The 72,089-nt window shown below is 41.1% G+C and overlaps 1 protein-coding gene and 1 pseudogene across 2 annotated transcripts; one reads left to right on the top strand and one right to left on the bottom strand.

Annotated features, from left to right (window-relative positions):
* The first annotated feature begins 21,148 nt into the window (after positions 1-21,148).
* Positions 21,149-22,675, top strand: LOC306665647 (coiled-coil-helix-coiled-coil-helix domain-containing protein 5-like; annotated as a pseudogene). Its single transcript has one exon. The product of its transcript is annotated as a coiled-coil-helix-coiled-coil-helix domain-containing protein 5-like (transcript).
* A 6,261-nt stretch (positions 22,676-28,936) lies between these two features.
* Positions 28,937-62,671, bottom strand: RSPH3 (radial spoke head 3; the record flags this gene model as incomplete). The annotated part of the gene is made up of 8 exons (XM_079149244.1): positions 28,937-33,867; positions 34,221-34,307; positions 36,005-36,167; positions 39,047-39,250; positions 40,248-40,393; positions 41,968-42,109; positions 53,879-53,966; positions 61,953-62,671. Coding segments are annotated over 8 exons (1,872 nt in total), but the record flags the coding sequence as incomplete, so codon positions are not given.
* Between the last annotated feature and the right edge of the window lie 9,418 nt (positions 62,672-72,089).

The raw sequence follows: 72,089 nt of genomic DNA, 5'->3' as shown, positions 1-72,089 counted from the left end.
GAAACCCAAGTTCAGTGTCTCTGGAGTTTGGGTCCCAAGAGCTGCTTCGGTTCTGTTTCTCCTGTTGCAGCACCCGCACCTGGCTCTTATTCCAGAGTCCCCGAGGTGCCTGTGTGCAGTTTTTAAAAATTTTGTCCTATCTGCCCTTCCTCTAAATGGAAAGCCTAATCCTCGTAGAAAATCGGAGTCACCCTGGGTCTCACAACTCCACCCTCGGTCACTTGGCAACGTCTTTCACTTCTTCCGAAAGGATGGACGATCTCTTTCTGTCAGTGTGACCATACCCAACGCCTGACTTTGTGTCACGTCTTCTCAGTTCCTGGACTACACTGTAGGTGCCTGTGCTGCCTTGTGGGGTGGCAGTGGGGCCTGAGGTCGCATCTGCACTCTGGCCTGCCCGGGGCCCAGGCTGTGGCGGCACCCCACGTGCGCTCGGGGTCCCTGGGCCTTCCCGAGCCGCTTCCTCCACCGGGCAGGGACCTGCCGGAGCTCTGCAGGCCGGGCTCTCAGCGTCTCGCTGTGTCCTGGGTTTCCTCGCGTCCGCTGCCCCGGCTCGCGCCTCTGCCCGACGGCCTTCCTGGAACCGGCTGCCCCGCGGCCCTTCTCCTGGTTCTCGCGCGTGGAGGTCTGACTTCATGGGGTGCGTTCACCTGTCCCCACTCGGGGCCTCTCCACAGTCCCCTCTGCTTGGCAAACTGCTCTTCGCAGGGCTCTGGGGCCTCCTTACGCCCACCGCGCAGACTTGGCTCTGTCGGGCGGCCCCCCGGTGCTCCGTCTAAAACGTCACCGCCTGTCCATCATAAAATGAGCCAAGCTGGTTAAGTTATTTATTTTTACTATATGCCCCTTACTGGGCCTTCAGCGCCTGACGTTGGGTCACATAGAGTAAGCACGGAAGGGGACCGTCCCCACGCGGGTGGCAAAGCCCTGACACCCAGTCAGAAGCCCCCACCCTGAGCAGACGCCCAGGGCCGCCTCCCCGTTCCCCAGCTGAGTCAGACGGCACCTTGTTCACGTCACCTCCTGCCCTGTGCAGAAACCTCCAGAGTTGAACGAGGGTCTCCACCAACTCCCTTCCACGACTTCTCCCCCCAATATTCTACTCCAATTGTCCGAGCGCCCAGGGCGATGGGCCGGCCGTTCCCTCCCTCAGCCACCTCTTCTATTTGCCAGCGACCTCGGACTCCAGCTGGCTCCGCATGGGGTCTTCCTCCTCCGCCCTCTGTATTGTCGCCCCATCCCCTACTCCCTGACAGCAGCAGTACCCGCACCTGGCTCTTATTCCAAGTGCAGTTGCTCTCTGTCTCTCTGCCTTTCTTTTTTAAAAATTGGTGCATCATTTTAAGTATACGTAATAGTGGGTCTCGTTGTGACATTCCTACGTGCACTAACATAAACGGGTCAACTTAATTCCTCAGACGCCCCTCTCCCCGCCCCTCCTCCCTCACCCTTGGTCCCCTTCCTCTTCTGAACTGATCTCCCTTCTATTTGCATGAGCACCCTCTCCCCCTTTTCCACCCTGTTGTCTCTCTACTTCCATGAATGAGAGAAAACACTCAACCCTTGACTTTCTGAGTTTGGTTTATTTCGCTTAACATAATGCTGTCCAGTTCCATCCATTTTCTTTCAGATAACATAGTTTCATTCTTCTTTATGGCCCAGTAGAACTTCATTATGTATATATACCACAATCTTTTTTTTTTTTTTTTTGTACTGGGAACTTAACCCAGGCATGCTTAACCACTGAGCCAACATCCCCAGTTCTTTTTATTTATTTTTTTATTTTGAAACAGGGTCTTGCTAAGTTTCTTAGGGCCTCACTAAGTTGCTGAGGCTGTTTTCGAACTTGAGATCCTCCTCTCTCAGCCAACCGAGTTGCTGGGATTACAGGCGTGCACTACTATGCCTGGCATATAGCAGTTTTTATCCCTTCATCTGTTGATGGATGCCTAGGCTGCTCCATAACTTGCTATAGATTGCACCTCGTGAACGTGGGCACGCTTGGGTAGCTACTGCATATGCTGTTTTAATTCTTTTGGCTCTGAAGGTGCTGCCTTGGCCCCACCCTGTCCTTCTGAGCCTGAGATCTCACCTTGCATCTTAGAGCATGGCTGACCCCGAAGCTCCAACAGTTCAAACATCAGTTAGATGCCTCGCAGGCTTCAGGACTCCCCGAGACGCTCTTTCTCTGGTTGTTAATACCTGTTTCCTCCAGCCGACCTTAACCTTCCTGAGGCACAAGGGCATTATTGTGCTTTTCCCCCCACTGACAACTCTCCGGTGTGCTCAGGCTCCTCCAGCCAGGCCTTCCGAAGCCTCTTCACTGTTCCCAGGGCTGGTTGAAACCGCCTGTCTTCAGGAAGCCTTCCCTGACTGCCCAGCCAAGTGTTGCCCCGCACTTTCTTATGATGCCGTTGCCTGTTGCACGGCTGTGCTGTGTGCAGGCCGCAGGGGCCATTCGGAGGAGGGCAGCCTTAGGGTGATCTCCATGGCAAGGCCACTGCTCCCTGCCATGTGGCCTGGGGACCAACTCAGAAGAGAGCTGCAACTGATGCCTCATCTCTTCTTCCTGCTTTAGTCCTGGGTTGCAGGAAGAGGAGCACATAACTGAATTTCAACGTCCACAAGCAGTTTTATTCTTTTCTGTTGACCCCTGGTAGGAATTTTGTCCTGGTGTTACTGAACCCAGGTCTGGCAGTTCATCCCAGTGGAAAAACCAACGTCTGAGAAATGAGTGTTGAGAGGAAGGGAGGGTGAGCGTGAGAGGGGCCTTTATTCAGGACCAAAGCATGGAGGAGCAGGACTCGCCTGAGAATCGAGCAGACTTATTTAGTCTCAACTCCAGGAGTTGAGGGGTCCCACATAAAGGGGGAGCGAGGGGGAGAGAGAGATTTACGGAGGGGAGGAACACCTATCGGTGTTCTCAGAATAGGCAGAGATCTTTCAGGAACGCAGGGACCTCCTCTTTTTTCTCCTTTCATGGTCTGGTGTTTCCTGACATGGAGACTGGTAGGTGTCTGCAGCCTTGAAGTGGACGCAGAGAAGCTGGGCATGTCTAGGTCAAGTTAACCCTGTGTTATAGATTCAAACAAAATATCTCTCAGTGTCTAGCATGGCTACCTGCAGAGCAGAGTAGAACTGGACGCGCAGGTTAAGGCGGCCAAAGGGGGACCAACGCAGCACCAGTGGGAGATGCCACTCCTTTGAGCCTGCTCCAGTCACCTGTCAGACCTCTGCAGGCCCAACTGAAGGGTCAATGTTTTCAGCAACAGTGGTCTTTACGTCTCTGAAAAGGAATCGGGCAACTGTTATCACCATAACCTACCTATCACAGGTGGTATCTGTGGCAAAGCTAGTGCAAGATTGTGTGACCTTCAAATTGAGTAATTCTTAGGAGTCAACTAAAAGCAAGCCAAGCTAGAGCATTTATTTACTTATTTATTTCCTCAGTAACCCTAGTGTCAATAGTCTGTTAAGGAGTTGATATTACTGACATGCCACTGGAATAATAATTCCTCTCCTTAAAATCTTGCAGAAACTCTGCATCTCACCCAAAGGAAAGCAGATGGAGTCCCTGAACTAACACTCGAGGCTCCACACGATTCCACACGACGAGGTCCTTTTGCTTCTTCGCTTCTCCTCCCTTTCCTCTCACTCTGTTCCAGTCACACTGGCCTTCTTATTCTTTCAGTGTCAAATTCTTTGCTTGATATACATCTATTTCTTCTTCAGTATTCTGTGTCTTTCCCAGAATTACTTATTCCATCTAATTTGTTAAATTTGTTGATATAAACCATTCATAACATTTTCTTATTACACTTTTAAGTCATTCACTAGTATTCTGTAGCCTTTCGATGTCTGTAGGGTCTGTAGTAGTATCTCCTCTTCATTTTTTTCTTCTGATGTTGTGCTTTTTTCCTAACCAGTCTAGTTAAAGATTTATAAGTTTTATTATTATTTTTTCCCTGAAGAACCAAATTTCAGTTTCATTTACTTTTTTCACCTTCCTGTCTTGTTGTTTTTATTTTCTTTTTTATTCAATTCTACTGTAACCTCATGTTTAGTTGAAGATATTTTCTAAGTTCCTTTTTTTTATTCCTTGACTCATGGGTTTAAAAAAGTTATTTAATTTGCACTATTTGATCAGTTAGCTTATATGCATTCAAACTTCTGTGCTGAAAAATTTCCAGTTTTCAGGAGAGTTGTAAGATACTCAGAAATCCTTCACCTAGCTTTGCTATTAGTCTGTGCTACTTCTCTTTCTCTCTTTCTGCATTCTTGCTAGTAATGCTTCTGTTATATAATATGATCACTAGACTTGAGGACATATTGCTGACATGATGATTTGTTTTTAACCTCTAAATACTTCAGCTCATGTATTTTTTTCTTTCTTTTCTTTTTTTGGGTAGTGGGGATTGAACTTAGAGGCACTTAACCACTGAGACACATCCCCAGTCATATTTTGTATTTTATTTAAAGACAGGGTCTCATTGAGTTGTTTAGCACCTCACCATTGCTGAGGCTGACTTTGAATTCAAAATTCTCCTGCCTCAGCCTCCAGAGCCACTGGGATTACAGACGTGCGCCACCACGCCCAGCTCAGCACATGTATCTTAAGAACAAAGATATTCTCTTTATAACTACAGCTCAATTAGCAAATGAAGGATATTTAGTCCTGATATAATTTTATCTAAAATAGTCCAAATCCTAATTTCACCCTTAAAGTCCTTTGTTATGATTTTTCCCCCTTATCCTACATCCATCCAGGGTCACATCTTGCACTAATTTGCCTGGTCTCTTTAGTTTTCTTTACTTTGAAACATTTCCTCAGCTTTCCTTTGTTTTTCATGTCATCAATGATTTCGATAAGTACAGATAAAGGGTTTTCTCAATTTGGTTTGATTATTTCCTTCTGATTAGAATCAGGTTATGTTTATTTGACAGAAATAACTATAACTGATTTGTGTCCTTCTTAGTGCATCACATCAGAAGGTGCACTATATCAAGTGGTCCCATTTCAGTGATGTTTATTTTGATCACATGAGTAAAGTTGAATTTGACAGATTTCTCCTATGCCTTGGGTATTTTTGGATTTGTGCTAGGCATTATATGCAAAAATTTTTCGTGATAATTTGAAGCTCTGCGTGATGCTATCTTCCTCCAGAGAAGATTTATTTTTAGCTTTTGGCAGATGGATGGGCTATGGATAGATCACCTTATTTTTGTCAGAGACTGAAGTGATTTATAGCTGGACTTTAGTCTTTTAAGAGCTAAAAGACTAATTTTGGTTCACCTTTCTTCTAAGGGGTTAGAATCACATGTTCCAACCAACCATGTAGGGTGCTCGCAGGGCCCTTTCTCTTGGGTAGGCCCAGGCTTTGAGGTTACCAGAATCTCTGTTCAGCTTTTAAACTGTTGGCTACTGCTTTTGCTTTCTAAGTTGACAACTGCTTCAAGGGTAAAAGTGGTCCCAAATGTTGGGCTTCCTTCCCTTGACTTTGCAACTCTTTCATAACTTGGATTGAAAGATACTACTTTGGTAGATTGCTGATATCTTCAAACCAAATTCTATTATATTTTTTCCCAGGTTTTCTAATTGTTCTTGGTAGGAGTGTTCATCCAAAATCAACTCAGTTTAGAACCTTTACAATCACTTAAAAATGATTATTGATCTCCCCTACACTGCTTGCTCATAGTAAATATGTCTAAGTATGGGAAATCAAAGTCAAGTTCACAAATGTAATTAGAAAAGTAACAGTGTGTCCAAAAACAATGAAAATCTGACACCTATATGTATGAATAGAAGGAAATTGAATTTCTTTCTTTCTTTCTTTTTTTTTTTTTTTTTTTGTAGTACTGGGGATTGAACCCAGGGCCTTGTGCTTACAAGGTAAGCACTCTACCAACTGAGCTATCTCCCCAGCAGGAAATTGAATTTCTGAAACGTAAAAGTCAAGGGAATTGTTTTTCAGGGTAGCAAGCTCATTTTATTTGACTGTTGTCATCTAGTTGATAAATGTATATAAATCAATGATTTGGTGTGCATACTATAACCACATTTCATAAATGTGGCTATTATCTTTTCTCAGAAGCAGAAAAGTCATGATGATTTTGTTATTAGAAAAAAAATTTCTTCCAGAACCTTAGCAGCATTAATTAAATAATTAATTTAAATTAATTATAATCCAAGAAAGAAAAAATATTCAAGTATTTTTTGTGTTTTACTGGGACCACAGTGTCTTTACAATATAAAAGGCAGTTTAATTTGTATTTAATGATTCCCTATGTCTCGGATTTTCCAGGAAAATTATGACTTAAAATTGTTCATCGTTGTCTGATTGTATCAGGGAGAATGTGGTTAAGGAACCCACATATTTCTATCTTAGTTTTCTTTCATCTGTTATAGCTGATTGTAGTCAACAATATGTCCATTAACAATTCAGAATTACAAAGTGATATTTTCCAGTATTCTTACATTCTTTCCTAAGAATGTGCATTACCACTAAAGCAGGAGAAGGACTGAGGGCTGAGAGTGTTCAAATCTCAAGTGTAAAAAACTAACATTTCACTTACATTTTTGGCACAATTTACTTTTGATTTCAGTTGAGGATGCTAGCAAACCATTATCTCTACCAATGTCAACTGACTATATATTTATTCAGACCAGAAATGGTAAGAACCCAAACTTCCTGTGTACAGTATATGAAAGTGTGTACATGTGTGTGTGTTTGTGTGTGTGATTTACAAAGTCGCTATAAAATGGAGTTGTGGATTGGACTATCTTGTTGATGAATCAGTAAAACGAATTTGGTTGCTTTTAAATCTGTAAGGATTCAATATCTATCAGAACATTGTTAGGTAATTTTAGAAACTTTGGTGCTGAAGAATGATCAGTTATCCACATTCCCTCTCTTTCAGGTCCTGGGACACTTTGGCTGAGATTCTATGTCCTATGTCTTCATTCCCTGTGATGAAGCGGTAACTTATACTTGTTCTTTTGTTAACCTTGCCTGTGGATGACATTGAATTTAATTGAATAAACTGTCTGTGGCTTCTTTCCCAGAATCTCAGGGACCCTAAGAGGGGTTTGGGTTGAGCTGCTTCCAGGGCTGGCCTAACTGGGCTGCTTCCAGACACCGCTGTGCTGCCCCGATTGGAGCCTCTGGGGCCTGTGGTGCCGGATTCCCAGGGGGTGTTTTGTCCAGTTTGAAGTAAGAGTCAGCGTTATTTTAGCAGGTGGCTTCCTACCTCTCAACACTGATTCTCCAGTGAGTAAACTAACTGAAGCTGACAGAAGAGCACCTGTGAAACACCATGCCTGCTCATGCCCTGCTCTGGGGAAGAATCAGGGCTGTGGTAATGCAGTTGGTGGCCACAGTATCCTAAGTGTCCCACGGACATGCTCCTAGACCGGCTTACTTAGCACATAGTACTGTGCCTTGAACAGTTGATCCTCCTTCCTAAGTGTGGTTATTTGTAAATGCTAGTGCTAGGTATTTAAATTTTCCAAAATACTACCCCCCCCTTTTTTTTTGCCTCCAGAAGGATATACTTTAAGATTACTACTAAATTAAAACTCTACAATTGTTAATCCAGGTCGCGATGCTGAATATTAGCTAAATCCCCACCTGTGTCTGACGATGGCATTTGTGTAGACCCTGGGATTGTTCTGAGGTCTGACTTTAAGTTCTAGTTGTCTGCGCTGACAGGGACCTTGTTTGTCTTGTTCATTCTCATATCATTAAAGCCTCAGAGCACAATAAATATTTAATGATGGAATGAGCAAGAAAAGTAATTTATTAGTATCTCTGAACAAATTCCAACAGAGTTCAGAGGAACAAATGATTTTTATTAAGACTTTCCTCCTTGCCTTTCTTCTTCCAGACATAATTTAAAATTGGACTCATTTTTGTTTAATTTGGAAGCTCTAGGAGGATAGAGTCTACCTTTAAAGTACTATGTTCTGCACTGAGTATGTTTTGGTGCTTAAGAAAAAATTTTAAAAGAGCATGCTATGAATTTTCAGTCACCAAGCTGAATGTCAGATCACCCAGATATATTTTACATGTGATGATTTTTCTATTCTGTCAGATTCATTACAATTTATGGTGCAATATCAACTTATAAACTTATAAACTACCTTTTATTAAAATTACATTTCAACCAAAGGATGTCATTAAACATAAAAGCACTGTGGGAACAAGATATATATGATTAAAACTGCTCAATAACACAGATAACTCTTAAAGATTATGGGATGTGGTGGTGTGTGCCTGTTATCCCAGCAACTGGGGAGGCTGAAGCAGGAGAATCACAAATTCAAGGTTAGCCTAGACAACTTAGCAAGACCCTGTCTTAAGAAATAAAAAGGGCTGGGGATGTGGTTCAATGATAGAGTGCCCTGTGTTCAATACTCTGAACTACAAAACAAACAAAAAACAATCCAAAACAAAAAAATGAAAGAAAACAAACGAAACAACCTCCCCAAAGCTTAAAGCTTCAATGTGTCAAGATACTTCATATATAACGCTTTTAACATTGCAATGTTGCTTTGGTCAATATTATCTGAGAATAAAACCCTTGATTATATTCTTAAAATCAAGATAGGTTCTGAATTTCTGAACTGATGTTTTCATGGAATTTCTTACATTTAGAAAAAGAAAATAAAGTACAATTCGATTATGGTTATTTAAATTATGAACCAGTCACGTTTCTGTCATGGACTCACATCTGCTCTCCTAACAACACGACGCAGATCTCAGATGGCTGGGGAAGGTCGGAGCTGTCTAACGCAATCCTCTTCGGGTCCTGTGAAGGGCCCACGCCACCTCCAGCTCTGTTCTGTGGGGTTGCAGGATTGGCAGGGATTGCTAGGGTCTGGTCACATCGCCCAGTTCATCAGGTCTAATTTCTACTTTTCTGTAACATTGGGAACTAGATTCCGGGTCAAATGAAAACAAGAAACTGATATTTTGAAAGCGCCCAGAGAAGAAACAGTGCTCAGGGATTTTCAGGTTCGTCACTCTGGCTGCATATGCCACCAGGCTGGGGTGCTCTAACACACATGAGTCCGAACCTGCCTCGGACCTGATGAATCAGTTTGTCTTCACTGGAAAACAGTACTGCTTTAAAAAGTACTTTTGTGGGTCAGGGTTGTAGCTCAGTAGTAGATCCTGTCCTTACACGTGTGGCCCTGGGTTCAACCCTGCCTGCCACCGCTGCTCCTAAACAAACACCAGACGTTCAGCTGAATCTCACAAGGGTCGCAAAGAAACTGAAGACGCTTGCCTGGGGTGGGGGTGGAGGAGGCAGGGCTGCATTAGTTTCAGGAGACGAAAACGTCAGAGTGACAACCTCACCTGTCTGTCCACAGTTGTGCTCCCAGTCATAAAAACAGGTCCCGGCATACAGTAGGTACCAAATAAAATTTTTGTTGAATAAAGTATGGGAATCCAGACTTTTTTCTTTCCCATGGTACAGAGTGCACTCTGGGCTCTTCCTCCAAATGTGCAGCAGATTACTGACCCACTAGCAAATCATGTTTGACAGGCAATATTTGAAGCCTGTTCTTATCGAATGCTATTTTTTTGTGTTCATGTTTCCTCGTTTTGTAAATGCCAGATGGTGCTTCATGTTTTTTTTTCTAAAAACCAAAATGCTATATTTAAAATTGAGGTTTTAATGAATAATCTATAATTTGAATAGAGACATTAACCACAAAATCTTCACATTTTCATTTATCCACCCCACCCAATTAAAAAAAAAAAATGAATACTGCCTGGGTGGTTGGCGGAGCAGAAATCATGAAAGCGTTCTCTTCATCAGCAAACTTGCATGAAAGACTAAGGAGCAGGGAGGAGACCTGGCCAGCAGGGAAACGATTCTTACTGACAAATACACCTTACAACACTAGCGCACATTCCGCCATTTCCAAGACTCTTCCTCCTGCTCCAATGGTGAAATGAATTCAGCGATGTCAGTTTTCAGTTTAGGCAACATTTCATTCAAATCTACAGGCACTTATCCCCTACTTCCCTGCAGATGTATCTATTTATCTATTTAAATATATTTTTCATTCAAGTGTTTACAAAATTTATTTGTCCATACAATGTTATGCATACCTTTACACTGTGAGTCATAAAACAAAACATTTTCTTATAAAAAAAAAGGACAAATTATTCAAACTGTTGTGGTCAAGTTCTTCTTGATGCAAAGGATGAAGAATGATCTTGGATAAAGTTTGGTCTTCTATGAAGATACACATAGCAGTATATAAAGTTCACACCTAACTCAAGGCAGTTATCTCATTGGAGAAATCTAAAATGCTAACCAATGATTGACAGTCCCACTTTTCAGAGACAGGAGAAGTATCCAGCTGGAGTTCAATGGGAGTGTGTTAGCCAATATATTCCAACAGGGATGTGCATGATACTCCAAGATCTTACATGAATATTATTAATGACTAATACTTTACAAGAATAATATTGAAGGAATTCTAATTCTGTAATCTGAGAATTTGCTAGTTATTTTATAATTTATAATAGTAATGCCATATAAACATATAACTATGATTTTGTTAAGAAAAATATTAGCAGGTACTGCACAAGAAGTAAAAAGCTCTAGAAATAACAAATCTACATATCGATGAGTTCTTGGTACAGTTTGCTTTTAAGGCGCTATAATTTTATTTACTATTAAAATTTATTTTCCTGGGGCTGAGGTTGTGGCGCAGTGTTAGAGCACTTGCCTTACATATATGCATTGGGTTTGATTCTCAGCACCACATATAAAGAAATGAATAAAATATAAAGGTCCATCAACAACTAAAAAATATTTTATCAACAACTAAAAAAATTCTTTGAAAATTTATTTTCCTAAAAGGAGAACAAAATAGGTGTGTGATCAGAGAGTATGGTGATCAGAAGTAGATGATTAGAGCAGAGCATGGTGGTGTATGCCTGTGATCCCAGCAACTGGGGAGGTTGAGGCAGGAAGATCACAAGTTCAAGGCCAGTCTGGACAACTTGGTAAGATCCTGTCTCAAAATAAAAGTAAAAAGGGCTGGGGATATGGCTCAGTGGCAAAGTGCCCTGGGTTCATACCTAGTACCACAAAGATAGAAGTTTATGAGCCATTTCAGGGATATTGTGTTGCCTTTAAAATTGAAAAATAGAAAACTGAAACTTAATTTTTGAAATGATAAATTTATATTAGCATTAGGGAACACGTTTGTTTATAAATTCTTCTAAGAAAAATCCAAGCACAGCAATTTTTGGCTACCACTGTTAAAACAAGAGTCACACCTTGTTTTCTCTTGACATTCTGGGAAGACTATCATGTTCCAGTGTCATGTAAAATGTGACTCCATTTCCTACACCAATGTGGAAGTGGCTTCAGAGTTCATTAAATCCTGTGTGAAATATGTGAACGCAGTCTCTTAAGTTTCAAGTAAACGTGAACTTCCTGGCGTTCTGTTCCATCTAAAAATGGTCAGCAAAACCCTGTCAGGGATAATCTGAAAACCAAAGAGCTGGTGCACATTTTATACGCATTGGCAGTTCTCTTGAAAATTAACACGTGAAACATAATTTCTGTGAATAAATTTCCTATCTTCCTAATTCACTGAGAGGGTAACTGTGGAGCAGTCGGCAGTGGGTGTGTGGGAGTGTTGGGGGCTGGGGTGGGGTGTCGTCCTGGCCCACCTCTGCTAGCTCCGTTAGCTTGGGGTCAACTGCTGAGCCTCGGTGGTCTCAGTCTCCCCCAGGGGAGAGCGGGGTGATGATGGTAGTCACCATGTGTGGGCATTTGGGAGGCTGTGTGGAGAGCTAAGAGTGGCTGCTGGCTTCTGCGCACACTTGACAAAGTCGCCTCAAAGCCACCTCTGTATTGGTTTACACTGTCCTTGGCTTTTTGTGCACTTGAGTGTTTGATACAGAGGCCAAGAATCTTGTCACATTTGATGTGGCTGTTGTCCTGCACTGACAGTCCAAGCCCTGCAAAGAGGCTTCTTGGAGGATATGTAGGAGACTCAAGTTATGTGACATTTGCATTGACTTTAAAAAGTGTGCATTCAGGACTAGGGTTATGGCTCAGTGGTAAAGCGCATGCTTAGGATGTGAGACTCTGAGATTCATCAGCTGTACCACCAAAAAAAAAAAAAAAGAAAGAAAAAAGAAAGCCGGGGGTGCATTTGGGTGGAGGATCACAGATGAAATGGCGGAGGACTTTCGGTACTGTCTTGACATCTGTTATTGACTATAAGAAGTAAGTTTCCGGTGACTCGGAGGCAGAGGCAGGAGGATTGCAAGCTCCAGGTCAGTTTCAGCAACCCAGTGAGGCCCTGAACGATTTAGCAGGACTCCATCTCAAAATAAAAGATAAAAAGGGCTGGGGATGTGGCTCGGTGGTTAGGCACACAGATGCTGAATTCTTGTGACTCTACTGCCAAACCCAGCATGGAGATGAACCAGACGTGTGTCTTATCTGAACTTGTGAACGTATTTAATACAATGCTCTTATGTTCAGCTGCTAAAGAACTTAGACTTAAAGTACTATTCTTTTTTGAAGAGCCTTTTAGTTCTGTACTTATAAAATCCCACACTCATTTTCCATTAAATTTTAAAAAATAAGATCACCAAAAGTAGCTCTACAAAGACAAATTCTTAGAATTTGCTCAACTAATTAATTCAGTTCTGCATGGCGTAAAGTGCAATGGGATCCTGTTATGCAGGGAAGCTTTTAAACTTCTCAGACTCCTTCCTAAAAGGAATCAGTATAAAAAAGTGTGAAGTCGCCACTTTGGATTTTCTATTTGTTATAGTGGTTTCAGCCATAATTCAGGGACCCGCGGAGCTGCTGCTGGATGCCAAGGATTGAAACTGACCACAGCAGGGTGGCCGCCTGCTTAGAAACTCAGCACTCTACAGTGTTGGTTTACCCTCCCCTCGTGTCACGTTGAGAAAAGGAATGATTGTGACACAAACAACGAAAGAAAAGAAACAGGCAGCAAGCGACCAGAGTTTCACCGCGGTCGCGTTTAAGGAGCACGCTTTCCTTTTGGTGGCTTCGAAGCAGCTGGACCTGAGAGTGGCTGGCTCTTTAAGCCCAGTCTGTGGGCTCTTTCTCCTCGCCTCTTAGATGAAGTCCTGGGCAGATTCCATAGCTTTTCTGGGCACTTTAAAAAACTTTTGGTAACAAATGCATGCCATAAGCTGACCATCTGCCACTCCTAAGGGCCCAGCTGCCTAGCGTTAGGTACAGTCACATGATTGTGCCGCCAGTCTCAGCTTCCACGTTTGCCAATTTGAAGATCTCCACCCATTAGACTCCCCATCTTCCCTACCTTCCAGCCCTGGCAACCGTCCTAATTTCTGTCCTAATTAGGAAAACAGGAAATGTATTCAAAGAAATTATGTTTTGAACGTTGATTTTCCATTATCCTAACTTCTGTCCTTATGAATTTGATACTTGATACCTCATCTCATATAAGTGAAGGGCGATAGTCAAAACGACTCTTACCCAGTTGGGAATCTCCCTTTCCGCACCCAGCCGACTGCAGATGGGATTCGCTTCTCCTCTTTCCTCCAGTCTTCCACTCACTGCTGATGCCTGCTGTTTCTGACCCTCTGTCAGACGGGGGTGGACCAGGGAGAGGGAAATGTGCTGAGGGGGTGCAGCTGTAATCCACCCCCGGGGGTGTGTATGGCTTTTCCTCTCAGAGAGAACTTTCAGGGGTTCCCAAGGATCCTGGGATGTAGCTGGCTGCAGTTCTTTTGAAGCCATGCACTGAGTTTCAAAGTGTGCTGACGTTAGTGGCTGGAACAGCTATCCCTGAGGCCCTCGGGGACAGTGTTAGGAATCTCGGACCCTGTGATGCTGTGCCACTGCTGCCGCTGCTGCCTTGTTGCCTGAGAGATGCGCAGTCATGAGGCTGCTGGACCGTGGGTCAGTGGGAAACGTAGGTGAGTTGTGTGGGAAAGAGGCTGGGCAGTCTCCTGGAAGTCCAGGAGGGATTCAGGATGCTCCCGCTCCAGGACCTGCCATTTGCTACTTTGCGTGTGAATGCATTATTTACTGCTTGGTGGTACTTTAAAATGTGCAGTAAGTTCTTCCAAGGGCACTTAACTCCACCTCCAGGGAACAGAGGTCAAACTCGCAAGTGCTGTCCTTGAAGGTGTTTTGTGCCTGGACACTGCACAGCACACCGGCAGCTCCAGAACAGGCCTGGCCCTGGTCTCTCCTCCCTCTTCTGTCGCCTCAGGCTTGGGGAGGCCTCCACAGCTGGCGCCTTTCTCCAGGAGTTGCAGTGCCAGGCACTCCTGCCTGGTTCTCAGCGGCTGGGGCCAAGCCTGTCTCTGAGAAAGAGTCCCACTTAAGCACCCGGAGACACGCTGTATCAGAGAACAAAGAAAGCTAAGCCCAGAAGCCATCTAAATGTACGTTAAAGCGCTGAACAGCTTGCTTTATTCCAACAAGTTCATTAACAAAAATGAGGCATTAGCTAACTTAATTGATAAAATTCCTTTTGAAAGAAGTTGTTTAGGTGATGTTAATAACAACATCTGAAATAATGTATCTTATTAACTCATCTCATAAAAAAGTGGAGAACAAATTCAGGAAAAGCAGAGACATGGGAAAGACCTGGAAACCAGTTTGACACAAAAATATTACAAGTTATATGACAAAGGTAAACTAAATGTTGGTCATTTGGGCTACCAATATTTGTAAACTGAACACATGATTTATGAAGCCAGGTGAGTTATAAGCCTGGGTATCTGCAAATCAAGGAGTTAGAAAAACACAGAAAACAATGCAATGATTGAACTTGATATAATAGCTCTGTTAAAGTCTAAACCAGGTCAACATTATCTGGCTAAGCCTTTCTTAGTTTATTCATTCAACAAATATTTGTTGATCCCTGCTATGTAGTACTGGGAATTCAAACACAAAATACATCCTGGTCCTCAAGGAGTTCACAGACTAGTGGTAGAAACTGGCAGATAAACAATGACACTATCATGTGGCAGGTTTTAAGCTGAAACGGAGCAGGGACTGAGGTCCTAGCTCATGGTGTCAGGTTGCCTTCAGAGAATGTTCAAGGACAAGGCTACAAACCAGGCAGGCTCTTCTCACAGTCCTGGGGATGCCAGCTGTGTTCAGTTCCCCATGATGCTGTGCCCACTCACAAGGAAGGATGGACATTGACTGACTGATGGAACCCTTGATTTTACATGACACAATCCTGACAGCCATCCCCTGGCCACAGTGGGAACGAGCAACCTTCTGTGGAAAGGTGGAATATTCGGCAGAGCGTGGAAGACGGGTAACTGAACTGACTGATGATGCCAATCTGTCAACTACATTTGACCCAAGAGTCAGATTTCCCAAGTGACTGAGACTCAAAAGATTGGTCTGCCTCCTTGGTCAGGGCAGTTCCTGATTGAGAGGATCACTCCCGACTCTGTCAGCCAGTCGAGGGTCTGTCTGCTCCTGGCCGGCACGTGATGTTGGATATGGACCAGTGCTAGTGGCAAGGTAGAACAATCAGTCTCCCAAATATGGGAACAAGAAAGATGATGGTTCACAGTGCTCCCAGAAGCCCCCGGACAGGTCTGACTACGCAACCTGTGGGACCCAGCGCAAAATGGCAAGTGCAGAGCTCTTAATTAAAAAATTAAGAATTTCAAGCGTCACAGAAGAGCACTAACTCAAGCTTGGAGCCCTTATGAATGAATGCTGGGTCTGTGTGGCCACATAGATCTCGTATCTATGACACTGGCTCTGACCCTATTAACATAAAAAATATTACAAGCTGTGTGAAAAAGTAAGCTCAATGTTGGTCATTTGGACAATCATTGTTTGTAAACTAAAAAATGTGAGTTATGAAATGCAGTGAGTTGTAAGTCTGGATATCGGCAAATCAAGGAGTCAGAAGGACAGAAAACAAGAGCCGAGCTTGTTGTGACAGCTCATGTAGCCTCTGGTCTGTTTTGCTGTGCCTCTGTAGAGCTCTGTGAGTGACAGTCCTCTTAGTCCTCAAGGTTGAAACAGTGTGAGATGATGATGGCATGTGGAACGAGGAACCCTCTGAATTTAGGGGCTGAAATGTGAGGTAGAAATCAACGTGGCCAGGGCTCTCTTTGCGGATGGGTCTCTGCGGATGGGCCTCTGCGGAGCCCAGCCCCTGGGATCCATGCTTTGCTCCGCAGACCTGACTGTAGCAAAGGGCTTGAGGCAGGAGCTAGATGAGCTGGAACAACAAGCTCAACTCTTTTGTTTCTGTCTTTCCAACTGCGGTGCAGTGTATCCTGGTGGGATGCTGAGTGGCAGATGAGGACCGGAAGCCACCGATCCACTTCATTCCCAAGCCCTGAGCATACCCCGGGAGGGCTGGTGCTTCTCCTAGTTTGCAGCCAATCATGCACATGTAAGAACACTGGACTGTAGTTCCTTTCCTGGAGTCTAATGTCCAGCTCTGCTCGGTCACTCTGCTGACTGAGACAGGCAATGAGGAAACCCTGTACTGCTACTACTCTATCCTCACAAGTTCTCCTCCACAGGACTGCCCAGGTCTGAAGAGAGCTACCAGGGTGCTGGAGTCCCAGGAGGCTTCAGGATATGGGAACCCTTGAGCTGAATATTTAAGGAAGGGAAGTTTCCCAAGCAGACAAATGGTGTGTGGGAGGGATGGAGGGCAGAGATGCGGATAGTGTATGAGATACTGAATTTTCCAGTTCTAGAATATCATTTGCTGCTTTTAATTTTAATTTAATTTATTTATTTGGTACTGGGGATTGAACCAGAGGTGCTTTACTACTGAACTACACCCCAAGCCCTTTTAATTTTTTAAGTTGCTTAGGGCCACGCCAAGTTGCTGAAGCTGACTCCTGCCTCAGCCACCCCAGCCATCATTTGGTTCTTTGATCATTTCTATTTCCCTTCTGTTATTTCTTATTTTTCATCCATTGAAAACATTTTGACCAGGTCTGGGGGCACATGCCTGTAATCTCAGCAGCTTGGCAGGCTTAAGCAAGAGGATCACAAGTTTGAGGCTGGCCTCAGCAACTTAGGAGAGGCCCTTAGCAACTTAATGGGACCCTGTCTCCAAATTAAAAAAGAAAAATTAAAAGGACTGGGGATGTAGCTCAGTGGTAAAGCACTCCTAGATTCAGTCCCCAGTATCCAAAGCAAACCAAATCAACCAACCACCTATTTTGTGTTACTTCAAGAAGACTTCCCATAGTTTAAAAATCATTGTTAGTTCCAGCATCTGCTATATCTTGGCACTGTTGATTTTTTTCTCTTGAGAATATGTTCCCTTTTTGGTTCTTTACGTGACAGGTAACTTTATTTTTAATTGACACATAATTGTACACATTTATGGGGTAGAGTGTGATAATTTGATACATGTACACAGTGTGTAATGATCAAAGCAAAGTAATTAGTATTTCTAGCTCCTGGAACATTTATGATTTCATGTTGGGAATCTTCAAACTCTTCTAGTTATTTTACAATATATAAGTGGTTGCAAGCTGTCACCCTACTGTACTACAGAACACTAAAGCTTATTCCTTCATCTAACTGTTTTGGTGCCCAATATCCAACTTTTCTCTGCCCCTCTACCTCATTCCTACTCTCTAGTGACCACTATTCTAATCTCTGTGGTTAAGAGATAATTTTTAGCTTCCACATTATAAATGAGAATGCGTATCTGTCTTTCTGTGCCTGGCTTAGTAACATGATATCTTCCAGTTCCATTCATGTTGCTGCAAAGAAATGAATGACATTCCATTGTATTCATACACCACATTTTCTTTCTTCACTCACCCTAGGCTGACTCCATGCCCTGGTTATTGGGGATAGTGCTACAGTAAGCGTCGGGGTGCAGATATTTCTTCAACGTACTGATTTAATTTTTTTTTGGATTAATACCCAGTAGTGGCATCATTCTATTTTTAATTTTCCAGGAACTATTTCTATAATGACTGTATTAATTTACATTTCTACCAAAAATGTATAAAGTTTTCTTTTTTCCCTCATCCCTGCCAATGCTAGTTATCTTCTGTATTTATTTATTTATTGTACCAGGAACTGAATCCAGGGCATGCATGCTAGGCAAGTGCTCTACCACTGAGCAAGCTGCCCTTGAACTTGCTATTCTCCTGCCTCAGCCTCCTGAGTCGATGGGATTACAGGTATGTGCCACCACACCAGGCTCCAACTGTTGTTTTTAATAGTTTTCTAATTTCCCATTTAATTCTCTCAGTTTTTGCTTCATATGTTTTGGAGCTCTATTCCTTGGTGCATATATCTTTAAGACTCTTTCATCATCATAAAATGCATTTTTAAAAAAATCTCTTCTACCCATCTTTGCCTTCACATCTCGTGTGATGTTAGTATCGCTGCTCCAGCTCCTTTTTGGTTACTGTTGGCATGTTACTGTCTCTTCTGTTCTTGTCGATAGTATAGTAGAGTCATTTTATTTCAAACTCATTCTGCTAATCTTTGCCTTTTGGATGGAGACTTTACGCCATTTACTTTTAGTAGAATGACTGACAGGTTCGGATTTCCACCTGCTGCTTTGCCATGTGTTTCACATATCTGAGGATTTTGGTGCCACTATTCCTCCCTCATTACCCTCTTTTGCATTAAATGGAGATCTTCTAGGATACACATTTAATACACTCATTTCTTGAACTATTTTTAGAGTTATTTACTCTGGAATTACAATGAACATCTTAATTGACTATAATTACTTCACAGTAATACATTTAATTTCAATAGCATATAAAACTTTTCCTCTAGTGTCATTCTGTGGCTTCCCACTTTGTACTATTATTGCACTACAAATTACATCTTCATATGTTAGGGGTTCATTCATACAGTTTCTAATGATTGCTTTATGATACAGTTGTTTTGAATGACAGAAGTTACAAAGCAAAGCACATTTATATGACATGTATATATTATGTACGCACATCTACTTACATGAATGTCTTTTGGTACTTTGTATTTCTTCATGTGGATTTGAGTTACTATGTAGTGCTTTTATTTCAGCATGAAAGACTCCCTTTAGTACTTCTTATAGGACAGGCCTGCCTATGACAAATGACAAATTCCCTGTTTTTTTTTTTTTTTTTTTTAAATTTGGTGCTGAGGATTGATCAGTTTTTGATTATCTGGGAATGTTTTATTTCTTCCTTTATTTTAAAGAACAGTTTTGCTAGATATAGATTCTTGAATGTGGCCTTTTCTTTCAGCACTTTGAATACATCATACTTTGCTCTGTGGTATCTGATAAATTGACAAATTATTCCTATTTTTTCCAGTACTGGGGACTGAACTCAGCAGCACTTTACCACTGATCTATATCCTCAGCCCTTTTTATTTTTTTTTAATTTTGAGACAGGGTCTTACTAAGTTGCTTAGGGCCTTGCTAAGTTCCTGAGGCTGGCTTTGAACTAGTAATCCTCCTGCCTCAGCCTTCTGAGTTACTGGGATTACAGGAATGTGTCACCATACCTGGCTCAGCAAATTATCTTATTGAGGAGTATCTGTACTCAATGAGTCATTTTTGTCTTGCTGCTTTCAAGATTCTATTTGACTTTGTTTGTTGAATGATTATGACATATCCACATATGGCTCTCTTGAATTTATCCTATGTGGAATTCACTGAGTCACTCGGGTGAGGAAAATTAGTATTATTCGTTTTTTAAAAATCAAACGTAGTAAGCTTATGGTCAAGTCTCTTCCAGTATCCAGCCTGCCTCTTTCTTCTCCCTAGCTCTGGGATTCCTGTTAGGGGCACATGGGTGTGCTTGAAAGCCTCACAGCTCTCCCTGAGGGTCTGTTCTCAGAGTGGATTATCTTGTTTGACTTAATTTTAATTTTAGGGATTCTCTTCTGCCAGCTCAAATATGTTTTTGAGGTCCTAAAGTGTTTTTTTTTTCATGTTGGCTATTGCTTTTTTTTTTTTTTTTAATTTTTGATTCTTTTTTGTGATTTCTGTCTCTTAATTGATATTCACTGTTTGGTGAAATATCATTATTAGACTTTTTAAAATTCTTCAGATATGGTTTTCTTTAGTTCTTTGAACATATAATATCTGGTAAATATCTTTTTTCTGTTCAAAATTTGAACTTCTTCAGAAACAGTTGGTACTGACTACTTTTTTCTTCTTCTGCAAGGGTTATACTTTTAAAATTTTTGCATGTTTTATAACTAGACTAAAAAGTGGACATTTAAAATAATTACAATATAATAATTCTGGAAGTTAGGTCATTGTTTCAGCCTAGATTTTTGTTGCTGTTTTTTATTGTTGCTCTTTGTTTAAAGGTTTTCCTGGAAATTTTCTGTAAAATTTTAATTCTTTTGCAGCCACTGAAAAGTCTGCTCAGTTAGTGGTTAGCTAGAGATTAGACAGAGATTTCTTTCAATGGCCTAACCACTAAGCCTTCCGTTCTTTGCGGAAGGGCTACACATGGGTTGAGGCATGCCTGTAATACTTTCAGTTTACAATTCTGCCTTAGCCTACAATTCCTGTTTCTGCAGATCCTCAAGGCAAGTGAGAGGAGAACTTCAGGCATTCTCAGATCTTTCCTGTCCTACAAATGCACACTAACTAGAGACTTCCAGGAATATATCAAAGTGTTCCAAATCCCCCTGAGGGCATCTTATTTCAAGATCTTCCATATTTTTCTCAGCCTCTTTTTTGCTGCAACTGATATCTCCATCTCAGGTAGCTGTGATGTTAAACAATTCCTCCTGCTTTTAAAATGTTTATTTATTTAATAACAGTGCCCTGACAATTTGGGAGGCTGAGGCAGGAGGATCTCAAGTTCAAAGCCAGTCTCAGCAACTTAGTGAGGCCCTAAGCAACTTAGTGAGACCTGTCTCCAACAAAAACAAAAACAAACAAAACAAAACAAAAACCACAAAGGGCTGTGGAGGTAGCTCAGTGAGTAAGCACCCCTGGTACCAAAAAGAAACAAACAGGCAAACAAACAAAAAACAGTGCCCTGGGCTTAGGACTTTGTCAATGAGCAAGCTCTTAGTCAATGAGCAAGCTCTGAGTCAAGTCAAATAAAGACAAGCCCCATAAATGTGCTTTTCCAGGCAACTGCCAAATAGTAAAATAGTGACAATTGTCTCTGGAATGCGGCTTTTGGGGGAGCATCAAGCCTGTTTTGTTCCCATCAGTGGCTGCTAGGCTGCGGTTTTTCTGTGACTGTGGTTGAGTCTGCTGGTTTCCAGGGCTTTCCTGGAGCTGAGGAGAGCAGGACGGAGGCAGGGCGCCTGTGTTGCTCCTCTCACCCAGACTCAGCCATCTTGCATTACTAACGCTCCTCATTGCTGGGAGACTTTGATTTCTAGAGTTGTTTTTAAACATGTTTATTTGGGCAATTTTTGCCTACTTTCCACTGCTTTTAAGGGAGAGCAGATTTTCAGAGGCCTTTATTCTACCATAGAAGTGTTTTCTCCAAACGCATTGATTTCTGTATTGTGCCTTAATATAATGGTGCATTTAGGACCTGATGAAACTATTCCATTTTTTCCTAGCGTGCTATAATAACCAGTAGTCAGATTGGTTAGAGTGGTTACAGTGGACTACGAGGGTCCACTGCACTGTGCATGGACTTTGTCACAATCATGCTTCCATGATTATGACGGACAGGCCTAGAACACAAGTGGGACAGCTTTTGATGCAGTAATAGTGACAACTGTTCAGCGATGTAATTGACCAAGCATGTACTCTCACCTAGGAAACAAAACTAAGTAAGAGAGTCACTACTTAGAATGGCTTATAAAAGTTGCATCCTCAGAGCGATTAAAGAAAGGCTAGGTGACCATCTTTTAAGGATCCAGATTTAGATAGAAGATCAAAGGTTATTACAGTTAAAGTTCACTCCAAAGGCAAACATTTTAAGAGTCTGGGGACCCCTGCCCCTAGTCTCCCAGAACTGCCAAAATTTTAGGGCAAAATATTCAGTGGGAGTCTGGAGCCTCTTTTACTGTGCTGGGAATCATACCCAGGGTCTCATGCATGCTAGGCAGGTGCTCTACCACTGAGTTACACCCCAGCCCTATATTTTTGAACTCTACTTACCAAGATCTCTTTTGGTCATTAAAAATATATATGGAACCAGGCACTGGAAGGGGCGGGTCGCTCGGTCCTGACTGATACCACACCGGAAACGGCATCCAGATGCAGGCGGCCCTAGAGGTCACTGCTGGATACTGTGGCCGAGAGCTGGAGCAGTATGGCCAGTGTGTGACAGCCAAGCCTGAGTCATGACAGCGAGACTGTCACCACCTTAAGATGAGCATTGCTCAGTGCACATCCTCCCACCCAATCATCCGCCAGATCCGCCAGGCCTGTGCTGAGCCTTTTGAGGCCTTTGAAGAGTGTCTTCGGCAGAATGAGGCAGCTGTCGGCAATTGTGCTGAACACGTGCGCTGCCTCCTGCAGTGTGCTGAGCAGGGGCAGCCACCGCACTCGCTCGCAGCCCTAGAGGCACAGGGGCTTCCTGCCTCCTGAGGACCCGGTTGACTGCAGTAGAACTGGATATGAGTGACTGGCCCCTTGATGTCCCTACCCCCTGCAAAGTGGCCCTTTGGAGTCCTGAGGGCCCTGGCAGTGGACCTGACTTACTAAATATCAGGACTTCCAATAGATAAAGACTGCAATGCTTAAAAAAAAAAAAAAAAAAAGTTGATGACAGTTACCTATGCTGCAGAGTTTTACTGACACCTAGTGGTAAATGTGGATATTGATATAATCTAAAATAAAATTTTTTATTTTATAAAAATCATGAATATAGTGACAAAAATTTACTTGTTTTGAACTTCATTTTTAAAAAGGAGTTAAAATTGTTTAAATTTTATCTTTAAAAATTTATTATTTTTAGATAATACATGACAGTAGAGTGTATTGACATATACACACATGGAGGATGACTTCCCATTCTTGTATGTGATGTGGAGTCACGCTGATTGTATATTCGTATATGAATACAGGAAAGTTATGTCTGAGTCATGCTGCCGTCTTTCGTATTCCCACCCCTTCCCTTTATTTCCCTTTGTCTAATCCAATGAGATTTTATTCTTCCCTCTCCTCCCTAATTGTGTTAGCATTTGACCTTTGATTTTTTTGGGATTGGCTTATTTCACTTAGCATGATATTCTCCAGTTCCATCCATTTACCAGCAAATGCCATAATTTCATTCTTCCTTATGACTGAGTAATATTTCGTTGTGTATAGATGACACATTTTCTTTATCCATTCATCTGTTGAAGGGTACCTAGGTTGGTTCCATAGCTTAGTTATTGTGAATTGAGCTGCTGTAAATATTGATATGGTTGTGTTACTGTAGTACACTGATTTTATGTCCTTTGGATATATTCGGAGGAGTGGGATAAGTGGGTCAAATGATGGTCCTATTCCAAGTTTTCTAAGGAATCTCCATATTGCTTTCCAGTGATTGCACCAATTTGCAGTCCCACCAGCAATGTAGGAGTGAACCTTTCCACTCACATTCTCATAACATTTATTTATGCTTGTATTCTTGATTGTTTCCACTTTGACTGGAGTGAGATAAAATCTCAGTGTAGTTTTAATCTGCATTTCTCTAATCGCTAGACATGTTGAACATTTTTTGTTGACCAATCGTATTTCTTCTGTGAAGTGTCTGTGCAGTTCCTTTGACCATTTATTGATTGGTTATTTGTTTCTTTGGTGTTAAGTTTTTTGAGTGTTTTATATCCTGGAGATTAGTGCTCTATCTGAGACGCAGGTGGCAAAGATTTTCTCCCATTCTGTAGGCTCTCTATTCATGTTCTTGTTTTCTTTTCTGTGAAGTTTTTTAGTTTGATATCCCATTTCTTGATTCTTGATTTTACTTCTTGAGCTTTAGAAGTCTTGTTGAGGAAGTAGTTCCCTAAGCCGACATGATGGAGAGTTGGGCCTCCATTTTCATCTAGTAGGCACAGATTCTCTGGTCTAATGTCTAGGTCCTTGATCCTCTTTGAGTTTTGTGCAGGATGAGAGAGAGGGGTTTAATTTCACTTTGCTACATATGGAGTTCTAGTTTTCCCAGCACCATTTGTTGAAGTGGCTATCTTTTTTCCAATGTGTTTATGGCACCTTTGTCTAGTATGAGATAACTATATTTATATGGGTCTGTCTCTGTGTCTTCTATTCTGTACCATTGGTCTTTATGTCTCTTTTGGTGCCAATACCACACTGATTTTGTTACTTATAGTTCTGTAGTATAACTTAAGATCTGGTATTGTGATGCCTCCTGTTTCACTTTTCTCGATGAGGATTGCTTTGGCTATTTTGGGCCTTTTGTTTTTCCAAATGAATTTCAAGACTCTTTTTGCTATTTCTATGGAGAATATCATTAGAATTTTAATAGAAATTGCATTAAATCTGTATAGCACTTTTGGTAGTATGGCCACTTTGACGATATTAATTCTGCCTATCCAAGAACATGGGAGATCTTTCCACCTTCTAAGGTCTTCTTCAATTTCTTTCTTTAGTGTTCTGTAGTTTTCAATGCAGAGGTCTTTTACATCTTTTGTTAGATTGATTCCCAAATATTTTATTTTTTTGAGGCTATTGTGAATAGGATAGTTTTCCTAATTTTTCTTTCAGTTGATTCAACACTAATGTATAGAACACAATTGATTTATGGGTGATAATTTTATATCCTGCCACTTTGCTGAATGCATTAATGAGTTCACGTTTTCTGATGGAGTTTTTTTTAGGTCTTCAAAATATAGACTCATGTTGTTGGCAAAAAGGGATAGTTTGAGCTCTTTTCCTATTCATATTCCCTTAATTTCTTTCTTCTAATTGCTCTGGATAGGGTTTTAAGGACTGTATTGAATAGAAGTGGTGAAAGAGGGCATTCTTGTCTTGTTCCAGTTTTTAGAGGGAATGCTTTCAATTTTTCTCATTTAGAATGATGTCAGCCTTGGGTTTAACATATATAGTTTTTACTATGTTGAAGTATATTCCTAATGACCCTTGTTTTTCTAGTACTTTGAACAGGAATGGATGCTGTATTTTGTCAAATGCTTTTTCTGCATCTATTGAGATAATCATGTGATTCTTGTACTTCGGTCGATTGATGTGATGAATTACATTTATTGTTTTCTGTATGTTGAACCTACTGGGATGAACCCCAATTAATCATGGTGCACCATCTTTTAAATATGTTTTTGTATGTGATTTGCCAGTATTTTATTAAGAATTTTTGCATCTACGTTCATGAGCGATATTGGTCTGAAGTTTGCTTTCCTTGATGTATCTTTGTCTGGTTTTGGTATGAGGGTAATACTAGCTTCATGGAATATATTTGGAATGTATTCTATTTCATTGAATAATTTGAGGAGGATTGATGTTCTTAGAAAGTCTGGTAGAACTCAGCTGAAAACCTGTCAGTCCTGGGCTTTTCTTTGTTGGTAGGCTTTTGATGGCATCTTTAATTTCATTGCTTGAAATTGATCTATTTAAGTATTATATGTCCTCCTGATTCAATTTGGGTAGGTCATATGTCTCCAGAAATTTGTTGATGTCTTCAAGATTTCTATTCTATTAGAGAATAAATTTTCAAAATTTATTATTATTGTCTGTATTTCAGTTGTGTCCATCGTAATATTTCCTCTTTCATCACGAATTTTAGTAATTTGAGTTTTTTCTCTCTCTTTCTCTTCATTAGCTTGGTTAAGGGTTTATCAATTTTATTTATTTTTTTCAAAGAACGAACATTTTGTTTTGTTGATTTTTTGAATTGGTTTTACATTTATTTTGGTTTCAATTTGATTTTGGCTCTGATTTTAATTATTTTCAGTCTTCTACTGCTTTGGAATTGATTTGTTCTTTTTCTAGGGCTCCGAGATGTAATGTTAGGTTATTTATTTGGTGACTTCCTATTCTTTTAATCAATGAGCTCAGTGCAATGAACTTCCCTTTTCAAACTGCCTTCACAGTGTCCCAGAGGTTTTGATATGTTGTGTCACTACTCTCACTTACCTCTATGTGGTTTTTCATTTCATCCGTGATTTCTTCTGCTATCCATTGGTCAGGTAATAGCATACTATTTAGTCTCCAGATGTTAGAGAACTTCTATTTTTTATTTTGTTGATTTTTAATTTCATTCCACTATAATGTGATAGAATACAAGTTATTCTCTCTCCCTTTTTGTATTTGCTAAGAGTTGCTTTGTGGCCTACGATATGGACTATTTTAGAGAAGGATCTGTGTGCTGCTGAGGAGAAAGTGTATTTGGTCATTGATGGATCAAATATTATATGTATCTTTTAAGCCTAAATTATTAATTCTATTTTTTAGTTCTTTAGTTTTTGTTTGGACGTTCTATCCAGTGGTGAGAGAGGCATGTTAAAGTCACACAGTTTTATTGTGTTGTGGTCTATTTCATTTGTGAAATTGAGAAGGGTTTGTTTAATGCATGTAGCTGCTCCATTGTTTGAGGCATAAATATTTATGATTGTTATGACTCGTTCATATATAATTCCTTTAAGCAGTGTGAAATGTCCTTCTTTGTCCCTTCTGATTAACTTGGACTTGAAGTCTACTTTATCTGAAATGAGGACAGAAACCCCTGCTTGTTTACGAGATCCATGTGAATAATAAGTTTTTTTTCCATCCTTTTATCTTCGGTCTGTGAATGGCTTTTCCTATGAGGTGAGTCTCTTGAAGACAGCATATTGTTGGGTCTTGTTTTTTAGTCCAATCTTCCAGCCTATGTCTTTTGACTGATGAGTTTAGGTCATTTACATTCAGTGTTATTGTTGAGAAATGACGTTTACTCCCTCTTGTTTTGATTTACTTCTGGTTTTTAATTTGAATTAGTTTCTCCTTTGATTGACTATTCTCCTAGTGTAGTTCCTCCCTTTACTGGTTTTCACTTTTACTTTTCATTTCTTCTTCATTAAATATTTTATTGGGTATGCTTTGTAGTGCACGCTTTCTAGATGTGAATTCTTTTAACTTTTTTTGTCATGGAAGGTTTTTAGTTCACCATGAATTCTGAAGCTTAATTTTTCTAGGTATAGTATTCTTAACTGGATTCTATTTTTTTTTCAGAGCTTGACATATATTATTCCAGTACCTCCTAGCTTTGAGGTTCTGGGTTGAGAAATCAGTGAGATCCAAATTAGTTTCCCTCTAAATGTGACCTGTCCTTTTTCTGTGGTAGTCTTTAAAATTCTATCCTTATTCTGTATGTTAGGCATTTTCATAACAATGTTCCTTGGTATGGGTCTGTTGTAATTTTGCATATTTGGGGTCCTATAAGCCTCCTGAATCTGATTTTCCACTTCATTCTTTAGGTCTGGGAAATTTTCTGATCTTATCTTATTGAAAAGATTGTGTGTTCCTTTGGTTTGTATCTCTGAGTCTTCATCTATCTTGATAAATCTTAAATTTGGTCTTTTCCGTTTATCCCATATTTCTTGGAATTTCTGTTCAGTCTTTTAACATCCTTTCTCCATGGTCAATTTTATTTCTTAGATTATATATTTTGTCTTCATTGCCTGAAACTCTGTCTTTCAAGTGGTCTAATCTGTTGATGATGCTTTCCATTAAATTTTTAATTTGGTTTATTGAATCCTTCAATTCAAGAATTTCTGCTTAATTTTTTTTCGGAATCTCTCTTTATTGAAGTGATCTTTCACTTCCTGTATTTTCTCTCTGATTTTGCTTCTTACATTGTCCTTTATCTTGTAGACCATTGAACTATGTACACTCTAAACTCCTTAACTCCTTCTCTGACACTTCTTTCACTGTGGTGTCAATGGATTCTGTTACTGAAGTATCTTGCTTTGTTTGGGGCAATTTGTTCCCTTGCTTTTTCATGTTGTTTGTTTGTCTACCTGTCTAACAGTATGGGTCTGAAACAGTAGAGTTTCTACCTTGTGGACTTATAATGTCACTGAAGATTTCCAGTACCTCACCATTTAGGGGGAGACAATAAAAATAACCAATACAAATGACATACAGCATTAAAGCAAATACTTCCTGCTGTGACATCTACAATGTTAATTGTCACAATAAACAGAAATTATGTGATCAGTTATTGCCTGCAGCAAAAACAACAGGTTTGCAAAAGGGTTTACGAATTCGAATGGTGGACAGAGGGAGAAAAGAAGTGATGTAGAAAGTGATGACTGAGAGAGGAGGAGAGAAGATAGACATAAAAAATTAAAGGAAGAGTGGAAGAGAGAATAATAGGGATTGGCTATTAGCAGAAGAAAAGAGACAAAAATAGTCAAGGGAAACAGATAAATGAGAGAAAAAATATATAAAGTAAAAATTTTTTAAATAAAAAATAAAAATAAAAGTGAAATAATACAAAACAAAACTGAAATATAGTAATCAAATATTCTAGTCCTCAAAAAGTCAATCTGTGAAAAATAACTGACTTCAAGAATGCTAGAAATGAGAAAACCAAATATGAATATGTATTAATGTCCATGTTCTGTTAAGGTCGGGATCGAATAGAGAAAAGAAAATTAAATCTTGATGAAAAGGTCAAGAATTGTTTCCACTGAAGTACAGAAGATTCTCCTCTCTCCTCAGTAGTGTTAGGTGGGGAGGTGTGAAGTGTGATACTTGCTCCACCCTCAGAATGGGGTTGCTGAAGTGACAGGTAATCCTGTAGGCGGGACTCCTGGAGGTGGGGTGTGGGCTTAGGTGGGCTCCGGCTCTTCACTGAATGACAGTCTCGAGATTTTAAGTCAGCACACCTCCAGGACCCAGGAATTGCAAGTCCATGTTGGAAGACTGCACCCAGGGATCTCTCCTGGGTTCCACTTGTGAAGGAGGAGCTAATCTTAGTCCACTCCGTTGCCTGTCGACCCCACATTTCCTAGCCTCCAAGCTCAACCCCTCTCATCCCCACCCTTTTGAATTCCCAGCCAGGTGCATCTCTCTCAGCCACTCCTGCAAGCAGATGGATTGGAGAGGGAGGGAATAGCCAGGTGGGTTTCCATGACCAGTAGTCCCCTGAGTAAACTGCTGAGTTTCATCTTCTGGTCACTTAGTCACACTCTATGTTGTGCAGCGTGGGTTTGCCAGGCCTATATTTTAGGCCAGACTTGAGTTTGACAGGAATTGACTTCCCCAGTTGCTGGTCTCTGTGCTGTGGCTGCAAAATGGTTCCTTCCTCTGTCCTCCACAGACAACTGGGAGAGAAGTGCTTCTTTCCTACACAAGGACATTGTGCTTTTCAGTTTGGTTGGGCAGTGTCTTTGATCTCCATACCAGACATGCCTCAGGCCTCTGAAAAGTGTGGGCTCCTTTAATTCCCTCATCCCTCCACTTTGCTCATGGTGGGACCACTGGCTGGTGCCTCTGGCTGTGGCAGTGGCAGTGGCACTCGGGATTTCTTCTTTATTTTATTATATCCAACTTCCTGAGTCCTTGATCTGCTTTGAGTGTCCAGGATTAAACCCCAGTAAAGTCCCCCAACCTTTTCCACCCTCCTTGCTGAGGAGCTGCCTATCTTCTTTTTGGGTTTCAGTCCATGGAGCAGTCAGGAAAGTGCCCTTCTCTATTCTACCATCTTGAATCCTTACATAATATTTTATCTTTAAAATAATTTTTTCCTGAAACTTCAAACTCTTCCATATCTTGAATAATTGATCATATTTATAAGCTAAACTAAATTACCTCATCTTTTAACTCTCTTTAGTAATTCTACTTTTCTTGGGTTAGTTTTTTGAAAAACAGAAAAACATGCTCTAAACTATTAGTTTATTAAAGTTTAATGATATAAGTTGATATCACTGAAACATTCTGTAATTATAAGGGAGAATTACACATACCAATCCAACAGTATAAGCACTGTGCTTTTACAAGGGTGACACCCTGTTTGTGACGTTCTTGTTTGGATCTCTGATTGTGAACAAGACTGGAGAAGGCTGATTCTGGTTAGACGGAGGCACTACGTTTAAGAAACAACAGGTGCAAACCAGTCGATGGGAGAATTAGGCCCATGTCTGGGCCTCTTTTGCCTCTACGCTGAATAAATTGAGATAAATAGCCATGGCTACTGAGCTATAGAATATATGTAAGTATGTATATATACAAACACACAGTTTCTGATTCACTTATAAACAAAAGAGTAAGGTAGAATGTATCAAATTTTTTGTAGTAAGTAAAGCATATAAATATTAAGGCTAGATGAAAAAAGTCAGTCAATGTGATTGATGTTTTAACAACACAAGAAAGTGAAACTCAGGCCTGGGGCTGTAGCTCAGTGGTAGAGTACCTGCCTAGCATGCACGAGGACCTGGATCCCACCCCACTGCAGCAACGAAACAAAGCGAGACAAAAAAAATCTCACCAGGAGAGAAGAAATGGGTACCATTAACATTTTGGTATAATGTTTCCCTCACTATGATTGTGACTTTGAAGGGATTATAAACTCAAATAGTTTTTCCTTCTACATCCTCTTCACTCTTCCATATGGTTTAAAAACAGAAGAAAATCAGTTCCCTTTCCTAATGAAAAGAAGAAAAGGAAAGCTCTGAGAAAGGCAAGCCGCCTTTGCTGTGGTGAAGACTCTCCTTGCAGGTTCTGACTTCTGTTTCTTGCCTTCAGTCTCCACCCTGTGCTGCTCAGAGGACCCCACAGGCCCTGTTGACAACTCTCTGATGGCTCAAATGCAACAATGCCCATGTCAGAGAAAATGACATTCTTTGCTCTATTTCAGTGAGAGGTGAATATGGCAAGGATGACAATCTATGTATTTATTACATTATCCATTTTATTATTTAGCTTCCGTTAGCTTAGGGTTAGTTCAAACAACAGAAAGGAACAGAATTCATGAGAAGAATGTTGGTGAATGTGGCAAAGTCAGTTGCAACTTGAAGATTTTTCTATGGCCCACTCGTTTGCAATTGCTTGCTATTACCAAAAGTCTTCTAGACACCTGGAACTTAATGCATATTGCCTTATAATTTACTATGAATTTACTATGTGCCTGATGAAATTCTTCACAAATTTTAAGAAAATTCAGTTTCCATTTAATATTTTTTTCTCCAGGTAATATAAAACCAGTTTCTCTGAGTTTTCTCACAGGGGCTATACCTTAATCTTTCAATTATTTTTGTTTGATCAGTTTCAATGTGGGGTCTCTAGATTTCCACATATTTAATACATTGAATTAATTTATGGAATTACGAACATAGATCTGGATGTTTAGCAAAGTATCTACAAAGTGCATAGTTGACTGGATCATTGTAAAGGATAATTAGAATCATAGAGGATATCAATCTCAAGTCCATTTTATTTCCAAAAATTGGTTGTAGATATTTTAAGATAAGTGATAATAATAATTAGGGACAACCCTTATTTAAAAATTATTCTTGCTAAAATTAATATCTTATAGCTAGGTACCATGACACACCTCTATAATCCCAGCAACTCAGGAGGCTGAGGCAGGAGGATTGCAAGTTTAAAGCCAGCCTCAGCAACTTAGGGAGGCCTTAAGCAACTCAGCGAGACCCTGTCTCTAAAAAAAAAAAAAAAAAAAAAAAAAAATTTAAAAGGGCTGGGGATGTGGCTCAGTTAAGTAAGCACCCCTGGGTTCAATTCTCAGTACCAAAAATAAAAAAATTTAATATCTTATAAATTTTAGAATGACCATAAAAACTTTTTCTTTCCTTCTTTCCTTCTTCCTTCCTTCCATTTTAGGAATTGAACCTGGGGTGTTTTTACCACTAAGCTACATTTTCAGTCCTTTTTATTTTTATTTTGAGACAGGGTCTTACTAAGTTGCCAAGGTTGGCCTCAAACTTGTGATCCTTCTGCCTCAGCTTCCTGAGTTTCTGGGGTCACAGTCGTGTATCACCATGATCAGCACAAAGTCTGTTTAACAAGAAAGAACTACCTCAGTAATAGACAACAGGTGAAATTACAATTTTTAAAATGCCATTTATGCAACAATTTATTTAAAATCATTCTTTGTACCTCACAAGGACAGCACGTTGGTTAGAATAAAGTACATTAGATAACAAGTAAGAAGATTTGTGTTCTAGTGTTAGTCCCTTTAACTTTCTAGGCTAGTCACCTATTGCAAATCACTTATAATTCCTGAGCTTTGATTTTTTCATTCACATCATTGTTTTATTTAGCCCCACTGCTGGGCTGTAAAAACGTGTATGCAGTAGTCGGGTCTGGCCCCCACTTCAGCTGCAGCCTCCTCCGTGGTTCCCAGCACAGCGGGCTCTCTGGTGATGCCTACTGGCTGACTGAACCCATGTTAGAAAGTGAAAATATGAGCATTACCCCAAAGCCTTGGAAGGCTGCCGAGGTCTAAATGACATAACGGTATTTGGGGGAAATGGGCACACTCTCCACATTTATATTCTTGGTACCTAATTTAAGAAATTTTAACACGTAAATGTGTTAATAATTGGAAGTTATTTGATAACTTTAATAATTATAAATTATTTCAAATCACTACAGATTATAGATCTAAAGTATTCTAAAAAATAGGCTAAAACCTATCTAAAGGATCAGAAGAATATCCTTATTGCTTTACATCAACAAGACTTTGGAAATAAAATAATATCGTGATTTTTCAATACTACAGGCAAATTCTCTAAGCAAATTCAGATGTAAAAGTCAAATGTAAATTCCCTATAACAGTCATAATATATAACATACCCTGTTTTTAAAAGACAAACAATTTACATGTACTAATGTTGAAAGATGTAAGGCATGCTGTTAGGTAAAAAATGCACACAATGCATTTGTAGATACATAAAGAAAAATCAACCTTTAAATTTATAGATCTTCAAACATACATGTACATAAATACCTTGAGAAAGGCCTTACTGGTACTCACCTAACAAATACCAGTGGTTTTCCTCTGGAGAGAGGAGAGAGTTGCATAAGGGTAAATAAGGACTTTTGCTTTATTGATACTGCCTGAATTTTCTCATTAGTAGGAATGAAAAAAAATAGATGAGAACATATTACCAATGCAGAGAATCCCTTAATATGGAGGGGGTAACTCTATTTCACACAAATAGGAATACAGTTTTTTATTCTTGCAGGGAGAAAGTACTTCTGTTTTCAGTATAACAACATTTAGTTATGCTTTCATAAAATGGATGGAATAGTTTTCCTATAGAGAAGGAAAAGCTCAGTGGCTGACAGCACTGATGTCTAATTAGAATCTATGGTCTAGATAGCTAATATATAATTTTACATATTAGATAGCATACTTACCAAACCCCCCCACAGACTTAGAAGGATTAAGGAAAAATATATTCTCTAGTTATATATAGTGGTAATGGGAAGCTAGTAATCTAGAATTACAATATAGCCTTTGAATATTCTATTAAATAAATGAATTAAAGTGTTATTTTTATTCGTTTTATTATTTTATCACAATTGACCTGCTCAGTTCATTAGACAAAAAGACATGTTGACTAAATACAACATAATTTCTAGTTCCTGAGGGGACTTGTGCACCATTACCTGATTGTTACTGTTGATTTGGCTTCATGGCTCCCAAGCTCCCCCTGCTGCTGGATCAGTCTTCCCTAAGGTTCTCCTCATTTCGGTGTCTTCGTCCTGCCCCAAGAGCTCTCTTTCTTCCATAAACCTCCTTTCTTGGGATGATGACCTTGTGTCATACTGTGTTCTTTGTAAGTAGTCTCTGTCGGACAGTGGCCTCTGGGTCTGTGATAGGTTGGGAACATAACCCCCCAGGGTTTGTCCCATTGCTCCAGGGCCATTAGGTCCCTCTGATCGCAGAGAAGGATCTCTGTTCTCCTTCTGCTCATAATTATTCAGTCTCTTTTCAACCACTTCACGGATCAGCACTGCAAAGTTCAGAAGTCACTATGATTTTTATACCTTAGACCACACCTCCTCCCTTCCTTCATCATGAACTTTAATGAAGTCTTAATGTCTGTACCACTTTATGTTCTGAATATGAGTTATAGTCTCTGCTTGTTTTAACAGAATACCACTTATAAAACAATGACAGGAGATATTAATACTAATAAAATTACAGAAAAACAAAACAAAATTGAGGACAAAAAAATTGAACTTTGTTATTATAATTAATAGATTGAAAGTTTAAGTAATGAAATTGTAAAATTAAAATCTTTCTTGCATTTGTTTGTCCACTGAAAATTTTAGAGATGACTCATAAAAAAATAAAGGAACTCACGGTCAAGCACTGTTCTCCCCACCATGCTATATTCCATGGTTTTTTCAACTTCATTCATTAGCCATGGAAGAAATCCTATTTCAATATCTGTAAAAAAGAAATTCCGTTATGTCATTTTTATGAATCATTATAAATAGGAAGAAAGTGCTTTTCCCCTATTGTAACAGATTTATCAGCATTGTTTTCTCAATAGACAATATTAAATAGACACTCGTACAGCATAACTTCTGCCAAAGGATATGTTTTGATCAGTTTCCTATCACAGTAGCAGTAATATTTATGAGGCCTTTCTTGGAGTCACATAATTTAGAGCTGGCTTAATGGGTGCCATCTGAGACAGATCAAGGAGGCAGGCGTAAGATGTGGATTTGGCAGAACCCAGTGAAATGTGATGCAAATCTGGTTCTGAGCATTGCCAGTAAAACAAATGCCAGCGTTGAGGCCCCTGGCATAATGGACGCTGACTAGACTCGGAGCATGCAGGTCAGAGGGCAGCCATCTAGAAATGGGTGAGAAATTAGGTGTTTCCTTCAATAACAGTTTGTTCCGACTGAAATGGAAATCTGTGTAAGCATTTTAAAAATATGGTCCATTATAATATACATTTTTTTTTCTTTTTCTTTTTTTTTTTTTGCGGTGCTGGGGATTGAACCCAGGGCCTTGTGCTTGCAAGGCCAGCACTCTACCAACTCAGTTATATCCCCAGCCCTGTAATATATGCTTTAAAGTTTGTAAACAGCTTTTTTGGGAGGCAGGCATCTAATTGGTATTTTTCAGTAGTATGACAGTAGAGAGTCTGATAGACTATTATATTTGCTACTATAAATAATTGAAATCTTGGGCATGAATTTCATTTGCAAATTTTAACTGATGTTTATAGAAATCCATGATAGGAAAACAAAAGGCTACTAAACAATCGCAGGCCTAACAAGAGCCCGAAAGGCAGGACAGAGCACAGAGAGAACAGCGGGCCGGCGTCAGAGTTCCAGGTCAGCGTGCGACCCAGACACTTCCACCAGGTAAGTCCTGGGAGGAAGGCTTTACCTTCCCTGAGCTTCAGTTTGTACTTCTGAAAAGTGGACATTGAATCTGCCCTGTCTACCCAGGCAGGATTGGCGGGAGAGCAGGCTCTGAGGACAGGCTCACACATGGCCCACAGGCTGTGGGCTCTGAAAAGCCAGGGCTCAGAGTTCCTTCTTTGCTTTTTTATTTTAATCTCCAACACCTAAAACAGTACCAATGCAAGCGCCTAAAATTCAATGAAAAGGTGACCTCTGTAGTGGTCCCCAAAGGGTTTCTGATTGGAATAAGGAAGTCAGCTGAGAGAAAAGTAAATAACAACAACTATTTACATATACATAGTGCTTTATAGTTTACACAAAGTTTCATGTACTTTACGACATAATTCCTAAAAGGTCCTCAGGTCAAACTAGTTAATGATGAACTTGGGACTTAAAGTTTGGACCTCAAATCCATATTTCTACTATACAATGTTGCTTCTCAATAAAGAAGTGCTAACATTCTACAATCAAGATCTTTATAGTACACCTCTTTTAAAAAACGTCTAATTTTATTTTTTTATTGATACATAATAATTTTCCATGATTACATGGTACTATAATACACCTCTTATTAGTAATAGTGCTCACTTAAAACAACTATAATTCACATTTTTATTTCAGAAATAGATTCTAATTTGAAATAAAAATGTACATGAAATAAATTTGAACCACTAAGAGGATGCTTATTAATACAGAGTTAATCTAACAAAAATCTTCACAAACCTCTTTCAATAGGATCATAAAAGTAGCCGCTATCCCTGAGACTGCTAAAAACAGACGGGAGAAGGTCAGCCAGATAACGCTGTGCAAATGCACGGGCGGAAATCTTTTGTGCTGTCTCATTATGTTTATTTACTATTTCCCACTGCTGCTTCTTACGACGTTCCTGCCAAGAGAAAAATGTCATAAAAGATGGTTGTTTAGGCATATGTCCTCCCGAGATATTGAATTTGGTGAAATCAATAAGTGAAAGAATTTGGACTTATCAAAAAATGGACAGCAAGGTGTCTATTGAAGATCTTTTCATCAAAATTTTAATGAGTTTCAATGTGTGGGTACTGAATTTGAAAGATATGAAAGATGGAGCTAATAGTAAAACTTATTTCCTGATTATGATTAGTTTATTCAAGTAAAATAATTTCATGATTGCTCTGGTTTGGCTATGAGGTGTTCCCCAAAAGTTCCTGTGTTAATGCAGGAATATTTGGAGGTGAAATGATTAGATTATAAGAGCTGAGACCTAGTCAATCATCCTAATTTGAAAGGACTACTGTGCTGGGTGATAACTCTGGCCCAGTGAGACCTGCCCAGAGGAAGTGGGTTCCTGGGGAATTGTACCTTGCTCCCCGGGCTCCTCCATGATCTCTCTCTGCTTCCTGGCCACCAGGAGCTGAGCAGCTTTCCTCTCCTACACCCTTCTGCCATGCTAGACCACCTCAGGCCTGGAGCCGTGGAGTCTACTGACCATGGATGGAGCCTTCGACACCCTGAGCCTCCTCTTGTTCTTGTCAGGCATTCAGGTCATAGCCCCAAAAGCTGACACAGCAATGTCTGTGCTTGACTGTGTGGATGCTATCAAAATGATAATGATAATTTTTTTAGTATTGGGGACTGAACCTAGGGGTACTTTACCACTGAGCTACATCCCTGGCCCTTTTTATTTTTTACTTTGAGACAGTGTCTCATTATTGACCAGGCTGGCCTCAAACTTGTGATCCTCAGCCTCAACCTCAGCATCCCCAGTGGCTGGGATTATATAGCACCTGGCTATATTTCTTTTTCTTTTTCTTTCTTTTGGTACTAGGGATTGAACCCAGGGGCACTTAACCACTGAACCACATCCTCAGCCCATATATATATTATGTTTACATTTACATATATATAAATATATATTTTATTTTGAGACAAGGTCTTACTGAGTTGCATAGGACCATGCTAAGTTGCTGGGGCTGGCTTTGAACTTGTGATCCTCCCTCCTGCTTCAGCCCCCTGAGCTGCTGGGATTACAAGTGTGTACCACCATGCCTGGCACCTGACTGTATTTTTAACCAGTATTATAGAATAATACTGACAGGAAAATTAAAATTGCTTATAATTTTAAATTAAAGAACTTAGATCAATTAATAAACTCATGTGTAATGATTCTTTCAATCCATAAAAGCTAAAATGTTCTGAAGCTTGTAAGCCTCTTGTTGTTTTTTTTTTTTTTTGTTGTTGTTGTTGTTACTTCCTTTAGATTATGTACCATCTGTAAAACCAGTGAACACACTTCTCTACTCCTGGGTGGGAGTGAGAGCAGTAACATGTTTTCTAATTAAGTCTATTTCCAAAGTTTCAGCAAATATGGATCTAGGTGATTTATGTTCTTGATTTTTCCATATTATACTTCCTAATAATAAATAAATATTTTTGATAAGTAGTTCACTATTTCAATAAAGCTTTTTTATGTCAGTGTTATTTTATATTTATAAGAAAAGTTTTGCATTTGTACAATATGGCTGTATGCTCTGTAAGCAATTATGCATTTTGGAGGGAAGCTTGAGGTTCAGCTGAATAACTACTGAGTAGAATTTCCCAACAACAAGCTATTCCTCACAGTAAATCGGGCCCTTTGGGAAGTTATTTTAACTGGTTTAGCTACTCAGGTACTGCTTATTAATTTATTCATTCAGTATACAACAGAAGGTGACAATTCTTACCAGAATCAGACAGACCTGTAAAGATTACTAAATCTAGAGTTTCCTAATAGCAGGCTATTGGCATATTTAAAAAAGACTGGGTTGTAGAATTTCTTCTATTAAAGTTATAATCTGAAAAATAATCAGTAAGGCCCAAATAATTCTGGAGTATCCCTAAGGGATACAGAGAAGGACTGACCACTGAGAAAAAGACCCAGAATTCTATCCACATCCTCTGCTCAACCTATGGCAAATCAATGTCTTCCTTTTTCTGACTCCTGATAATTAGGAGTACCTTCCTGTTATGGTTTGATGTGAGGTGTCCCCCAAAATCTCACATATGAGACAATGCAAGAAGGTTCAGAGGAGAAGTGATTGGGTTGTGAGAGTCTTAACCCAATCAGTGATTTAAACCCCTGACAGGGATCCACTGAGTGGTAACTGAAGTGGTGGGTGTGGCTGGAGGAGGTGGGAATAGGGGCGTGGCTTTGGTTATAAGTATCTGGCAAGCTGAGTCTCTCTCTGCTTCCTGATCTTCTGTGAGCTGCTTTGCTCTGCCACACACTCCAACATGATGTCCTGCCTCATTCCTGAGGAATGGAGCCGGTCTTCTATGGACTAAGACCTCTGAAACCGTGAGCCCTCAAAAAAATTTTCCTCCTCTATAACTGTGCTGGTCAGATTCTTTAGTCACAGCAGTGAAAAAGTTGACTAAAACACTTCCAGTTGGAATATATTTAATTTATGAACTTTGATTTAATTTGATTTAATTTTGAGAATCTCAATTTAGATACATTTATGTGAGCTGAAATTTAAAAGTCAGTTCATACAAGATCTATGCTCTAAAGGAGGACCTGAGCAACAAATATTATAGATTTTTTGAAAATATATTTCCCAAGGTCTTTAGCTTTGTGACACACCACATGTAATTTTGAACATAATACATAAATAGCCAAAAGACTAAGAGTGACCGGGGGGCACAGCACAGTGGTAGAGGATGTGCCTAGCTTTAGTACGTATACATACACACACACACATGCATGTGTGTGCACGTGACTGGCTAAGAAAGAAAATTAGAATTCCATACTTTTTCTTCTCGGTGTCGTCGCTCTTGTTCTTCTAGTCGCTGAACTTCGGCCAGTTCCACGTTCCGTATTTCTTCATATGCATACTGACTGGCCCGTAGGTTGGCCAACTCTTCTTCTTCCATTACTTCCAGAAGGGCCTGCTCAATTGTTTTCCCCACCAAAACTTCTAACATTGGTTTAACTTCGAGGTCAAAGTCAAAAAGCTTAAACACACACACACACAAAGAAACAAACAAAATTGTAGTTACTAACTAAATGCATCATAAAATATAAAGAATGTTAACAACAGGGTATAATTGTCATGCTGTCTGTGTGCCAGACAGTGCGGGTAGTTTACTTATGGTTTCTAATTCTTAGTATAACCCTCGAGGTACACAGAACAGCATTGTGCTTACCGGCAAAAATCTAGTATATTAAAGTTATGAAAAAAAGTATACATTCATCAATGTGAACCCTGATACTCAGTGACTTTAAGATCAAACTGTGGAGCCAAAGGGAAACACTCTATCCTGTTCTAATTCTTTGCCTTTTCTATTCAATTTTTACTGGCTGTTTTTTAAATAAAACTGAAAAACGAAGGAACAAGAATAATGGGTATTTTAAGTAAATATAATATTTAGGGTTTGGAGACAAAAACACCCTTCTATGTAGCTTCTGAAGCCTTATTTATTTCCCAATGTTAGTACAGTTATTCAAAGTTCCATCCAGTCTTAAATCTCATTTAAATCTGCATATAATCATTGCCTTCTATTCTTTAGTATCATAAACAAGCCTATTTATGCATTCTGTTGATATGAAAATGCAATTAAGATTCTTCTAAACAGAGACAGTATCTTCTTAAAACTTATAAAATCCACAAGCTACTAAGAGTAGAATCTCTTCTACCAGGGATATTATTCTTCCTTGGTGCAAATCTGCCTTAAGTACATATATTAAGCACATATAAAAACAAACTAAACCAAATTATAAGTATTCTAAAATATTTCTAATGATTTCATTTCTGATAAGAGGATAAGTCAGAATATATTATTTAAAATATTTCTGGGTACTATAGGATAAACTATTATAGACACATCTGGAGAGCAATCCAAAAAGCAGAATCCTTAATGTGAAAGTGGTTCTAGTCTGCTATGCTTTACCTAAACCTAAATTGACATCATTTATAAGATGTTAGAGGGAAGCTGAAAGAATATACTGTACCTCTCCTTCTAGTATTTGGGTGGCCACATCCCTGCCAGTCTTGGCAGGAATGAAGAGTGGTGTAGGTGGTCTGTCCAAAAATGCATCTGTTTGGCATTCCATATCAACTTCTATTATTCGATCAGCAATTTCTTCAAGGTATAATTCTAAAAAGAATGCCACATACACTGAGTTTGAAATTCTGGTCTATTTCAAGCATACACATATATTTGAAACTTTACCTCCTTCAAAACAGAATTAAATGGATTAGAAAATAAATCCTAGAATGAAAGTGCCAAATGTGGGCTTTGATTCACACATTGAACTAAGTGTTTTATGTATCTGGAAGATCATAGGTTATTTACTGAATGTCTAGAAATCACCGAGCTTGTACCAGATAATGGAACTGAAGAACATGAGACCACAGGTGTGTATAGGATGCAAAGTGTAAAGGGGATGGTGTAGATGCAAAGATTTGAAAATTCCAAGACATTTTTGAAAATCATGCACCAAGTCACCATGTTATTTGATGTTCTCTATCCCACAGATTATAAACATATGCATGAAAACAAGTTTCATGTTAGAACTAACTCACACAAAGCAGGGGCAGTGTGGTACCATGTGAAGCACGTGGCACTAGTCAGATGTTGAACACAGGACCTAGCCAAGATAGATCCTATGGGGCCTCAGTTTCTTCATGTGTAAAAGGGATCATTATTACTGTCACATGGAATCTTTGCAATTAATAGAGGAGATCTACAGACAGGGGACCTGGTGTAGTCCCTAAGGAAAAGTGGCTATTATATCTCCTAATATTTTGATGGTACAAACTAATGCCTTATCTTTGTTACCATAGAATCAGGACTATATTGGCTGATCACTAGTTCAAATCTAAGCCATATGTGGCTTAGAGGCTAAAATAATCCCAATTATTATTACTACAAAAATAATCCCAATGAATCTGCTCACCATCTTGGCAGGGTACAAGGTGAATTTTTAAGAAGTTCCATTAGCTCAAGGAAAATGCCAAGTACTGTCAGATAACCAAGATTCTGTCAATGGACAAACCCTCTGGATCCAAGAAACAGCGGGACAAGTCTAAATTCTGGCGCCTGCCTCAGAAGCACCTGTGTGGCTCTGGGGGCAGTGCAAAGTGAAGGCAGAATAGGAGGAGACAACAAAAGAGGCTGCTATGAAAGGCAGATGACTCGGATAGGAGTGGGCTTATTACTCTTCTCAAAAGGCACAAAATGCCAAGACAGAACTACATTGCTCTCCTCTTGTATTAAACCCTGGTGAAAATAACTGATTCATGTGAAGCTATGAGAAATAACCCCAGATTAAAGGAGAATATGTGGGGCTGGGTTGTGGCTCAGTGGGAGCACGTGTGAAGCACTGGATTGGATCCTCAGCACTGCATATAAAATTAAATAAAGGTATGTGTCTACCTACAAAAAAAAAAAAAAAAAAAAAAGAATATGTGAATAGGACTAAGAGAGAATTAGTTTGGCCATAAAACTTTTTTTTTCTTAAAAAAATCCCAACCCATACTTCCAGCCATGTCCAATATAATAATACAGACTCTACGTCTTTGTTTAATGAATGGGCTTCTCCACAACTGACTGGGAAGGACTGGAGAGCACAAAAGATACACACATGATACGAAGACCAAGTGAAAATGAGCTGACACCAACAGCTAAGTGAATGAAGGAGCCAGGATGCCAGTGGCACGGTCACAAACCTGTCTGCACATCCACATGCTTCCTGCCTTCCACAGGTTCTGGTGTCCGCGGCCTGAGCTGCTCTTGGGCTCGTTTCCTGGCAAGAGCCCTCCTCTTAGCTGCCTGCTCTTTCTGAAGCTCCAGAGGGTCAGGCTGCCCAAGCTAAGAGAGAAATAAAAGGCTTCTAACAGTTAGAAAATGCCTTTCAAGGCATACAGCAACGTCATTTCTGACAAAAGTGATTTCCTAGGCAAAAGTGATTCGAGGCAGGAGGATTCCAAGTTCAAGGGCAGCCTGCACAATTTAGCAAGACTCTATTTTGCAAAGAAAATAAAAAGCGGGGGCTGGGGTGTATGTAGTTCAGTGGTGGAGCTCCTCTGGGTTCAATCCCCACTACTAAGTCAAACCAAACCAAACCAAGCCAAACCAAACCAAAAAATGAAAGTGATTCCTGAGTAGTATAAAAAGCACATGTCATAATAATGCTTCTTGATTATCAGTGACTTGATAATGAAGATTTTTACTGGAACTTGGTTGGGCAATACAAAGGTGACTGACAAAGCACAAAAGTACGTTCTGAGTCTGCCCCCGAACTAGAATGTGAACAGGTGCAGAATCCTGCGTGGTAACTTGCCTTTCCTCAAGCATTTTAACCAGCACTCCTCTAGGGCTTCCTAAAACTGATAGAACTATTCTGTTTCAAGACATTTTAATGTGTAGTTAAGAAGCTGAAAAGCACTAAGATTTTTTTAAAATCTGAATTTCATTTGAACAGAATTTCCTTAGAAATTTCATTAGCTCACAAAGAAAACATCCTAAGTCCCAATGAAGCCTCTCCAGGTGAACAAGTGGATTAACTGCTTGGCACCTCCAGTGATAATATGACTCTTGTTTCTTCATTTTTCCTATATTGTCTTTATTTGTTTTAGGTAACAGTGATAACGTTAGGTAGTAGTAATGAGCAGTGAAATGTGAACCAGTAACATAGCAGGGTCACAGGGTTTATTTGAATTGCCTTTAATAAACAATTAAGTCACTTATAGAACACAGGTGCACTAATCCTGAGAATAAACAGGTGGACACAAGGGAGCCAATTAAGAAATATTTCAAGAAAGAGTAATGGGACTAACTCCTGACAGGGTCTCCTGAAGTCACGGTAAAGTCAAGGTTTATGCCATAGGTTTCTTGTGTATTTCAGAAGGGAAATTTCATTAACAGCACAGGGCACTGAGATAAGTCTACCCAGTCATTGACCCAGCACCGGCATTAACATAGGATTGACTTGTAGATGAAGACCCTGGAATGGGATGGTCCTCATGCCATTCCCAAGAGGACCAAGGTCAAAAACTCCCAGATGGGAGGAGTCAAACATGTGACTGGTATAGACTGCAGAGGGAGGAACCCAGTTCTCCTGGCAAACATCAGACAGCAATGAATTTGGACGCAGCATTGCTTCCTTTGTTGTTCTCTGCTTGGAGACAACCCACTCTTTGTGTTCTCTGCTTGGGCCAGACTTTACTTTCACTCATAATAAAATTCTCTTGCTTGGCTTTTCCTGTCTGACTTTAAACTTTCTTTTGTTGGGACACAAGACAGAAGGTTTGGAGTGTCACGTCTCAACTCTCCTGTGGCAATAACGCTGGCCTCACAGAATAAGTAGGAAGTGCTCCTTTCTCTCTTATTTCCTGGAAGAGATTGTTTAAAATTGGTGCAAATTCTTCTTTCAATGCTTGGAAGAATTCTCCAGTGAGACCATCTGGACCTGAAGACTTTTTTCTTTGTAGAAGCTTTTGAAAATGAAATTGTTTCTGTGATAGTTATGACTATCCAGAATTTCTATTTCATGTTAGTGAATTTTGGTAGTTTGAAAAACTGGCCCATTTCATCTGTGGTTGAATTTACATGTGTGCATTTGTTTGTATTTGCATTATTGTGATTCATTTTAGACAATATATTTGATCTTTATCTTCATTTCTTGTCACATAACTCTTAAACCTGTGGAATATCTGGAGTGATAAGAATATCTTTTGTGTGCTAATGAGGTGAGTGGTGAATAGGGGTCCCCAAATAGCTTCAGGATGGGGGTTGTCACCATGAGAGAGTTGGGACTTTCTGCTTCACCCTTCAACTAGGCAAGGAGAGCCCAATGCCTGATGATGTAATCAGTCATGCCTACATAATGAAGCATCCATAAAACCCCAAAGGAGCAGGGTTCAGCGGGGCTTTGAACACACGAGGTTCCAGGGTAGTGGTACGCATGAGGGTAGGGGGCTCTGGACCCGTTCTCAGGCACCTTTCCCTGTGCATCTCTTCCAGTCAGGCCTCTCAGCTGTACTCTTTGTAATATCCTTTACAGTACACCAGTAAATGCAACAAAGTGATTCGGTTATGAGTGGCACTGACAAATTAATCAAACACAAGACTAGGCTTAGGAGACTCTGAATTTATAGCAATTGACCAGAAGTATAGGCCACAACCTGTGCTTGAGACTGGCATCTGAAGGGAAGGCTGTCCCAAGGGACTGAGCCTTAACCTGTTGAATCTGATGCTCTCCTCACACAGAAAGTTTCAGAATTTAGTGGAAGTAGAGGACACTCAGCTTGTGCTTACAAAATCTGGAGAATTACTTGGTTGATGTGTGTAGGAACCCACCCCCCAACCCACCACGGACACACTTGTGTAACAGAGCAGCTCACTGGGGAAGCTGTTCTTAGGATTACTTTGCCTACCTAATCCTCAAGGTTCATCCCTTTCTCTGGTATTCTAAATTCTAAGGAAAGGCCTCTGTAACGCACCCCACTTCTTTAGTTCCCTGGTACATGGTAAAGCATATGGATTAACTTGCAGAAAAGTAATATGTCTGCCTGAAAAGAAAATGCAGGTGCTGACCCCAGGAGGTCAAGGTCCATTGTTGCCATATTCTGGGGAGGAAGAAAAGGGGACCTGCTGCTGAGGTTTGGATTTCTTGTCCACTTACTTGCTGTGCCGCTTTGTCTCCTACAAAAGGTTTTTGTGCTCTGAACCTCTCTAAGATAGAGACTTGAGACAAAAAGGCCCCTCTAGTGTTTTCAGAGCCAGCTTTGAATAAAAAGGATTCTTTCCACCAACTTCTGCCTCCCAAATCTGTGATCTCTCCCAGCAGTGGGCAGTAGAGGTATTCAATTCCAGTCACATCTGGGGCCACGGAGGTCAAGTACTGCGCTGAGCATGGGAGGAGACAGCAGACAAAAGCACCTTTAGTTTTTCCTATCTCTTAAGCTGTGTGCCCTTATCATCCTTTTGATCTTTTAATGGCTACAGAACCGTAGTCATATCCCCTGACAGTCATTATTGATATTTGCAATTTATGTTTCCTCTCTTTTTCAGTCTTTTAGAGGTTTATCAATGTTACTGATCTTTTCAGAGTACCAACTTTTGGTTTCACTGATTTTGGCTTTTCTTTATTTCCTTCCTTCTGCCACTCTGAGTTTATTTTGCTCTTTTTATTCAGTTTATAGAGGTAGGAACTTAATTATTGATTCAAGGTCTTTCTTCCTTTCCTTTTGGCACTGCTTTGGCTCCACCCCCAAGATGTTGATGTGCTATGTATTTTTCCAGTTATAAATATTCTTTTAAAATTTCCTTTGACATTCCTCTTTGACCGATGGACTATTCAGAAATGTGTTTTATTTTCTGGCGGTCTTCCTGTTCTTGAGCATCTTCTGTTACTGATTTCTAGTTTTCCTGTTATGGTCAGAGAAGCATTCTCTGTGTGATTAATTCTTTCACGTGCTGAGATTTGTTTTATGACAGGACATATGGCAGGTGTATCATGCAACCATCACATGGGTGCTTGAGAGCAATGCATATTCTGCTGTTCACATTTACAGAACATCTTTCTGACAGCTATGACCTGTTGGTTGGTGATATTGTTCAATTCTTCGACAATCATGATGCTTTTTTTAAAGAGAAACTGAAATTATGCATTTCTGTATTTCTCTTTTGAATTCTGTTAAATTTTTTTCTGAATGTATTTCAAACATACATGTTATTTTGAGGCATCCAAATTTAGGACTGCTGCATCTTCCTGGTGAATTGTGATCCTTTTATCATTATTTAATGTCTTTGTCTTTCATAGTCTTGTTTGATCTGAAGTCAACTTTATTTGATACTAATAAGCCACAACTGTTACCAGAGAAGGTGTGAGGAGTTCCTGGAGAGGGAGACCCCAGCTCAGGATGAGTGGGGTTCTTGACAAAATCACAGAAATGAATTTAAGGACACCTCAGTTAAAGACACAGAGATTTCAATGCAGACCGTCTTGGCATTCTTACCCTCTTATTTTAAAGGAAACTTGGTAAGAGGAAACTTGGGAAGGTATGTTGGGTGACATCAGTCTGGTATCACAAGATGATTTATGGTGGTCTGGCAATTCTCAGGATCTCTAGGTTGATGTGGTCTCTATTATCTGGTCAGTAGATAACATTAGAAAGTATCTTATGTTATAGATGTCTTAAAATTTTCTGTCTCCTTTTGCTCAGTCTGTTTTAAAATACATGTATTAGTGAGCTAATTAATGTCAATAAGGCAATTTTCATAAACAGGTGAATTTCCAGTAACTTTAAGATTGTGAGTGAAGGTTTTGGGGAAATGGGGGGGGGGGGGCAACAAGCAACAGACCTGGCTTAGGAGTGAGGGTACAAAGACCAGAAGAACTTTGGCACCAAGTTTTTAGAGTTGCTATATTTTCCTTGCCTTTCCTTTTGTCTCTTTTCTACCTGCTTTTAATTTCTTTTCTATGGTACCTCGAGACTACCTTTTCAAAATTCATGTTTGCATGATGTATCTCCCATTCTTTTGCCCAACCAACTTATAATGTCATAATTGAAATGATATTCTTACAGACAGTATATAGTTAGGTCACTATTGTTTTGTCCTCTGCCAACTTTTATCTTTTAATTATTTAGACCATTTACATTTAAAGTAATTACTGATATATTAGGGCTTACTCTCACTTTTTTTTTTTTTTGTGCCTTGGGGATTGAACCCAGGGCCTTGTGCTTGTGAGGCAAACACTCTACACCATCTGAGCTATATCCCCAACCCCCATCTCACTTTTTTGTTTTCTGTTTTTCACCTCTCTCTTTTAGTGAACTTAGGCCTCACTAGTCACACAGAAATTGTATGCATTTTATTTATTTTAAATTGTATGTATTTATTTTATTTGCAATGCTGGGGATCAAAACTAGGGCTTTGCACATGCCAGGCAAGCACTCTACCACTGAGCTACAACCTCAATCCCACTTCTGTATATTCTTTTTCCTGCCTTCCTGTGGGCATAGTGAATGCATATAATTTTATCTTGTCTTGGTATCCAGATATTGTGTGTGTGTGTGTGTGTGTGTGTGTGTGCATGCGCTAAAACCCAGGAATGTACGGGTGCCCAGTTTTAAATACAATTCTCTTATACCTGAAGCAGTGCTCAATCACCCTGAGGTAGGTGGCCTCACAGGGAGAGGGAACGAGACCTTTGGTGGAGGGAGACCCAGATTTATGAGCATGACCAGTCATGCTGTCTCTTTAGTTAAGTGGACAAAACTTCCAGCATTTTCTTATACCAGATTAACTAAAACAAAAACATAATCAATTTAAATGTCACCTGATTCAAGGACCTACACAATGTGCCCAAATCTGATTTGTGGCCACACTGCTTAACCAGGAAGAAACAGTGTGAACCCCAAATATGAACTGATTGAGAGAGCATTTGATGTTCTCAAAAGCTTGCCTGGGAACCTGCACTTTTCTTTCCAGAAAAGACCTATATGTAGTCAGAGGACTGGACCCTGGGTGCCTCACTCGCCTTCTTTTCTCTGAGAGGCCGGGGCATCTGCACCCTGCCTTTGATGTATATTTAGGGTGTGTTTACCTTTGCTTTGCTGTCCTTTAATAAGCCTTTGCTCATGCCTTGCTTTCCATGTGTCCTGAAATTAATTTCAGTGGCACAAGTCAAGAACATGTCTATGCCCAGTTGACCTCCCACTGTCCCCTTGGAGGGCCCTCCTTGGACCCTTGTCCAGTGACAAATCTTGACACAGTGTCTAACATTATACCCTACCTGAAGGGTTCCAGCCAGTGGCTAGAAATAAACTTGGAGGCCCCTTTCCTGTCTAGCAGGCAGGGCTGGGGGTCTCTCTGCTTTCTTGTTGCTTTCTTCAAACATTTGCCCTGAATTTAAAGTGACCACCTCTTAGTCACAGCATGACCTACTGGAATTAGCGCCTTAAACCCACCAACTAAACTGCTGTAAACTGAGTAATTAAAGCTCCCCATGGGAAAACTGGATAATGCTTTGGATCCAGTAAAGGCACTGGCCTACTAGGTGAGGTGGTACAAGCCTGTAATTCCAGCTACTTGGGAGACTGAGGCAGGAGGTTTGCAATTCTGAGGTAATCCTAGGAAACGATTTTAAAAGGGGCCTGGGGAGGTAGCTTAGTGGTAGAGTGCCCCTGGATTCAATCTTCAGAACTGAGGGAGATCAAAAAGGAAGTATCAGTGTAAGGGTCCTCTCTCTCTTTCCCTGCCTGTGTCTCCTCTGTGTGTGTATACACATACCTCTGACTCTCCTGGGTCCTAACTTTCATACTGTGGTTATGTCACTGAAGATGTGCCTGCAGTTCAACCTTGATGGTGAGGCTGCCCAAAGAGACTCATGGAGGTGGATCCTGTTGGTGCCCTCTGGCTGTGTGTCTGGGGGACGCTACATTGACAGAGAAAGTCAGAGTATCATTCAAATGTGAACATTTTCATAATTCTGTTTTGATTTACCTGTGAAAAATTTAAGTATATCTCTTTGCATTTTTAAATGACTGTTCCAGGTATTACAATACATGTGTAATATCAGTCTACATTTAGTATCAACATTTTACCACTTCAGGTGAAGTACAGAAAACTTCCTTCCTTTTATTATTCCCATTTAAAGATCTTACTATCCCCACTTTAAAATATAATGAAAATATAATTATCTTAAATATTTCATCTATGTATTTTAAGTACTATATCATAATTTTGCTTGAACCATCAAACATAATTTTAAAAAACCTGAGAAAGAAGTTGTTATATTTTCCCCTATTTTGACCCATTCTTTATTCAGGAGTCCCAGGCTCCCTTCTGTAATCATTTCTTTTCTGTTTAAGGAAATTCCTGTAGCTATTCTTTAGGGGTAGATCTCTGTATGACAAATTTTTAGTTTTCCTTCATCTAAGGATTCCTTGGCTTCTCCTTTATTCCTGAAGATATTTTCACTGGAGTAGAACTGTGGCCTGGCAGTCCTGTTCTTTCAGGACTTGAGAAATATCGTGTCCCTCCCTCCTGGTCTACATGTTCAGGTGGGAAATGCAGTCATTCAAGTCGCGGTTCCTCCGCAGAAAATGTGTCGTTCCTTTCAAGAGTTTTTGTTTTGGTTTTCGGAAGTTTAATGTGTAGATTTCTTGGGGTTTATCCCTGGGGTTCACTTAGCTTTTTGTATCTGTAGGTCTCTTGTTAAATTTGCGGAGTTTTCAAGCATTATTTTTTCAAACATTTTCAATCTCCCACTGTCCCTCCTCTCCGGGAATCCGAGAACGTGAATGTAGATTTTTTGTCATTCTTCAGGTTCTCTTTCTTTTAGGGTCTCTTTTCTCTTGTTGGGTAATTTCTGCTGGTTTGTCTCTGAGTTCACTGATTGTTTCCATTGTTATCCACTGTGCTACCTAGTCTGTCCAGTCAGTTTTTAATTTTGGTTATTGTAGTTGTCAGTTCTATAATTTCCATTTGATTCATTTTTATATTTCAATTTCTTTGCTGAGATTCTATTTTGTTCATGTAAGTGTTCACAATTGCTCACTTTTGACTGAAACTTTTGATGATTGTTGCTTTAAAGTTCTTGTAATTCCTACATCTGAGTCATCTTCATGTTGTCATCTCTTGCTTATTCCCATCAAAGATTCTCCTGGTTCTTCTCTGATGAATTTTTAAAAATTGTTTCCTGGATATTTGGGGTGTTATGTTGTGAGACTTCGGATCCTTTTAAGTGTTCTCGTGGAAGTCCCCCTTTTGCTTTGTGTGCATGGGTTGAGAGTTCAACTCCCTGATGGGCCCTGCTGACCACCTCGGTGAGAGTGAGACAGATTGCACTTGTGCTGCCCAGCCCCCATCTGAAAGTGGGAATGGCTTCCTCACACTGAGAGTGGAGGCTGGGAGGCTGGGAGGCTGTGATCCCCTCCCAACTTTCTCCAATCTATTCCTCCATCTCCAACACCCTCTCTTTTGGTATTATGTTTTATTTTTACTTATTTTAATTTTTTTCAGTGATTTTTTTTTTGAGATTGCTTTTTCTTCCTTCTGTAAACAACTGTTTCTTTTTTAATTTCTTTATTTGTTCTTTTCAGATATACATGACAGGACAGTGTATTTTGACATATCGTACATACGTGGAGTGTATCTTCCCATTCCCGTGTTTGTACATGATGTGGTGTTCCACTGGTGTTCACATATGGACGTAGGACCACTATGGCTGACTCATTCTACTGCCTTTCCTATTGCCACCTCTCCTCCCTCCCTTCATTCCCCTCTGTTTAAACCAATGAACTGCTATTCTTCCCTCCCCGCCCCTTATTGTGTTAAGTGACCGGGATACTGAGGGAGAAATAGGGCTTAGGCAGCCTGGGCAAGATGGAGAGTGAGGAGGTCAGGGGCAGGGCCACTCGGAGAGGGTCTTCTGATGAGGTCAACTTCCTGCTTGATGAAAGTGGACACAGCGGGAGACCCAGTCAGACAGACACTTCGGTACTTACTCCTAAGCAGGGATCCAACAGAAAAACAAAACAGGTGCATGGACAGAGGGGGTGCCAATCAGTAATAATGAGGAGCACGTGGACTGGGGAGGAGTCAAGGAAAGGAGGAAATTCCAGACCATAAAAAGAACAGGCCAAAACTCCCCCTTTGTATTCCCAGATCTGGGGTCCCTTGTCTTCAGAGAAGTCTCTCTCACTTTTGCAATAAACCTACTTCTTGTTTGCTATCTCCGTGTCCCGTTCTTCAATTCTTTGCTGAATGGGGACAATGAACCCAGGACCCCTGGATGGTAACTATTAGATATGGAAATTGAAAAGTCCCCAAGATAACGTGGACTGGGAAAAGGGAGTGAAAAAGAAAGCCATGCACTGACAGCTTTCAGCTCTCGAGACAAAGAGTATCCAGATGCCAGCTGCAGAGAGGGAGAAAGTGTTCTATTACCCTAAAAGCGAGTCTTTAAAAGGCAGTAATCCCCTTCAAAAGCAGATCCTCAACCAGGAAGGTTAAATTCCTAGGCCTTCAAACTGACACTCACTGATTAACAGAACAGACCCCAAAATCCTGAGTGCCCAAGAAAAACTGATATGCTCACTAGACCACCCCTCAAAATAACCTATATAAACCAGTCCCTTTCTTGTTTGGTGGCTCTTTTCCACCAGGAAAGGGGGTCCACCAATGCCATTTCATCCCTGCATCCCGTTCCTGTGTGAAACTTCGTTCCTGAATAAACACCCTGAGGTTTGCGTCTGTCCCAGTCTTTCTATGCTAACAGTAACAATGTGGAATTACCAGTGTTAAAGAAAGCCCTCCAAAGTACCTTCTCTTCTCAGTTAAAAAGATAACATGTTTATTTAAAATGAGACACAGATGCTGGCCCAGGAAGTCCCTGCTCCTCCCCTGTGATAAGGAGGCTCCAGGGCCTTGGAACACTGGTGGGACTCCTTTCAGTCACTCGGTCACTGGGAAGGAAGTGGAAGTGGAGGTGGCGGGCCTTGTGAAGCTCCTGTTGTTGTCCTAACATACCCTCCCCTCTTAAAAGCTTTCCTGTCACACAGCCTTTCATGGACGGAACCTTTGAAACACCTTTACTCCATTTCCCTTCAAAGCCAGCTTTAATAAAATGTATTTTCCTACCAATGTGACTGAATATTTCTGGAGCAGAGAGCATTGTGGCCTAACTGCTTCTGGGATCTTGTGTTGCCCAGTAACAAAGGCAGACAGTCACCTTGTGCCACCTTGTTGGTCCGGGTTGGGAGGTAGGTCAGCTCCTCGCAGGCTCTGCTGACACTGGTGTCTGGGTGGGTACTGGAACACTGACTAGCACAGCCTTGCTCCAGCTGAACATTCGGCTTCCTGCTGGCTTTGTTGGCACCTCATAAAAAATGAGGCACCGACTGGTACCATCTCTCATCGCCTCCTTGCCAATGGGTGAGGGTGGAAGCTGAGCTTCCTGCTCTGCCCTGTTGACACCTCCTCAGTGCGGGAGGCAGCTTCCACCAGGGGTGGAGGTGCAGATCCCCCCTGGCCTCACTGACTCTGGGGAGGGCAGGGCAGCCTTTCCACTAGTGTTTGGCTGGAGGAGAGGCAGTGTTGTCAGTGTTTTCTGGCCTTTCCCGGCTTGTGGTGAGAGGGAGCACTTTCTTGGGTTGTACCGGTGGTGGTTCCGTGCTGTAAATGAAATATATGGGGGCAATAGAAAACCTGCATTCATCACCAAGTCACTCCTCAGGTCTCCAGTCCCTGGCCAGTCTGCTTTTCTCCTTTCCCTTTCAGAGTCTTCCTACTTTGTCTGTTATGTCCAGGGGTTTTTAGCAGCAGCAGGAATAGAAGGGAATGTGGGAATTCCTGCTAAAGTAAAACTGGAAGTCTCAGCACAGACTTTGACAGTAAGGTAATGATCAATGGACTAAAGAACTGAAAGGTGATTCTCCTGTTCACTTTTGTTCTAGGTGTGCAGTGTCCACTGGTACTGCTGTAAGAAGGTGCTGAAATGTCTAGATGCCATTCTGGGCAGTTGTTTCCAAACGCTGGCCTAGAATTGGCTAGACTAGAATTGTCTAGAAGTTAACTAAAAATGCATATTCTGGGGTCGAAGCACTGGAGGTTCTAATGCAAGAGATCCAGGGTAGGGTTAACTCCTGTTTTAAATAAAATTTCCAGATGATTCTGATGCAGGCCCATGTGTGGGACAACTGCTTTGATGGTCCAACGTTCTGGATGTGACCGCCCTGTGCTAGGTACTCATGTATCAAACATGCTCACAGGTCCACCACATTTCATTTCTGTGCCAAGGATCCACCACCCGTAATATCATAGCATGTCTTACTTGCCTTTGTATCTGACGTAGCCAGCACATGACCTAAAACTCAGTAAGTACATGTTGACTGAAGTAAAGAAAAGAATTATGATTAACTAGTGATAATAGTAATAGACTACGAAATAATCTAAACAAATCTAACTTTAATAGATCAGTGCTACCCAAAGTGTGGTCTTCAGACATTTTAATGCTAGTTGTGAATTGTTTAAACTGGTCTGTAGCAATTAAGTACAGAAGTTGAGAGGAGATGATAGGAAACATTTAAAGCAGCTCACCAGAGTTCTATTGAACCTAATAAAAAGTTAGGGCTTTAAAAAATATTATTTGTAATTGTGGCAAAGTATACATAAATTCAAGACTTGTCATTTTAATCATTTTTGAGTGTACAATTAAGTGGCATTAAGTACATCTGCACTGTTTGGTAACCCTTGCCACCATCCTTCTCTAGAACACTTTTCACCTTGCAAAACTGAAAATCTCACTCAACAACACTCAACAACAGCTCCCTGTCCCTATTGCCTTTGGCAAGCATCACTGGGCTTATATTTTTCTTTTCTGTTTTTTTTCCTATGAGGTGCTGGGGATTGAACCCAGGGCTTTATACATGTTAGGCAAGTGCTTTACAACTTCGCTATATCCCAGACCCTGTTTGTCTATTTTTAAAAAATTTTGTTATTCTAGTACTTCATCTTTATTTCACTTTATGTTTTCATCTGTAATGGATTAGAAATTAACACAAATACACAAACCGTCCTTCAGCCTAGGCTGAGAGCGGTGAGTTATGCTACACACATCGCGCTTACCAGTGACCCTGTGTGTAGCGCGTAAGTGTTGCCTCGGATCACCCTTCTGTCATACATGATGTTTCCGTAACGCATGGGTTCTTCTTCTCTGTAAAACAGCAAATTCTAAATAAATATTTCAATAGAGTGTTGATGTCTATGCAGCAAATTCACTGTCAACAGGATTTAGACTGAGATAAAAATATTTTAAGAAAATAGATTTCTGCTTTAGCTTGGCCCATAAAAAAGGAGACAAATGGCGACCATTTATGTAAGGTTTACTATGTGCTTGACTTTTTCATATGTACGATTGTATTTATTGCTCACAATAAGCTTCGAGTTGGGAACTATGATTCTATTTGACAGGAGAGGAAACAGAAAGGAATCTGCCCAAGGTCACCTTGCTAGTAAATGGCAGAGCTGGGCTCTAGCTGTAAATCTGTAAGACTACTTAACAAATGGGAAACGGCCCATCTGAAAAGGAGCCTGCCCTGAAGAACTGAAGAAAGTTTGACTTGAGGACTGAAAAGTTACATGGATAAAAGAAATAGGATTTCAAACAAGCCAAATTTCTCATCAATCTTCTGACCTAAAGACATTTTTAAAAGCTATTGTTTAAAATATTAATCCAATTTTAGTTTCAGGGGTCAGAATGATCTAGTGATATGAATAAGCAGTTGGTATTTTCATTCGAATTCTTTAAATGATGTCCTATTTCCTCTCTGGCTGCTCTTTCTCAGTCTCTGTTGCAGCTGCTCCTGGACTAAGGAGTTCCTCAGGGCTTCTCTTATCCTTAGATGACCTCCTCCATTGGCAAGGTTTCCATTAGGATACTAACTTTGTTTTTAGCTCACAACTCTTCCTTTCCAACTTGTAAATTACTTGAGTGTTACTTCAGTTCAGCTGGCCACTCGTTCAGGAAAAGAGCAAAGTCCAAAAGAATTTACATAGTTGTTAACATGGTTACCTTGGGGCAGGGGAGGGTGAACTGGCTGCAAGGGAAAGGGGGTGAGGTATCAGATTGTCCTAATAATCACCTCAAGCATAAGTGTGTCCATTTATATACAATTAAATATGTAAGAACATGTATACATAAGAAAATAGGGAAGATAAAGAAAATAGGAGGAAAAAGGAATTAAACTTGTTAAATAGTGGTAAAAGCCAATTGCATAATAAAATATGCTAGTATGATTTTATTTTGGAAACAAAGCCCCTCCATATATACATATGTGCTCATTTATGTGTGTACAAAAAGAAAAATGTTAGACTGTTAGATTTGGTTATAGCAGGGAAATAGGAGTAGAGGTAGACAGGAGATGATTAACTGTCTTTTTTCATCTGTATTTTATTTTTCATTTGCTTCAATTAGTATATATTACTTTTGTAAATTAAAAGCCACCAATAAAGATAATTTTAAACTGAAAACACACTCTTTTCTTTCTCTCCATCTCTTTTCAACAGCCTCCAACATCATTAAGATAAAGACTGTTGTGTTTTTGATATTGGGTGTTCCCCAAAAGCTCCTGTGTTTCTGCAGGAACATTCGGAGTGAAATGACTGAATTGTGAGAGCTGTAACCTAATAAGTCCATTCTAGTCTGAATGAACTGGGTGGTAACTATAGGCAATTGTGTCATGGCTGGAGGAGGTGAGCTACTATGGGCATGCTCTGGAAGGGTACATCTTTGCTGTGGCCTTTAGTCCTCCGCTCTTTGCTTCCTGTCCCCACCATGAGTTGAGCAGCTTTCCTCCACTGGGCTCTTCTGCTATGACAGGCTGCCTCACCTCGGGCCCAGAGCAATGGATTCAGCTGTCTATGGACTGAGACCTCTGAAACCTGTGAACCCCCAATAAACTTTTACTCCTCTAAGTTGTTCACATCAGGTATTTTGGTTACAGCTATGAAAAAGGTAACTGAAACAGAAATTGGTACTGAGAAGTGGGGTTGTTGCTGTGACTAATTTGGCCATGTGGTTCAGAAGCCTTTGGAAATGATTTGCAGGAGACATTTTGAAAGTTTAGGGATGCGAGCTGAAAAAGCTTTAGAATGCTTTGAGCAGAGTTTAATGGGTGTGAGTTCAGAAGACCAGAATGGTGACAGAATGTGGGCTGTGCTTATGAGATTTCAAAGCGAAATGAGGACTCTATTGGGAACTGGACTAGAGGCCTTCATGTTATACTCTGCTAAAGAACTCAACTACACTCCTCATTTTGAGACTCTGTGTGAAGCTGAATTTAAAAGCAATGGATTAATTAGTCTGGCAGAGGAAATTTCAAGGCAGCACAACATTCAGCCAGTGGCATGAATGTTGACAGCAGATTTTCGTCAGGTTTTCTGTGAGAATAAGGAGCAGAAAGCAGAGCTGAAGGCTTTTAAAAACCTGTTAGTTAAGCCAGAAAAGTGTGAGTAAAGCTGGGGCCAAGAAAGTAATGCTTATTGAAGATATTACAGCCCCTAAAGAGATGCCAAGTACTTTACACAAGGTAATAGGAAAGGTGCCTTGAGGGTATTTCAGAAATTTGCCCAACCATATCACAATAGGCTCCCCAGCATAGGAGGGAAAGTTCCTTTAAGAAGAGACCATGGGGTGCCCTTGGGAAGTTGTTTCATGATGATGAGCTGCACAGGCACTCAGAGGCCACTGCAGCCATTCTTCCTGGTGGCCTTGGTACTGTGTGAGCTGGTGGCAGATTTTAGCATACCCTTCACATGGTATAAGTTCTGCAGGAATGCAGATGATGGAGTCAGGGGGTCATGGAGGCTTCCATGGAGATTTCAAAGGAAGGCCTAGGAGGTCAGGCAAAGTGTAGCAGGGTCAGAGACCCTGTGGGCCACTCCTGAGAGGGCAATACATGAAGCTGTGAAGATGAAGTCAAAGTTGGAATGGAGATCCTAGGAATTAAGAGTTCCAGTAACATGAACCATCTGTGGAGAAGAGTTGTTGGCTGAAAAGAGCCAGGTTAAAAGAGAGCCCATGTCCCTTTCAACTGGCAAGGCCAAAGGGGAAGGTGACTTAAGCCCTTTGGAAATAACATCTCATTGTCATATGTTCAAGATGCTGTATATGGAGTTATTGGACCTGTTCACCCACCTGGGTTTTGGTCTTGTTTTGGCCACCCCCAACCCTTCTTCCTATGACCCTATTTTCCCCTTTTGGGATAGGAATGTTTGCACTGTTCCACTGTATATTGGATATATGTAACTTGCTTTTAATTTTTGCAGGGGTTCACAGCTGTTTGCCTTGAGTTTCAGATGAGACTTTGAATGTGGACTTTTGGACAATGCTAAACCTATTAAGTCTATGGAACTCTTGGAGATGAACTAAATGCATTTTGCATTGTGCATTTTGAGATGGACATGAGCTTTTGGGGGCCAGGCGAAGAATGTTATGGTTTTGATATTAGGTGTCCCCTCAAAGTTCCTGTGTTAATGCAAAAATATTCAGAGGTAAAATAGTGAATCCTGAGAGTTGTAACCTAATAAGTATCCATCCTCGTTTGAATGGACTGGGTGGTAATTATAGGCAGATGGGGTGTAGCTAGAAGATGGGGGTCACTGGGGGTATGTCCTGGAAGGATGCATCTTCTGTGTGGCTCCTCCCTACTTCCTGACCCTGCCACGAGGGGAGCAGCTTTCCTCCACTGGGCCCTTCCCCATGATGAGCTGCTTCACTTTGGGCCCATAGCAATGGACTCTGGGTCATTTATGAACTGAGACCTCTGAAACTATAAGCCCCAAATAAACTTTTCCTCCTCTAAGTTGTTTATGTCAGGTATTTTGGTCACAGAGATGAAAAAGCTGACTAAAACAAAGACCAAGCCTGAATGTGGTTTATCTAGCTCCTGTTGCTCTCTCCCATCCCCATTTGGGTCACTCTCCTACTAAGTCTTTCTCTCTTCCCTGGTCACATTGACCTTATAAGGTCCTCAAATAGACCAGATGCATTTCCTGTGAGGGGGTTTTGTACATGCTCTTTCTTCTTCCTGGAAACTGTCCCCCTCTTCCCCTTGTCCCTATCCTTTCCTATCTTTAGATATTAACTTCCATGACATATTCTCAAAAAGGTTTTTCTTGTCTCCCCCCACATCTTTCTTCCCCAAGCTAGGTCAGTGACCCTCCTGTAGGTTCTCACTGCATGCTGTTTCTCTCTTGCTGTATTCACTGCACTAACACTTGTTTATTGCCTGCCTGTCTTTCTCAGCATTTGGTAAGTCTCATGAAGGTGGAGTCACACCTGGCTTTTTTAAACAATTATCTCTCCAGATTCCAGTACATCGACATATACTAAATAGTGTTCATGATTGATTAAGAAAATAAACAAGCTGATTGCTTTGATGCATGGTTCACTGGTCCATAAGTGGTCTAGAATGATAAAGCAGGGGTTAGGTCATGAGATAGAGCAAAGTTTAGAACATGGCTGTAACATATTAGTTGTATGATCTTGGAATGCAATGCTATCCCTTGCTTAGAGTTACTGTAAGGGTTAGCTGGAACTATAGCAGGTGCTTAATAAAAGTCAGCTATTATTATTCAGTGGTCTATTTAAATCTAGCTGCGTTAAACAGATATACAAGCCCAGCTGCAAGCTGAATCTCACAAGGTGAAACTTTGATTTTTGCCCATATATTTAAACATACATTAAGACTCCCATTATTGAAATACAAAACTAAAATTATGATCAACTATACATCTAGAAAATTTGAAGTGTAAAGAAAAAGTTGAGATCAGAGAGAGAAGGGAAGAGAAGGGATTGATCGAGGCAAGGGAGGACATTAACAAAGGCCCTTGCCTAGGACCGTGGTAGCATTCAGGGAATTGTTCTCTAGCAGATCACAACTGAGTCCAGAGCTTACCTTAGAAACTGGCAATTTTAGGGTTCCCATGGGTATTTACTTATTAACGTCTAAAAGATCTTTATAAAATCAGTTTCATGCCTTATAAGATTAGAAAACTAACAATAGTCCCTAACTTAATAGTAACTACTAAATGATACCAAGTTCTTTTCTGTTTTGATATGGGAGTGAGTAAAGAAAAAGGGACATAGGGTAAGACAACTGGAGGAAATAGAGAAATCTTAGTAAAGCAAAGACAAATATTAAATGCCAACTGAGCTACTTTCCTACTGCTGCTATAACCGACTGTCACAAGTCTAGTGGCTTAAAGCAACACAGATTTATTCTCTTCTAACTCTGGAGGTCAGAAGTTCCTAAATGGAACTTCCTGGGCTAACGTCAAGGTGTTAAGGGGTTTGCATTCCCTCCGGAGGCTCTAGGGGGGAACGTTTCTTTGCCTTTTCCAGCCTCTAGAACAAGCCCAACTCCCTTATTGTGGCCCCCACCGGTCAGCATCTACATCACTCCAGCTTCTGCTTCTATGGCCACATCTCCTTCTCTGACTCTGACTCCCCTGCCTTTCTCTTCACTTACAAGGGTTCCTTATGATTATATTGGACCCAACTGGATAATCCAGGATAATCTCACCACTTTAAGGTCCTTAATCATACCCCAAAGTCACCTGCCACATAAGGTAACACATTCATAGGTTCTGGGGACTGGGGTGAGGACATTTTCAGGAAATCTTCTGCCTACCAAAATGACTTTAAACCTCATTAGACTAGGGTCAAATAAAAGATATGTTCTAAGGAAATTTTTTCATTTCTTTGCATTAAGAATATTATTTTATTAGAATCACTATACATAGTTTACCAGAGGGTTCATAAAATGAGGATGTCATTATCATAATTTTCTTTGGGCACATGCCTAAAAGTGAATTTAATTACAGTTCATAATCACTTTACCAATAAATATGTAAAAGACGTACAAGCTAAGTTCTCATATCTGAAATGTGTGGAACTAGAAGAGTTTCAGATTTCAGACTATTTTTTCATTTTGAAATATTTGCGTATACACATGACCCAAGTATAACTGCAACACTCATGTTTCCTATACACCTGATGTACATATCCTGAAGGTAATGCTATACAATACTCTACTGTGCCTGTGTTTGACTACAACTAATCATGTGAGGTCAAATGTGGAATTTTCCACTTGGTGTGTCATTTGGGACTCAAAAAGTTTCATATTTCCAGATTAGGGATGTTATACCTGTATGATAATCTATTGTTTGTAAATGAGAAGACCAGTATTCAAATGTTCTCTTTCAGCTTTAAGATTTATGAGTCTATGAAAAGGTGGAAGTCTTGCTTGACTCCCATTAGACTTGTGCTAAACTTAAATTTTCTAGGTTTTTCTCAATGAAAAATCAGATATTCCCATTTCTGTATTTGTATAATTGACTTTGAAAAAAATTTTAGTTGTAGATGGACATAATACCTTTATGTATTTTTATGTGGTGCTAAGGATCAAGCTCAGTGCCTTACATGTGCTAGGCAAGCACTCTACCACTGAGCCACAACCCCAGCCCTGTAATTGACTTTTTATACCCAAGTACAGAACTTTAAAGCTATTTGCTGGGTGAGGTGGTGCATGTCTGTAATCCCAGTGGCTTGGGAGGCCAAAGCAGGAGGAATGCAAGTTCAAGGTCAGTCTCAGCAACTTTGTGAGACCCTGTCTCAAAATAAAAAATAAAAAGGGGCTGGGGATGTGGCTAAGTGGTTAAGCACCCATGAGTTCTATCTCTGGTACCAAGGGTGTGGGGGTCGGGGGAAGAAACAGAACTTTAAAGTTACCAGTGAAGTTTCATATTTGGTTTCAACTGTTATAAACCCAATTGGGATAATTTGCAACCTTAACTCACTTCAATCATATTAAGTTATCCAATTTGGCTATGTGTCATCTGGAAAACTGAAAGATTTATCTAGTTCAATATAAAATTTTGAACAAGATAGGACTAAAGACTTAATAAAGGTAGATTGACATCATAGCATACTTTCTTTGAAAATGATCATTTAGTCATTCACCGCAAATTTAGCTAACTATTCTTCTGAAAACTTTCTTAATATTTTATTCATAAGGGTATCATAGGAGGATATCATCCTTATCCACAAGGACTTCAATGATTAAGATCTGAAAGCAACTACTTACATGAAGTTGAAATTTTATTATGCTTTCTGCATTACTTTGATATGCTAATCAGCTAATAAACATCAATATATAAATCAACTAATTATAAAAAATGATCCCTAATGAGTCAACATTGACTCAGTTCTAATTTATTGGTTTGATTAACTTGTAATAATTTGTGAGAAATCAGTTAAATTCACTAGAAAGTGTTCTTGGAAGGAGTCATTTTTATATTGAATCCTTTTATAACGTCTATATCCCTCTTCAAATTAATGTTTTCTGTCTTGGTTTTCTCTTAAGTGATAACAATCTTTATTGAAATCTTTGTCAGAAAAAGGTAATTATAAATTTAGACTGTGTATGAATTAAGTATCAAGAGTTGGATTGCTGATGTTCAATCGCCCATTTACAGTTGAGTGCTTACTATGTGTTAGAAATAGTACTAGATAAACAAAAGAGGCAAAGATTCCTGCTTCCATGCAGCCTGCATGCGTGTGAAGTTCTGATGATTCCAATATTTGAGGCTTATGTAAACAATTTAAAGAGAACCATGAATTCATGGTCTTTTCTAAGTATGGCTTTTTGAGTACTTGCAAAAATTCACCATAAATTTGCAGTCCTGCACAGAAGGACAACTAAGTCCCGACCAAAGACTCTTGGGGGAAGAGCTTTTGTAAATGCTATTGTGTTTGTCACCCGTGTACCTCAGTTTCCGCATTTGCATCATTAAGTTATGAAACCAACCTCGCAGCTTTGATTTTTTTGTGGATCAAAAAAATGTTCGTGAAAGCGCCAGTGAAGTGTCTGGTACGCGGCTGACTCTGTAAGCATTAGCTGACTCAAAGTCTGGGAAATAAGGCGATTCGTGTACGCGTTATGGATCGTGCCAGCAACTCTGTCACCACAGTGAACTAAGAGGCCACACCTGTCCCTTTCTGCTTCACTCCTTCACACCACGGGAGTTATTAGGGCAGGAATTTTATTTTGGCAGAGTGCAGACAAAGGAAAGCAGTGCGGGCAGCTTTAGCCTGGACGGAAGTGGTGGTCAGACAGGGGCTGGTTGGGTCACTCACGGCTGCAACAGGTTGTCCCGGTAACGGCGGCGCTGGCAGGGCAGGACGCGGGGCCTGCTGGTGTAGGTGTAGGTGCCCATGGCCCGAGAGGTGCGGTCAGTCAGCGTGGAGGTCATGTCCGGGGTCGGGCTGCCCCGCTTTCGGTGGAGCTTGGCTTGGAGGCAGGTGGGCGCCAAGGAGGCGAGGGAGCCGGAGAGATGGAGGTAGTGCCAAGGGCAGCGATTCCGCGAGGCGAGGAGCCGCGGCAGGCAGGGAGGCGGGCGCGACTCGAGGTTGCGGGAGCAGGAGGCGGGAGCTACACTCGACTCGCTCCGGGTAGCGCAGAGCCCGTCGGCAGCGCCGGCACCGGTTGCCCAGCAACCTGGTGTTCCGCCTGGGGGCGGGGACTCCAGGCGGTTCCGGCCCGCAGGTTTCCCGGGAAGGCCCCGGGCGAAGGACACTTCCGGATCTTGACCCCGCCCACCTGCGCCCCTTCCGCCGGTGCGCCTGCGCGCTGGGGGCTCTCCGGCCCAAGATGCTGGTGTGGCGTTGCTGGCAGAGGTTTGGGGTGCCGCGGCTCGGGTCCCGGGCCGGCTCTGGGGTGCGGCGTGGCAGGGCTGGTGTCGGTGCCATTCTTGCAGGCCCACCTGCTCCTGCTCTTTCAGGGCCGTTCTCGGCTCCGGCTGCGCCTCGCGCTCCCTGCTGCCCAGCGCTGACACGCCCAGCCGGGCCCAGCTCTGTTACGTGCTGGGCGGGAGGCGGGCTTGCTGCGTCTGCCGCCTGGCGGGCCGCGCAGCCCTGGGTCCTCTCCCCGCCTGCCTCCTCTGCTCGTCGCCCTGGGCCGGCGCGTCCGGGAACCCGCGGGCGCACTGAGCGACAGGGCAGCCCACAGACACATAATTTGGGAAAGGGGTGGGCGGGTTGTTGATTCACAAGAAATGCGAGGTTCCCCTGCCCCTGAATCCGCCCGGCCCCAGGGCGCGTGGGGTGCGTCTGCGCCAGAAACGCAGATGCTTCGGATTTAGTGCTAGCGACGTTGAAAATCTCGTCGCCCTGTAAATGAAGTATATGTGGCCCTGGTGATCATTTATTTGCATTTGTAGTTACACCTTCAGTTCAGCAAAGCGTATTAGCCCCGTCACATTCGGGGAAGTTTAATGTTTTTTCTTCATTTTCCTAATCTGTAAAATGGGGAAAATAGAATTGATTTCTTAGGATTCGTTTTGAAGATTAAAATCATTAATAAAGATAAACTACTTAAACCGTGCCTGTTCGATTTTTTTCTCATTTGAAGTTAAAGTTCTAAAGAAGATGTCAGCATTGTTTAACATAAAAGTATATGGTTAAGCGCTAGAGGTAAAAACGCTGCTGAAAGATTCTAGAGCCAACTACTTATTTTTGAGGAAATTTTGGAAAGTACTAGAGGAGAGATAGTATTTTGACTGGTCAGGATCTTGGATGAAAGTGCCTTTCGATTGCCTTGATCAAAGACTAAAAAGCCCAAGTGTACTTGGAGAACTCTTAAGTAGGATGTGTGTAGATGAATGGTAGATATTATAGAAAGAAAAGTGGCACCATGTCATGGAAAGATTGAACATTAGCTTATCAGTTAGAAGGTTTTTACCCCCATGGAACAGAATAACACTTCCAAGCAGTTGAAAAAGTAATTTATTATTTAGTTTAGGTTCAGAGAGAGAATTGGTAACTTGGGGGTTCAGCACACTGTCAACCCGGTTTACCCCACCTTTTCATTCTGTCACCTGGGTTGTTAACAAGATCGTAACAGAAGTACATAGAACAGAAAGTAGAAGAAAGCATCTTTTGTCTTTATTGGAAGTATAGAAATCTTATCTATAAACTACCAAGGAACCAGAATTGCATCACATCATTGGTATAAGTGTAGGATCGGCACAGGGCTACCATATTTGAATTGGACTGGAGCCTCAAGCTGAAGGGGCTTCCAAGAAGCCTCGGCCATGAGGAAGAGGAATAGATTCTGTTAGGAGGATGTTGGGGCAGGGAAGATTGGGTGTTGAGGGCTATGCCACCCACTATTTGAATTTATGAAGAACTTGTTAGCCACTGATGGTTCTTAGGTTTTTAACCACTGTCTGTCTGTCTCCCTCCTCTGGTTCTAGGAATTAGACCCAGGGCAGTGTACTTACTAGACAAGTACTCTACCACTTAGCTACATCACCAGCCCCTATTTCTCTTCCATTCTGCTCTCTCTCAGGGCAATCTCATTCACATCTATGAATTCTAGTACCACTTATAATCCTCTTGGAAGCCAAATACTTATCTCGAGCCTGAACTTCCTCCTCAGGTGACTATCCTTTTTTTAAAAAAATTTATTTTTATTGTAAACAAATGGGATACATGTTGTTTCGGTTTGTACATGGAGTAACAGCATACCATTTGCATATTCATAAATTTACATAGAGTAATGATGTTTGATTCATTCCATTATTTTTTTCCTTCCCCCCACCCCTCCCACCTCTCTTTTCCCTCTATACAAGGTGACTATCCTTGTTATCCGAGTTCTGCACAACTATCTTGGATGATCTGAAATTAAATGGATGCTTCAACAAATGATTTTGAGTAACTACTATCTGCCAAGTGCTAACCCCCCCTGCCCCACTCCCCAATGCTACTGGGAATATAGCAGTGAAAAAACTAGCAGATTAAAATTCCTGCCTTAGAGGAATTTATAGTCTAGTGGAAGAGTTCTAAAAACAAGACAAGTGAGTAAAATGTATGTTACATAATTTTAAGGGTTAAGGGGCAAAACCAGGGAAGAGGCTGTGGAGGGGAGCTTGGAATCAGGTTGGTCAGGGAAGATTCACAGAGACCGTGCAATTCCAGTGAAGATGCGAAGGGGTTGAAAAAATGAAACTTGAGAGATGGATGGAACATTCCAGATCAGAAAATCAGAAGGTGCCTCGTTCGTTCTAAGGCAGCCACACCTGGGGCATGCTGAAGGACCCGCGTAAGGGACAGGGGTGGGTGGAGCAGTGTGAACCAGGGAGCGAGCCAGTGACCTGGTTGTGCCTTGAAGTTCAGCTGTGCCTTGTGCACTTGAAGTCAGTACAAAGGCTTCAGCTTTTCCCCTTGGGTTAACAGGTTTCGAGTAGAAACTTGATAAAATTTGATTAAAATAAATCCTTTTTTCCCTCCAGTTGAGAAACAGAAGTGGGACCAAGGCAGTTACCCTGTGGGCCTGGCTGAGAGGGTGACTGGTTCTAGCCACCAGGCGGAGGCATGGTGAGAAGTGTAGGTCCTGGATCTGTTTTTAAGGTGGATTTGGACATGAGAGAAAGAAAACTTAGATGACCCTATGTGTTTAATTAAATGTTGGACATCATATAGAAAAAGCTGCAGAGACTCTGGCTGATCTTTCTCCAGAGAGGATTTATTTTATTCTGGCTAGAAGTTAAAGTAGGAGTAGATGATCTGTAACCAGAGATTCAGACTTTGTGGGGACTGATCTTTCTCTGACTTGCCTTTAATCCAGAACATAGGTTTTTCTGTTCTCAATGAGAAATCCTGGGGTGTTGAACGGGTCCCCAGATTTTGGCGATTTTGAACTCCATTTTTTTTTTTTTTTTGTATTCCCACCTCTGTGAGTCGTTGAAAGGTCTAACTCTTTAGCCACTTAGTGACCACTGGTTTCTTGTTTGCTAGTGCCTTTCCAGCTTAGACTTCAGTGAATACCTCAAATAAAAACCAAGCATGTCCGGCTATCTTCTCTGCTGTCCTCCTGTCTCTGGGATCTTGTCCCTTCGAGTCTTGTCTCTTTTTCCCTACGCTGATTTTTATCCCCCAGTTCCGAAAGGCTCCTGACACCTGTAGGTTGCTGCTTTCTTCTTTCCCTAAATTCTCTGTACAGAAACTTAGCAAATGTCCCAAGGAGAAAAAGCAATGGGAAAGTACCCTACCACTTCCTGCTTTTCCTTCCTCCCTGGGATCCCGGTTCATTATATTCTGACCCAATGATTGCTCTTGAGTATCTTCAAATAACCTGTGTGGTTTGGTTGTGTTGTGTTTTGTCCATTCCTGCTTTTCTTTTCAGGGAAATGAGTTCAGATTAAAGCTACTCAGTTATAGCTTGGGGCTACTGCAAGGTTGTTGACCAGAATAACTGGAAGAATGAACGGTCATTCACTGTTACAGGAAACACTGGAGAGGAGTGGGTTTTGGGGTGAGCATTAGAAGTTCAGTTTTGGGCACATCAAGCTTGAAAGGCATGTTAGTCATCAAAGTGGAAATAATTGAGAAGAAGTTGGATATGGGAGTCTAGAATTTCAGGGGACAGTCGAGGATAGAGATAAGGATTTTTGATTCAGCAGGTAGATAGTATTTAAAGCCACAAGATTGAGATTATTAAGGGAATATAGAAGGGAGATGAGCCCTTGAGCTACTCTGGTGCTTACAGCTGAGGAAGAAGAGGAATAACTGGCAAAGGGGACTGAAAAGGAGTGGCCAGAGAGGTGGAAGAAAAGGCAGAAAGTCTGGTCACCTGGGATTCAAACAAAAGTGTTTCAAGGAGAAGGGAGAAATCAACCATGTCCAAGCTGATTTGTAGATCAAGTGAGAAGAGAATGGTTGGGTCTAGCAACAGAGAGGGAGTTGGTGATCTGTGACGTTTCCAAGGAGAAAGCTCAATTACAGTGGATTCAGAAGAGAGTGGGAGGAGAGAAATTTGTGACTTGAGCTGGCAGCAAATTTCGTGATGGCAAAACCAGACCTGGTTGTGAAATGAAATTATGTGGGGAGCCATCTTTACCTAGCAGAATCAGACGAGGTTGAGCCATGGACACAAAGGCCTGACTCCTAGGAACTGGCTACCACGGAGGACTGTCCCGCATTGCAGGGGAGTATGTGGTGCTGTGTGGGAGTGGTTCCCTGTCTAGTTCTATGATAGTTTCCCTGAGAAAATGTCTCCCCTAACTCCACCCCATTCTGACCATCACAGAAGAAGTCCCTCCCATTCTGGGCCCCTTTACCTGTGTGACTATAAATAAAAGAGAGTTGGGCTACTTCTTGTTTTTAGAGGCCAGAGCTGGAATGACCCGACCTGTCACACCCTCTCTCATTTAAAGAGTATGACTCTTGTGTGTTTATTGATTAGATAAGTTTATGGGTTATTGATTGATTTACAGCCAACATCATCCTCTAGTAGTTAACCCTTTTCTCATCCACGTGGGACGTGGCAGAAACCCCCACAAAATTACAAAAATCTTATGGAAAGAGTCCAATGCCTGGGGAAGGTCCCCTCCCCTCCCGGCCTCTCTCCAGGAGGGTCCCTCACATCTGCATTGTCAGTGACTGCCCTGAGTCTGACTGCTCCCTCCTGAATTGTAATAGACGGCTTGAAAAGAGCTGTTTCTTCTCTGTTCTGTGAGCAGCTTATGTCAGAGACCCTACCCTTCAGCTGCAGAGATTAGGAATTTTTTTAAAAAAGAGGAAAAAACCCTAATGACAGGATGGTTCTAAGATGATGTCAAATAACTTATAAATATTGTGAGACACTGTGGATCAGGGCTCAGAGTTTTGGAGTGCTAATCTCCTCTGGGCCCACTGGTGTGAAGAAAAGCTTGTTTTATCTTTCTTTTGGAGTGCCATCTTGTCATTTCCACAATTTCACCAAAGGAAAAGAAAGAAATGGGCTGTAGCTAGAAGGAAGTCTAGTTGTGAGAGGCATTTATATTGTTTAATAGCAAAATTGACCATTGTATATGTTTATAGGAATGACAGTACATACAGCAGAGTGGAGGACGTGGGAGAGAGAATTGGGGGAATGGCCTAGGTGAGAAGAGATGAGCCCTTATGCGCATGTGGGGGGTTGGCCTTACACAGACACGTGGACTGTACTAGAAGGAAGAGGTAAGTATGTGACCACAGATTGATGATAATCTTCAAATTCCTTAATTAGTGGGGCATACATAATTACATGCATAATAGTTATGATGACCCCATGAGGTGGATTCTGAAATGACTCTCCTTTCGCTTACAAGAGAACTGAAGTTTAGGGAAGTTAAATAAACTTGGCAAACTCATGCAGCAAGTAATTGACAGCAGCAAGACTTGACCCTTGTCTGTTTGACCCTGGCACCTTGCTAAGCTAACGGCTTACTGCGCTTGTATCTTCCCACCTCTGACCCTCCCATTCCTTCCCTCTTGCCTTCTTCCTCCCTGTCGCCTCTTTCTCCACATCCAGACAATTGCAGGTCTCATCTGTTTCACTTGTTCCTCCATTCTGGAAGTATTCCTCCCCAGCCATTGACCTGTTCATGCCAACCCCACGCAGCCTGAACTGGACCCGCCACGGAGCCTCAGAAGAACCCAGCTGCAGTGCAGCTCTGACCCTGCTGGTTCTCTCCTCTGGGATTTCCATACCTGCACTGCTTGATGAGTTCAGGCTCCTTAAGCCACGTCGCAGCCTGTCACGCCTGGTCACTGCCTGTTTTCCTTTCTCAAATCTTCCTGGTTTCTTCCTCGTGCCTTTTCCTTGGCACAGGTAGGCCCTTGAAATCCCACGGTCCTATTTCCACCTCAGTATCTGCGTTTTGCTTTCTCCAGGTCCCTTCTCCCAGATATTTTCTCCTCATCTTTTAAATCTCAGCTCTGGTTGTTTTCTTCAGAAAGAAGATTTCTCTAACTTGGGTTCCTGGAGTCCCCGGCCACATTTCTGTCATTTATAATGGTCTGTCAACATGTTTGACTCCACAGCAAGGATGAAGTTCCTTCGAGGTTGAGGCCCCGACCTGTTGGTGTGGAAAGCCTACCACATAGCTTCTGTTTGAATGAGCAGCAGAAGCACACAGTCGACCCAGGGAAGAAGAGAGGGAGCATCTTTTCCTTTCAGATGTGAAAAAAGTGACTGTGTGTTCAAAAATTTTTTTTAAGTACAGGAAAGAGAACGTAGGAGAAACAGGGCGGTTCACTCTTCATCCAACATCAGGCAGCTGCCTTAAGCCAGGCACTGTCGGAAGAGCTGGGGATTGACAGTTTCCTCCTAGCCCAGAGATCAGAAAATGAAAAGTGAAGAGTTTAGAGCTATGAGCTATGGTAACAAAATGGGTGTATGGCCAGGAGTTCCGAGGGGTTATTTTGGGGATAAGTTGTGGAAAAGCCCCAGGGAAGTAATGAAATAAAGACCCACTGTTGCAAGGAGGAACAGACCACAGGGAGTTTCGGGGGCAGCAGTCCAGGCAATGCCCTGTGCCTGAGGAAGGAAGGAGCAAGCCTGTGTAGGAGCAGAAGCAGGGGAGGGTGTCCCAGCGTGGAGTTTCAGGGGAGAGGGTTTGCAAGCAAGCTTCTAGAGCGTCTAGAGGTGGCTAGGAGTCAAGTTGGCAGAGCCTCGTGGGCGGGTGAGGGGTGAAGTTAAAGAAGGCCATTCAGAAGTTTTAAGGAGGATGATATGACCTGAGCTATGGTTTACAAGATCACCAACTGCTAACGAAGAATGGATGGTAAGAGGTAAAGAGTAGGATACCAGTTTAGGAGGTGGCTTAGAGAGGGGAGGGGACTTGGTATAGGGAAAGAGTAGGAACAATGGAGGTAAGGGCATGTTTGGGGTACTGTGGAGGATGGGCCAAGTTAACTCACCAATGGATAGGAGTGGGGACGAGGAATAGAGGGGTACAGGATTTTGGATTGGGTAAAAGACCCAATAATCATGTCAGTCAGCTGATAGAAGGAGTAGGCAATCAAGAGTTCCGTCTCAAGAGTTGGTCTTGAGACGCTATTGGACATCCAAATGCATACGTCGAGCTGTGAGATGGGAGTCTGGAGTTCCATACCTCGGGCAGAGTAGAAAGAACTGTGAGCTCTGAAGGCTTTCCTGGTAGGAGGGAAACGTGTGGTCTTGCTGAACCAGAGGCTGTAGGAACAGTGTGGTCAGTATGGTCGGATATACTGAGAGGTTAAGGAAGATGAGAATCGAGAAGTGCCCCTTGGGTTTGCCAGCGGGGAAGTCATCGGTGAACTCGACAGTCATAGCTGTTTCTTTGAGGTGGTGGAGATTGAAGCTCCTGACGGGTAACTGAGGAGAGCATCCAGTTGCAGAAGTAGAGTCTGGAACCATAGATCACTCTTTCCAGAAGTTTTACTCTTGTCTAAATTCTTAGGGAAGTACATAGGCCTTTGGACAAGCCTCAACTGAAAAGGGGTAGTGTGTGAATTAAATTCTTGCCACAAGGTGTCACTATTCTTTACTGGTTTTATTAAGTAAAATAATGGCAGCTCAAGTATATGTTGCATTAAGTAAATATTATTTTTTTTAAAATCACATTTACAGAGTAGGTTATTTGGAAGAAATTATTTGCATTGTGGAGGCCAGAGTCTTGCCTGTTTGACAAATGTCACAGGTGCAAGGTGATGCTCTGAGCTGCCACAATGGAAGATCGGGGTTCTGGATTTAGAGTTAGAACTGAGTTCAACTCTTGGTTTGCATTTGTTAGATGTGTGACCACAGTTAAAATTTAAACTGTAGTCTTTGTTTTATTTTGTGGTTTGTTATTTTAAAACTAGAGACAGTAAATGCTTCCCTACTCGTCTTACTCAATGGTCTTTGTGTCTCGAAAGACATAGTGCAACAGTGTTTAGGGTAGTGTGAAGTGCTGGTTAATGAAAGATTTCAACAGTATTTATAAACAGTATTCATGCTAAAGTTTATGAAAGTCATAATAATGCAGATTCTCAGTTGCTTATGTTAGAGAACTTGCTTGGCAAAAGGGGATGGTTTAAGGCTCACAGGATAGTTCCTGTGTCTTCAAGAATGGCAGCATTGTTGAAATAATAAAAAGTTTAGATAAAGAGATTGATGAACCTAGTTTAAAATAAATCTTAAAAAAATAAAAGATTAAAACCTAAAAAATTACCCAAGCAAGGATTAGGCATGATTTTTGACAAAAGAAATTTTAATTAAAAAAATTTCACAATGATAGTCCTTTAAAACACATTCTGACATGAAATATATATTAGTTTTGGGAGCTTTAATTTTTATATAATTCTTCAGGAATATAAGCATTGCATTATTATGAGGCACAACGTATGCTATATTTCACTCCTCTTACCTCTCCCAAATATGCTGTGTTTATAACCAAAAACTCTTAAATAGAACAAATTTTTTTAGTTGTAGATAGACATAATACCTGTTTTCTATTTATTTATCTCTATGTGGTGCTGAGGAGCAAACCCAGCGCCTCACACGTGCTAGGCAAGCGCTCTACCACTGAGCCACAACCCCAGCCCCTTAAGCAGAATTATGAATGAATGTTTTTTCCTGTATATGCACTAATCAATCCTAAGGCACGTTAGTTATCTGTGAGATCTCATCTAAACCCAAATTTTCTTAACGTGAATTCCCTTAGTTAGAAGTGGAAGTATAAACTTGCTTACACCGAATGCCTGGGACTCTTCTCCAGGACTGAGATACTACTGAAATCAGGAGATGGAGACGCTGTGGCAGTTAAGTCCCTGGCCTGCCAAAAGAAAAGCATCTCAAAGTAGAGGCTGGGAGGCTGACGTCTCCTGTTCTTTCCCTTCATACAGTCTCTGGTGTCTGAGAACATGGTAGCCTTGGTAGGTTGGGCTTTGTTGTGTGTGACGCTGGTGAGTATGAAGCACTTGGGTCTCTTCAGTAAGAAACTCTAACGTATATGACATAACTTTAGGGCTCCTAAATTGTGTTCAAGGACACTTTCCAAAAATTTCTAATGTGTCCTCATCCTTGAAATTTGTTTTAAAACTCCGGACTTGAGACTCCTGGTTTAAGATGGCACCAACTGAAGGGGAAACTTCTTCCAAGTTTCTAATGAAATGACCCAGGCAGCAGGGACAGGTCACATCCCACTTCTTCAAGAGCATAGTGGGTGGAAGCAAGGGGTGGGGTGGGGTGATGGGAATTGTACACAACAGTCTGTTTTGTAGCTTGAAAAAGGATTGAGGGCAGTGACGACATGTTGTCTGTTGGCAGGCACTGGTCTGGGTTGACTTCCTTTGTTGCAGGATGAGGGTCAGGAGGAGCAGGAGGCTGAGGAAGAGGGGAAACTGAGCCTGTAAAAGCACTGTCACACAGGAGAAGGGAGGGAGGTTTTTGTTTTGTTTTTTTCCCAGGGGCTTTACCACCGAGTGACACCCCCCAGTCCTTTTCAT

This window comes from Sciurus vulgaris (assembly GCF_902686455.1).
Source record: "Sciurus vulgaris genome assembly, chromosome: 7".
NCBI classification, from domain to species: domain Eukaryota; kingdom Metazoa; phylum Chordata; class Mammalia; order Rodentia; family Sciuridae; genus Sciurus; species Sciurus vulgaris.
Note: the sequence above shows the minus strand (reverse complement) of the source record. Positions and strands in the feature narration are given on the sequence as shown.